Below are 72,089 nucleotides of genomic sequence, written 5' to 3'. Positions count from 1 at the left end.
GCGCCTGGCCTTGTTGCTGTTTTATGTAAGGTCAGGGAAGGCCTCACAGAAAAGGTGACGTTTGAATAGAGAGCTGAAGAAAGTGAGGGAGAAGGAGCATGGACATTAGGGGGTGGCGGCATAGGGAAGAACACACCCAGATCAAGGGAAAAGCCAAGTACAAAGGCCCTGAGGGGAGCACGTGCTACACAGGAAGGCAGCCAATGGGGCCCTGGCTGGAGAGTTATGAGGTCAGAGACGCAGTGGGGCAGGGGTCCTGTGGGGTACAGGTCGTGGGTCATGTGGGGCCCACCACGCCTTCATGAAGACGTACATGATTCTTGCTTGATTACTTTCTTGGGTATCTTGATCATCCTGTCCACTTACCTATGTTAAAATGAAGCAGAAAGGAAAAGTCCTAGCCTTACTCAGTCTTAATGAATACAAATGAAGTTGTTTTACATCAATACCTAAATCTCAATGGCTTTTTTTTTTTATTATTATACTTTAAGTTCTGGGGTACATGTGCAGAACGTGCAGGTTTGTTACATAGTTATACGCGTGTCATGGTGGTTTGCTGCATCCATCACCCCATCATCTACATTAGGTGTTTCTCCTAATGCAATCCCACCCCTAGCCCACCACCCCCCAACAGGCCCTGGTGTGTGATGTTCCCCTTCCTGTGTCTCTGTATGTGTTCTCATTGTTCAACTCCCACTTATGAGTGAGAATGGCTTTGAGTTCTCACCTGTGCAAATGTAGAAAGTCCCAGCTCCAGGAAAATCCTTTTCCCCCAAGTATTTCTAGGAATCCTGGATGGGTGCGGGGGGAGTGTGCATGATTGTATGATCCTAAACCAGTTGCTGTGGCTGGGCAGGTCATGCTTTGGCAGCTTCAGGCTCCAGCGGTCCTACAGACACACCACAGCAGGGAGCTTCACTCAGCTCACCAGCCTTTAGGTCATCCAGAGGATCTGTCATTATTCTGAGACTCCAGGGCCTTGCCTGTGGATCCAGAGGGTACCACTATGCCTCCATATGAGACACCACTCTTGGGAGGTGAGCACATTCCTTCTGGGTTCAGATGAGAGGGACTGTTCCACAGCAACACTTTCTGAACTCGTGTTACACTGTCTACGGACACAGCTGCTAGCTCACACCTACAGCCCTTCTCTCCCCAGGGAACGAACTTACCTTCAAGTTGGCTGGTTCAGGACATACCTAGGCAGCAGCTTGTCTCCAGCCTTCTATCTCCTTGGGACGCTGGGCCTGCTGTCAGACTGGTCCTTCTCTTATGGCAAATTTTCTTTTGAAGCTTCCGTAGTCTCTGTAAGTGGGCCTCTGCCTTGGCCACTCCAGCACATTAGACCTGTCAGTAGTTCAAGCCAAGAGTGTACAAAGTTCACGACTTTCTCCCAGGATCCCCAGGCCCAACAAAAATGAATGAATGTGATGCCTGAAGAGGATTATTGCCTAACTACGTACCAGTACTGCTGAATGCCATCTCCTACTCAGCTGGGACCCACTGAGGTTCTTCTTCAGGATATTAGCTTTATCAGCATCCTAAGGTTTTCCATTTATTATTCCAGGTGTGATTACATTGAGTAATGACAGCAAAACCTGAAAGAGAACGGACACAGGTGTTCATTTCAGATGGTGCAAGTTTAACAAGGTCCAAGAGCAACTTAAGGTTCAATACAGAACCTCTATGCATATATTTAGATCCTACTGTTTCACCCAGAAAACACCATAGCATAACTGAGAGCTTTGGAGGCAGAAATAGTTTACTTTGGATCCATGGATTGCTTGCTGTTTACTGTGTGACTCTGGGTAGCCATTTACTTTCAATCTATTTTTCCACTTATAAAAAGGTAGTGACAACCACTGCATTCCTTACATGTCACTTACGCTGGAGGACTGACATAGGTTTTGTCACTTATGCTATGGATTGATTAGGTTTCACTCTAAAACACTTTAAAAAAGAAACTTGGTTACTATAAGATCAATTGAAGTCCAAACTGGTCTTATAATAACTCGAATGTATGATTATGCTGAAATTCTGTATTTAATTCCTATTTCAGATTAAACATCATTATATTCTCAAGAAACCTTTAGTGGGCTTTAACTGTCTCATAGCTTTCTCTCTGATTTCCTCGATAAAAACAAAATAGCAATGATTAGGACTAAGATCAGAGAATAAAAGCCGAGGAATGAAAAGTCTGAATAAAAGCTGTTGCATACTCCACGTAGAAAAGATCTAGCTGATACGGTGGCTGGGAAGGCACAAAGGATCCGGACTCAGGAGGCCTGAGCTTGAATTCTGGCTCAGTCACTCAGTAGATGGAAGGCACCTTGGTTTCTCTGGGCCATTTTCCTCATCTAAGATGTGAATATCATCTCACAGAATTATAATCGACGTCAAATGACAAGTGCTGTATGTTAGATCAGTTCAACAAGCTACATAGAGACAATCAGCCAGACCTGGTCCCTGCCTCTGGGAGCTCACAGCCTCTTTGACCTGGGTGCTACTTTTTTCCTGATCTAGTTTTTAGCAGAGGCCAGCTTGGAATCGCTACTCATGACTACATCATCGACTTCCAGGAGAGCCCTTCGAAACATCAGTGCTCACTGACCTAACCTTCTCTGCTGAACCGGTCTGGGGAACTCTTATTTCCATGCTATCTCTAGCCAAAATACTTAACTTCTTGCATGAAAATCATAAAGAAAAGAAATACAAATAAATCATGTCCCTTTGCAAACTCAAAAGCCAGGGAAGCATCCCTCTCATCCCCTCTCCTGCCTCTCAAACCATGAGCACTGATTTCCTTTCCCCAAAAGAGATCATCTCCTATTGGACACCAGGCTCCAGGCCTCTTTATTGCCAATCCAGTGCCTTTACATGCCATCATAATAAAATTTATTTTATTTAAGACACAGTGTTTGTCTCAAAGCCTTGCCTACTGCTACCCAGTCAAGCAGATCGAAGGATATCTAGCTGTCTGTCCTTGAGCCTGACACATCCTGAATCTCTCCTCTCACACTGTTAAGCAGTGACACCACAGCAAGAACCTTTGGTCCCAGGACTCTGGGTTTTGTAAGAAGTAATCTTTGGGAGCACAGACCCAAACCCTCTTCTTCTAAAGGGAGTGGTGTTTTTTCTAGTTTTTCTTCAAACTTTGTAATTTGAGTCCTTCTTTAAAGCAACACAAATGTTTTTAAAGTCTCCTGATGAATCTTTTACCAAACAATAACCTTCAAATTTTGGTGAAATCATTACTTGTTTTAAGCAAGTGTTGAGCTTGCTTAAAACAAGGCACAGGTAGTTCTGTGACATACTCCATTTTATACAAAAACTGACGAACATAAGAAGTACACGTCTGCAGCTTAATAGGACAAAGTCAGTCAACTTGAGACTTTGACTCAGGTATTCCTCTAACATTTCTAGCCCATGACTACACTGGGTAAACCTACCTCTTAGGACTTCTCTAAGATCTCGTAATCTTTTAAATATGCGAGTAATAGACATCTACACCCTCCACACTACACTCTATCTGCTCCAGAGGGAGTCTTAGGTCAGAGGACTTCTGCTGCTGCAATAGGGGAAGAGCACAGAAAAAGACAGTATGGAGTCTGGTTCCGTAATTTCTGCCCGTCTAAGAGGAACAGTGCGCAGGCAGGTGGGGAAGAGTTGGTTTACAAACAGTGTTTACCAATGCCTTCCAAAAAACTGTAAAGTACTTCACTAGTAGTCTCTCTCTACCCACCCCAGGACACAATCTCAGCAGAAACTCTGCAGTTAGAAGGCAATAGGATGATACATTTAAAGTGATGAAAGAAAAACCTGTCAACCAAGAATTTCTTTTTTCTTTTTTTTTTTTTGAGACAGGGTCTCACTCTGTCACCCAGACTACAGTGCAGTGGTGTGATCTCAGCCCCCTATAGCCTCAACCTCCCGTAGTCAAGGGATCCTCCCACTCAGCCTCCTAAGCAGCTGGAACTACAGGCATGAGCCACCACGATTGGCTAATTTTTCTATTTTTTGTAGAGATGGAGTTTTGCCATGTTGCCCAGGCTGTTCTCAAATTCCTGAGCTCAAGTGATCAGCCTCTCCCAGAGTGCTGGTTTTAGAGGTGTGAGCCACCACATCCAGTCAAGAATTTGATATCTGGTAAAACTATCCTTCTAAATCAAGGGAGAAACTAAGATATCCCTAAATAAACAAAAGCTGAAGGAATTCATTACTGCTAGACCTACCCTGCAATTTTCATGGGAGTCTTTCTTCAGGTTGTAAGGCAACAACACTAGACAGTAACTCAAAGATTGTACAGAAATATACATTTTTCCTTTCAAGGTAAACATACAGACAAACATAAGAACCAGTGTTATTACTCAGGAGGCTGAGGCAGAGAACTGCGTGAATCCAGGAGGCGGGGGTTGCAGTGAGCAGAGACAGCGGCACTGCACTCCAGCCTTGGCGACAGAGCGAGACTCTGTCTCAAAAAAAACCCAAAAAAACAAACAAACAAAAACCCCCACAGTATTATTGTAATTTTGGTTCTTAACTTCCCCTTTTTATTATTTCACAAGACTGAAAATAGAAAAGTATAAAGAACTGTAAGTCTTTGCTAGTGGGTACACAATATAGAAAGATGTAATTCGTGACAGCAATGGAATAGAGACGGAGCTGTAAAGGACATCTTTTGTATGCAATTAAGGTTATCGGCTTAAAACAGGTTGTTATAAGGCTAGGGTGTTTTATGTAAGTCTCACGGTAACACAAAGGAAGTATCCACAGAATACACACAAAAAGGAAGTATCCACAGAATACACACACAAAGGAAGTATCCACAGAATACACACAAAAAGGAAGTGAGAAGGGGGCTGAACATGTCACCACAAAAAAAAAAAAAACCAACCGAACTCAAAGAAAGGCAGTAAGGGAGTAAACGGGACAAAAAAAGCCTATAAAAGATACAGAAAACAACAAAATGGCCACAGTAAGTCCTTCCCCATCAGTAATTACTTTAAATGTAAATGAATTTTAACTTGCAAATCAAGACAGATTGACAGGATAAAGAAAGAAAGAATCCATTTATATTCTGTCTACAAGAGACTCACTTTAGATCTAAGCACACCCAGGTTGACAAAGACAGTAAAAGATATTCCATGCAAATAGTAATGAAGACAGCAGGGGTGGCTATACTAATATCAGACAAAATAGGCTTTAAGTCAAAAACTAGTATGAAAGACAAAAAACATTATATATTTTGAAAAGGGTCAATTCACCAATTAGGTATAACAATTATAAACATACACATACACACACACACCCCCCAAAGATAAGAGCTCCTAAATATATGAACACACACTACAGAACTGAAGGGAGAAATAGATGGCTCTGTAATAGTAGGCTTCAATACTCCACTTTTAATAACTGATAGAAAAGCAAGACAGAAGATCAAAAGAGACACAGGCTGTCACAATGGCTCACAGCTGCAATAATGCCAGCACCATGGGAGGCCAAGGCTGGTGGATTGCTTCAGCCTAGGAGTTCAAGACCAGCCTGGGAGACACGGTAAAACCTCCCATCTCTATTAAATAGAAAATAAAATTAAAATAAATAATAATAAATAAAAAAATTAGCCCAGTGCGGCGGTGCATGCCTATAGTCCCAGCTACTGGGAAGGCTAAGGCAGGAGAATTGCTTGAACCTGGGAGGCGGAGGTTGCAGTAAGCCAAGATTGCACCACTTCCCTCCAGCCTGGGTGACAGAAGTGAAACCCTGTCTCAAAAAAGAGGACTTGAACAACATGATAGGCCATTTGGACCTAACTGACATACAGAAAGCATACCACCCAACAATAAGCAGAATACACATATTCTTCAAGAGTATATGGAACATTCTCTGGGACAGGCCATTAGACCACAAATAAGTCTTAAAACATTTGAAAAGACTGAAATTATATAAAGTATCTTTCTAATCACAATGGAATAAAATTAGAAATCCATAGCAGAAAGGAAACAATAAAATCCACATGGTACACTCTCAAACAATCAATGGGTCAAGGAAGAAGTCACAAGGGAAATAAGAAAATAACTTGAGACAAATGAAAATAAAAACACAGAACACCAAAGCTTATAGGATGCAGCAAAAGCAATGCTGAAAGAAATCTGTATCTACAAATGCTCAACACTTTAAGATCTCAAACCAACAACCTAAATTTATACCTTAAGGAAAAAGAACAACAAACTAAACACAAAACAAGCAAAAGGAAAGAAATAATAAAGATTAGAGCAGAGATAAACGTAACAGAGAATACAAAAAAGAAAAAAATCGAGAAACCAAGAGTTGGTTCTTCAAAAAGATCAATAAAATTGACAAACTGTTAGCTAGGTCACAAGAAAGAGAAGACTCAAATGGGGGGACATTTTACAGCAACAAAATGATCCATTTTACAGCAACAAAAAGGATTATAAAATATATATATATATAAATAATAATAAAGGATTATAAAACAGCACTATGAACAACTGTATGTCATCAAACTGGATAACCTAGACAAAATAGACAAATTAAATTCCGGGAAATACAACCTATCACTCTGAATCATGAAAAAATAAAAATCTGAACAGATCTATAACTAGTAAGGAGATTAAATCAATAATAAAACTTCTGGCCATGCGCGGTGGCTCACGCCTGTAATCCGAGCACTTTGGAGGCCAAGGCGGGCGGATGACCCGAGGTCGGGAGTTCAAGACCAGCCTGACCAACATGGTGAAACCCCGTCTTAAAAAAACAAAACAAAACAAAACTTCCAATGAACAAAAGTTCAGGACCAGATGGCCTTACTGGTAAGCTCTATCAAACATTTTTTAAAAAACAATTAACAATCTTCCTCATACTTCAAAAAATTGAAACAGTTCCAAACTCCAAACTATGAAGTCAGCATTACCCTGATACCAAAACCAAAGGCACTAAAAGAAAACTACAGACTAAGATCCCTGATAAATATGTTGCAAAAATCCTCAACAAAATACTAGCAAACAAAATTCAACAGCATACCAAAAGAATTATATACCATGACCATGAAGGATTAATTCCCAAAATGCAAGAATGGTTCAACAACAAAAAATCAATCAATATAATACAGCACATTAACAGAATGAAGAAAACAACTCATGATCATTTCAATTGATGCAGAAAAGCCATTTGACAAAATTCAACACCATTTTACGATTTAAAAAAACTCTACGAACAAGGAATAGAAGGAAACTCAACATAAATGTCATATATGAAAAACTAATATCATACTCACTGGTGAAAGACTGAAAGCTTTTTATCAGAAACAAGACAGGAATGCCCATTTTTACCACTTCTATTCAACATAGTACTGGAATTATCCAAAAGAGTTAGGCATGAAAAAGAAATTAAAAAGGCATCCAAACTGGAAAGAAATAAAAATATCTGTTAGTAGGCAACATATTACATGTAGAAATACCCAGAGAGTCCACAAAACACCCCCAAAACCAAACAAAACTGTTAGAATAAACAAATTCTGCAAAGCTGCAGGATACAAAAATCAGTTGCATTTGTGCATGTTAACAATCAACGATCCTAAAGGAACTTACAAAAACAATGCAATGTACAATAGCATCAAAAAGAATAAAATACTTAGGAATAAACCTAACCAAGGAGGCCAAAGACTTCTACATTGAAAACTACAAGCCAAACATGGTAGCTCACATCTGTAATCCCAGCACTTTGGAGGCCAAGGCAGGGGGACTGCTTGAGGCCAGGAGTTCAAGAGCAGCCTGGGCAACATAGCAAGACCTCAACTCTACAAAAAAAATAATTATCCAGGCATGGTGGCACACACCTGTAGTCCTAGCTACTTGGAAAGCTGAGGTGGGAAGATTGCTTGAAGCCAGGAGTTTGAGGCAAGCCTGGACAACGAAGTGAAAATCTGAATCAAAAAGAAGAACGAAAGAAAGAAAAGGAAAAGAAAACTACAAAACATTAAGAAAATTAAAGACACCAATAAATGAAGACATTCCATGTTCATAGATTCAAAGACTTCACATTATTAAGAAGTCAATACTACGCAAAATACATCTACAAATTCAATACAATTCCTATCAAAATACCAATAATGTTTACTGCAGATATAGAAAAATCCATTTTAAAATTCATATAAAATCTCAAACAGCCAAAACAATCTTGAAAAACAACAAAGTTGGAAGACTCGCACTTCCTGATTTCAGAACTTTCCACAAGGCTACAGTAATCAAAACAGTGTCATAGTGGGGACGGACATACAGACCAATGGAAAAGAACAAAGTGAGAAATCAACTCTTGCATACATGGTCAAGTGATTTTTGATGAGTGCCAAGACCATTCAATGAGGAAAATAAGATTTTCCAGTAAATGTTGCTGGGGAAATTTGATATCTATAAGCAAATGGATAAAGTTGGACCCTTATTTTACACAATATACAAAAAACAAAACAAAACAAAACAAAACACCTCAAAATGGATCAAAGACCTAAACAGAAGGGCTAAAATTTCAAAATTATAGGGCAAAAGCTTCATGATATTGATTTGAAAATAATTTTTTTGATATGACACCAAAAGCACAGGCAATAAAAGAAACAAAGTGGGATACAGCATAATTTAAATAATCTGTGCATCAAAGAATATAATCAAGAGTGAAAATGCAAACTAAAGAAAGAAAATATTTGCAAATCATACATCTGATAAAGCATTAACGCAAATACACAAAGAACTCCTACAACTCAAACCAAATAGCCCAATCTAAAAATGGGCAAATGACTTGAATAGACCTTTCTCCAAGGAAGACATATAAATGGTCAAATAGCACATTAAAAGATGCTCTACGTCACTATCATTAGGGATATGTAAACTAAAATCACAAGATACCACCTCACATCACTTAGGATGGCTACCATCAAAAAATAACAAATGTTAGCAAGCATATGGAGAAATTGGAACTCTTGTGTACTATTGGTGGGAATATACAATTGTGCAGCCCCTGTGGAAAGTGTATGTATGGCACTTTCTAAAAAATTAAAAATGGAATTACCATATGATCTAGCAATTCTATGTATATAACCAAAAGAATTGAAAAAAAAAAAAGGTGTTTTTTTAAAGTCTCTAGAAGTGAAGGAAAAAAGCATCTTGAATAAATACTTGTACACCCATGAGCACAGAAGCATTATTCACAATAGCCAAAGGTGGTGGCAACCCAAGTGTCCACTGACGGATGAATGGACAAACAAAATGTGGCATTTACACACTGGAATATTATTCAACTTTAAAATGCAAGGAAATTTGGAGAATGGATGAACCTTGAGGACATTACACTAACTGAAATAAGACAGTCACAAAAGGACAGATAATGTATGATTCCACTTATATGAGGTACCTAGAACAGACAACTCGTAAGAGACAGAAAGTAGAAGGATGGTTGCCAAGACCTTGGGGGAAGAAGAAAGGAGAATTCTTTGATGGGTAGTTGAAATTTTGTAAGATGAAAACATTTCTGAAGATGAACAATGGTTGTACAATGTGAACACTCAATGCCATCAAGCAGTAAAACTGTTTAAGATAGTACATCTTAGAACTAGAAGAAGAAGAAAAAAAGCCAGGCATGATAGTGTGTGCCTATAATCCTAGCCACTAGGGAGGAAGCAGAGGCAGAAGGATCGCTTGAGCCTGGGAGTTCAAGGCTGCAGGGAGCTATGATCACGCCATTGCACTTGAGCCGGGTGACACAGCAAGAACCCATCTCTTAACAAACAAACAAAAAACCCCACAACTCTGTATCATATCCAAGTCATCAAAGTTAACATCATCAATTCTGGGACAAAACTGAAGTCCATGTTCATGGAAGAAATATGCTTAAGTATTTGGGGCTCAAGGGGAAAGTTGTCGGCAAGTTACTCTCACGAGTTTGCAAAAATAATTTTAAGTATACACAAGATGACAGAGTCAATCTGACAAAATGTGAACACTTGGTAAATATCAGTGAGGAGTACACCAGAGTTTATTTACTATTTTTGCAACTACCGTAAGTTGGAAATATTTTCAAAATTTAAAGTTTTTCTGGCCAGCTAGGTTTGAGCTGCTGTAAAATGAATACCAAGGATCATTTATATAGAAACTAATTTTTTTCTTCACAGTACAAGAGAATCTCTTACCACTTTGAATTCCCCAGGTACGGTTTAAAACTTTATAGCTTGCCAACATCCTAAGTTTTACCCTGTAACAGTGAAATTTTCAGGTAATTGGAGCTTACCCCATTACATGACAATCATGTATTAACTTAAAAATCTTTCTTAAATATCTTTTTCGTTTTTGTTTCTAATTTGTTTTTAATAATCAGCATCTCTAAGGCTTCACTAGATGCCTGTGCTTTTTCCTTCTCAAGTGTTTGAGGGCATTTGTGTAACACTGCAGAAAGCTTAGGTTTTGTCTCCATCTAGTGGTTAGCTATTACCTTCTAATGTCTTTATGTACCCACTTTTCACAAAGCACTCACTGTATCACACTGTGCTTCTGAGTTTGTTGAAAGTAGTTCAAGAGGTTCTTGTGAGCAGTTTTGGCATGTAAACTTCATTATTTTAGCTGTTCAAAGGTCTCTGTAGCATTCAATAGTTTTGTGTTTCTGAAGATCAAGGTGCCAATCTGTATCAGAGTAGGATTTCTAAAATCAAAATAATCTAGTTGATAAAATGTTCTTGGGCCTCGTCACCTTGAACTAGAAGAGATCTCTCATAATTAAGTCTATAGAGACTATTAAAGTAATGAGTATCACAAAAATAGAGCAACAAGAAACACAGCCATAAGCTATCATTCTTCTTTCTCACATAATTGCCCTATTGCTCTAAGCTTTAGTACGTGATTTTTAGTTACATCCGTATTTCCTCGAAGGCAGTATTTCTTGATCTTTGTTGTAACCCCCCATCCCACAGAAAAATGAAAATTAAGGTAAAATAATTATCCCAAACAAGAGAAACACATTAAGATTTTGTTGGTATTCCACTTCTGCCCCAACTGAGGTACTGCAATTCAATTCTCATGCGAAATACCCAGAGCTGTCATCAGACTCCACAGGTTTAAGGGGTCTGTGCTGCACAAGACTGCCCCCACTTCAGATGCAAGATACAAGTAAGGTACCCAGACAACTGTCATTTCTCACCAGCTACAGATTTGGGGTTCCCATAAACCTCTCAGGTTTAAGAACTTCTTAAAATGACTCACAGAACTCAGGAAAGCACTATGCTTCCCTAGAAAACATTGATGAGTTTTACTATAGAAGATACGAATTAGGAGGACCAGCCAAATGAAGGGATACATAAGGGAAGGTCTGGGAGGGAAGGCAGAGCTTCTGTACCCCTGTCCTCATGGAGGGGAGTCCTCTCCCTCCCAGCACACTAATGCCTTCACCAACCAAGAAGCTTCATTGAGCTGCGGGGTCCAGAGCTCACCACGTCTCATTCGGCAGGCACAGTTGATTAAATCCAACAGGTCACTGACTTGATCTTCCTCTCCCGGGTCCTGCAGGCCCAACCCTCTGAAGTAGGTGTTTCTGGTGACCAGCCTCCGTCCTAAAGTCCATCTTAAAATCACCCTGTTAGCATAACAGAGACACTATCACTCAGGAAACCAAAAGGGTTTCAGCCATTCCTTGTCAGCAACCAGGGGCAAAGACCAAAGTCCTCATTATACCACAGTCAGGCAGGACTCAACTTCTAAGGGTCACAAACCCCTGTAATATCATAAGATTTTTTCCCAATCAACAAGAACCAATCTTTGCCCCTATTAAGAATGCATCCTCTAAGAAATGAAGAGACAGCCCCCAAACCAGAATGAAATTTTATTGTGTAAAGTTTATAGAAGTATGACTAGTATTCCTCTGTACAAAGTACACAACAAACAGTTTTAAATATAACTGAGAGAAATGTGAGTCCTATGACAACATCTGATACAGGCTGAACCATTTACAGACACACTAAAAAAATTTTTAAAATGTCTTCTTTCTCCAAAGAGTCCACTGAGCATTTCTTAGAGCACAGATGGGGACACATTCCAGGCAAAGTCACAATGGCATTTTGTTGCCCTCAATGCTGATTTTCACTGCGTGTGCAGATCTGCTTTTTTTCCTGATATCTGTGAACTTTCTCATCTGTTTATCCAGTCGACTGATACCCTTCTTGGAGGTCGCCTGAAACTAAGAGTGGGGGAAAAATTAAAGAGCAAATTATTGAAATACATAAGTCTAGTTTTGTCTTTCATCTTCTTATAACTGAAAATTAGCAATCAGAAGAGCTCCTAGCTTTAGAATAACCAGAATATGTGCTGATGACCTCAAGAACAACAGAGCAAGTAAACACGGTGTTAGAAACACATATTAAACTTTCTCAATGAAGAGTAAGTCTGTTGTCTGTGCCTTATTAATTTCGCTGCAGTCCCTGGGGAAAAAAAGGCCAGGCATGACAGTGTGTGCTTACAGTACCAGACAGTAGGGAGGAAGCTGAGGCAGAAGGATCGCTTGAGCCTGGGAGTTCTAGATGTGAGAAAGGGGGAGAAATTGAGACTATGATCCTCACAATTCCGTTATGTACATTACATTTTAACTGCCTGCTTTTCCCTTTTGAAGACCAAATGTGGGGGTAACCACTTGACATACACTTTCTTTCTTTTCTTTTCTTTTATGAGATGGAGTTTCACTCTTGTTGCCCAGGCTGGAGTGCAATGGTGCAATCTCGGCTCACTGCATCATCCGCCTCCCGGGTTCAAGCAATTCTCCTGCCTCAGCCTCCCGAGTAGCTGGGACTACAGGCACGTATCACCACACCCAGCTAATTTTGTATTTTTAGCAGAGATGGGATTTCTCCATGTTGGTCAGGCTGGCCTTGAGCTCCCGATCTCAGGTGATCCGCCCACCTCAGCCTCCCAAAGTGCTGGGATTACAGGCGTGAGGCACTGCACCAGCCTAACATACACTTTCGAACAGTGCTGGCATGAAAAAGAATGACCTAAAGCAAAGTACGTCAGCTGAGAAAAAACCTTAAGCACAATAAATGAGGTCAGATGATTAGTGAAGTGAACCCGTAAGTGCGGGAGCTGAGTTTTTTAGGCTCGGAGTGAATCCCTGCTCTGACTGAGTAACTTCCGTGACCCGGGGCAAAGCATGCCCATGCTCGGTACTCCTTCCAGAAGTGCCAGAGAAGGAAATCAGATAATGATGTCAGATCCAAGCACAGAGGCTAAGCACATATAATCAGTACTCAAAATAATGAAAGCTATTACTATTTTACTACTTCACAAGCAACTAGATTTATATTAAGTATACTTGACACAAAAAGAATATTAAGTCTACCTACTTCCCCTTATGTTTAAAGGTTTGGTTTGGGGGCTATTTTATATTTTGAAAAGATTGTCTTGCAAAGATGTGGTCTCCAAGAAAGTGCCACCTTTTAGAAACGCTAGAAAGGGGCCAGGCACTGTGGCTCACGCCTGTAATCCCAGCACTCTGGGAGGCTGAGGCGGGCGGATCACGAGGTCAAGAGATTGAGACCATCCTGGCCAACATGGTGAAACCCCATCTCTACTAAAAATATAAAAATTAGCCGGGCATGGTGGCATGCACCTGTGGTCCCAGCTACTTGGTAGGGTGAGGTGGAAGAATCACTTGAACCCAGGAGGCGGAGGTTGCAGTGAGCCAAGATTGTGCCACTGCACTCCAGCCTGGCGACAGAGCAAGACTCCATCTCAAAAAAAAAAAAAAAGAAAACGAAACACTAGAAAGGTTTGTTGACTGTACTGTAAAACAATTCAGATGTAGATGTTTAAGAAGGGTGAGTGGTCAGAAAGAGATGGGTTTTTCTAATTCTTCTCCCCATTACTACTTAATCACCTCTGAAACTCAATTCAAAAGAATGCTGAAATAAGGCAGGGCCTGGGAGACACTCTGGGGTCAGTACCAGCATGGTGAGGTTCTTTTGTGTCCGGGAGCCTTCAGAATCTTATCTCACCTCTGGACCCACTCAGCCTCAACCCCAACATGAAGCCAGCTGAGCACTGGGCAAGGAACTCGAAGTCATTCCTGCCCAAGAGCCATGTTGACCTATCTTTCCAGAAATATCTCAATTCAAGTATTATTCTGTATCAGTCTCAATACTTGGCACTAGTACTCTGAGTAGGCATAAGTGTCAGATGAGAAAGAGCTATGCCACCAACACACTATCTCCCAAATTTTCTGGACAGTCCCAAATATCGGACTTCCTTTGAAAGGAAGTCCCCTGATCTGAGTGCTCGTACTCAGTCCACCTCGGAAGCCTTACCTGCTCAGCTCTCTGCAAACTATGCAATTTCCAGCAGCTCCACACACCAACTGGACTTCTCTTCACCTACTCCCAGGACCCTCACTAACTGTCTAAACCCTGATGGATCTGCCTAGCCTTAGCAATCAGAACACACCCAGGCCAGTGGGTTACAAAATATATGACTATGTAGTTGCAGATGCTTAGTTACTCCAAGCTTGAAAAGACAAACCATAGTACCTCACACACCGAGTTCAATGATCTCCCTCCTGATTCATCAACAGAACACTACACTTCCTTGGAATTAAAAGTGTGTGGTGCACTGCTTCACCAGAGCAAAATCAAAAGCAGCTTCAATTATGGTACAACTGTGTGAAGACACAACGCGAAATCACTAAAGATTGCTTACTCAAATGGATTTTTACCATGTTAAGTAAAAAACAAACCCAACACGGTATGAAAGAATACGATCACAATGTCGCTTGGGGGAGGAAAAAAACCCACAATATTATCTATGCATACGCATAAAAAACCCCAAGAAGAAATAATAATCTAAAATGTTAACATTAAGTTGTGGTGGGATTACAGATGGCATTAATTTTATTTAGCTTTCTCTATTTTTAAAAGTTCATGAAAAAATAGGCACTGCTTTTGTCATTTGACTGCTGTTTTAAAAGTATTCCACAGAGTAAATGAACATAAAAAAATACGATGTAGCACAGGTTACTACATTATTTAGGAGTAAAAAAATCAGAAACCATAAAGCAATGAATAAACAAATTACATTCATGGGCAGGTGTGGTGGCTCCTGCCTGTAATCTCAGTACACTGGGAGGTCAAGGTCAGAGGATCACTTCAGACCAGTCTGAGCAAGATGGTGAGACCTCGTCTTTACAAAGAAAGAAAATGCAGGCTAGGCATGGTGGCTTACGCCCGTAATGTCAGCACTTTGGGAGGCTGTGGCGGGTGGATCATGAGGTCAGGAGTTCGAGACCAGCCTGGCCAAGATAGTAAAACCCCATCTCTACTAAACATACAAAAAAAATTAGCCAGGTGTGGTGGTAGGCACCCATCTCATTTATTTGGGAGGCTAAGGCAGAGAACTGCTTGAACCCGGGAGGCAGAGGTTGCAGTGAGTGGGGATGGCACCACTGCATTCCAGCCCAGTCAACAGAGCAAGACTCAGTCAAAAAAGTAAGAAGAAAGAAAATACATAAATAACTTTAAAAAAAAAAATTATATTCAGGATAGACCATTATGCAGCCATTAAAAATGATAAATCTACTAGGTGGTTTAAAGAAGGAAAATAACCAAAATTATAATTTGGTCATTTCCAGCATGTGCACATGCACGTGCACGCACACACACAAATACACATTATTATTGTTATTATTATTTTCTAGAGACAGGGTCTCCCTCTGTTGCCCAGGCTGGAGTGCAATGGCATGATTCTAGCTCACTGCAGCCTCAAACTCCTAGGCTCAAGTGATTCCCCCACTTCACCCTCTCAAGTAGCTAGGACTTACAGGTGCATGCCACCATGCCTGGCTAATATTTTAATTTTTTGGTAGAGATGGAGTCTTGCTATGTTGTCCAGGCTGATATATGGTATAATTTTAATTAAAGTATCAGTAGAAAAAAGACGACAAATATATCAAACTTTTTTTTTTTTTTTTTTTTTTGAGACGGAGTTTCACTCATGTTACCCAGGCTGGAGTGCAATGGCGCAATCTCGGCTCACCGCAACCTCCGCCTCCTGGGTTCAGGCAATTCTCCTGCCTCAGCTTCCTGAGTAGCTGGGATTACAGACACGCACCACCATGCCCAGCTAATTTTTTTTTGTATTTTTAGTAGAGACGGGGTTTCACCATGTTGACCAGGATGGTCTCGATCTCTTGACCTCGTGATCCACCCGCCTCGGCCTCCCAAAGTGCTGGGATTACAGGCTTGAGCCACCGCGCCCAGCCTCAAACTTCTTTTGAATGCTATGACCGTGACTAGTTTTTCTTTGTACCTAGAAATTTTCTATCATTATAAAAACTAAGTTCAAGGCATATCCTGAAGTACATTTAAAACCTCAAATTGTTAACAGTGGTGACTTACTGGAAGAGCAGGACTCTGGGTCACTCTATAGTGTTTTATATTTATTTACATAACTTTGAAAACAAAAATGATATTTAAGACATTAAGTATTCCATTGGAAAGCCATTTACTCACTCCATTTTTCTTTCTGGACATGCCTTTTCTAATACTACTCGTTAGCGTCTATAGTGTGGAAGCAAGTCCTGAGTGAATATGCAAGAGTGCTGAACATGGGAACGGTGTCAGATAGTTTATGAATTAATAAGCAGGAATATAACAAAGGATCCTCAGCCCCCAAAAGCATGACTTGCTGTTTTGACAGCGCTCTACAGGAAAGACTGAGGCCTTAATAAAAAACAGCATGTGGAGTGTTGGGAATGCAGGAGCCCTCCCTGAGTCTCCCGCTCCTCATGCTCTAGCAAGAGGCTAGTCACTCTTCCCACCCTGCTCTAGGTGTACAGGGAGGTGGAACCAGAACCAGCAACATCAGCACACAGGCACACAGCCCTGAAAACACAACCTATGCTTCCAAAGCAGATTGGCCACTGAGTTTTTATTACATTTTCTTTGCCAGATTGTCGTTCCCAATTCTCAAAAATAAAAATGTTAAGAAAAATATGAAAGAGGGCTAAAAAGAGAGAAGAAACAATGAAAAAGGAGAGAAGGGCAAAAGAGAAATGGGTACAAGTGACATGGAGAAGTGGTCAAGGACATGGATATGGGCATGAGCAAGAAAAAAAGAGGAGGAGAAGGAAGTTCTTGGCACACAGCTGGTCCTTCTCTACCCTTGATTTATTCTCAATACACAAGAAACTGTGTTTTGTTTTGATAGTCACTTAAAACAACGTGAAATGGCAGGTAGAAGAATGGAGCCTGTGGAAACTGCGACCAAAGCAGGGGTCATTGAGAAGCACAAAAGGCAGGCAACACAGACTGCGTGTACTCCACAGCAAAGGTGCCACATTAATCTCAAAGCACAGCCGACCAGTGAGTTGAGCTTATGAATGTTCCAAAGTCTTTTTCATTTCTAACCACACTGTGAGTACGTGTTAATCAAATTCATCTTCCAAATATTCAGTACAAGGCTTTCGGCAATGAGTCCTCAAATGCATGTAGCTGAGCCACTGACAACAGGAAAACCAGCTACCTCCTACTAAGAAGCCACTAACCAGTTATATGCCTGTAACACATATCACTATGATTCTGGGTCCTAACAAAAACCTTTCTCATAAAAATGGGTACTGGTCAGGAAGACCCAAATGCACATCAGGGAAGTAATTATCTATTAGTCTCCAGGATACTGATAAAGGAAGGGACTTCCATGTCAATTTCTAAATAGTCAAGAGGCCTTGAATATCTCAAGGTGCCTGTTAGGGTCATTATTTCAGAAACTAAAAGCAGACCTGGCATCTTCTGATTAAGAATGCACACACAGACACTTTTCACTCTGACTGCTGACAGTTCAAGCCCATGCACAGCTCATGCTTCCTTGGGGATACCTCTCATGTGTACACTGTGGTAGGGCCAGGCCTATAGGGGCATCCTGTTGCCTTCAATGCTGAACTTGACAGCACGGTGCACTTTGCTGAGTCGTTTCTGTTCTGCAAATCGCCTCTTATGCTTTTCCAATCGGCTTAGGCCCTTTTTAAGAATCCCAGGCTAGACGGTGTAGTTTGATTGGAGAATAAAAAGAGATTACTGAGAAACACTGAAGATCCACTGAGCAGTATTTACAATGATGACAGAGGAAGTGTCTACCCTAATTATTTTCTACAGAATTGCTTAAACTGTTGAAGAGAAAGGGAGAGGTAGGTCGGCTGAAGCACATAAGCTCTGTTTCTCACGGTCATTAAAAAATTCACTGTAGCAGAATACTTTAGGTTTCAAGGCTCACTTGAAGCAAAAGGAGTAATAAGAAGAAAGTTACCTACAGGATACTGTTGCATCAAGTCTGAAGAAAAGTTCATCAGCAAAAAACTTTAATCCTGGGTAATACTTTTCCTTTATCTATTGTTCAATTTGTGGTTTGGCTAGATAAGCGACCAGAAAACGGTCCTCTCTGAGTCAGACAAACCTCAAGAGCTACGAGGGTTATTAACACATGAAGTAAAGAGTAAACTAGTAATCTGCAGGTGAGATCCACCTCGCTGACCCTCCACTTGCTTACCCTGGATGACTCCATTTCCACATTCCACTTGGGCCTGACAACATAGTCCTTGTTTGAGGGCATTGGAACCCTTGCACGGGCACAGAATCCGGGATCTCCAGGTCTAAGAGCCCTGAAAAAGGGAAGAGGAAAAGCATGCTGCTTATGTAGCCAGCTATAGTGGGGCACACAGGTCATTTCACACTCCTGTTCGAGGTCCACTCATTCGGCGGCAGTATTCAAAACTCTTCTGCTCCCCACTGAAGGTCACCCCATCAACCCTCCCGCCACCGCTCAGCTAGCCTGTCATCAAACACATACTCCGGTATGCATCTCTCCCTTCTTTTCCAAAGCCAACTTGCTCTGCATTTGCATGAATCCTTTCTCCTCTCCCCTCCAGGCTCTGCTCCAACACATAGGACCATAGCCACTCATTCACCTTCACTGGCTACTCTGCCTGGCTATGCCCCCTGTCAAAAGTGTTTAGTTCATCTCTTACTCTATACTCTCTTGACTGAACAATCTTTTCTATGGAGAGAACCATTAAATCTAGGTCTCTAGTTCAAACACCTCTGCTCATGCCCCTCTGCTTTCCAAGGCTAGTCCCACCAACACGACTTGGAATCCCCTTTTCTCTTATCTAGTAGAGTCACTCGAGTTCATTTGTGAGATAAGGAATTGTGAAGAACTGAGTAAATGATCCCCCAAAACTCTCAGTATGCCCATAAAATAGTTTTTCCATATAAAACTCATACAGTATTTTTTCATGTTTTTGTAAAAATTTTTTGAAGATAATTACAGATTCAAATGAAGTTGTAAGAAATGGTACAGAGAGAGATCCAACATCTCTCCCAATAGTAACAACTTGCAAATCTACAGTATAATATCACAACCAGGATACTGATGTTGACACAGCACACTGATCTTATCTACATTTCCCCAGTTTTATTTGCACTCATTTATGTGTGTGTATTTAGTTCTATGCAAATTTGCGGGCAACTATACTAGACTACAGTGAGAGATTACTATCCTTCCAAAGTAAAGCCTATCCATAGATGCCTGGGCATTCAAACAATCCAGCCTTTAGGTAACTAGTAAAGAGTGGATCTATGTGTGTCTGTTGGGGATGCAGAGAGAAGGGTAAAAAATTCTCAATTGTTTCTAGTCTCTTGTACAGCTTACCCAATTTTTAACATTAAACGTTTATAACCTTCATATATATGTGAACAGATTAATTGGTTTGCCAAGAAAATTCCCTTTAACTCTTCCTTCCTAAACAAACTTGCTTCTTCTAACTCATCCCCTACTCTCCTCTTGCAATCCAGATGCTGCCTGACTACCAACTCACCTGCACAAAGCCCTCTGCAGCACCTGCCACTGGCCCACGCTTTTGCCACTGCCACCTCCAGCTCAGCGTCATTCCCCTCCAGGCTCTGCTCCAACACATAGGACCATAGCCACTCATTCACCTTCACTGGCTACTCTGCCTGGCTATGCCCCCTGTCAAAAGTGTTTAGTTCATCTCTTACTCTATACTCTCTTGACTGAACAATCTTGTCTATGGAGAGAACCATTAAATCTAGGTCTCTAGTTCAAACACCTCTTTAAATTCCAAGTTCCAGACTCATAATATTTATAGGACTATCTCACAGGCATCTCATATTTAATATGCTCAAAAGAGAACTTGCCTGTGCCCTCAAATCTACTTCTCCCTCCATTTTGGTGAAAGGTAATAAACACTGTCTCAGCCCTTAGGTTAAAATTCTGGCTGAGGTTTAACTCCAGCCATCTTCTCTCCCACTAAGTCACCAACCTATGACAGCTTTGCCTCTGCAATGTCTTCTCACTCCTTTGCTCCCCTACTACCACCTCTGTTTACCTGTATCACTGCCTCAGTTCCACTGCCCTCCAACCCATCCTACACGATGTTTGATTTGATTTGGGATGCTAGGCGTCAGCATCCTAAATCAAATCAAGCCAAATGGCTTCACATCCAGCCTCAAAAACTTCCTGTGGAATGACAAGGCACATGAAAAGTCCTTATCCTGATTCAAAGCCCTTCACCAGTCTACTATTTCCAACCTTATCTTCTACCACCTCAGGCCTCATACTACTGCCCAACCCCTTCAGTCCGTCTACCTGCCATTCCAAAAACACACCTGGCACACTTACCCTATGGCTTTACCAAAGCGCTCCCTTTGCCTAACATCCTTGTAAAGACTTACACTTTTTGAGAGCATACACTATTTTTAATTTGCTTTTATATTCTCAGGGCACAACAAGGAGCCTAGCACTAAGCAAGCAGCAACAAAATTTTTATATAATGAATTGTTTTCACAATTTTCTTTACATCCCCAGAGTACCAGTATACAATGCTTTGTAGACTGTAACTGTTAAACTGAAAGTCACCTCTGCAAACGTTAACATAACCTCATTTCATTTACTACTTCTCTCAAAACAAAGCAGCAAACAAATTCTCTATATGGTCTAGGAAGAAAAATTAACATTAAAACCTTACTTCTCCTCTCCTGTCAGCACCTTTTCCAGGTCTCTTCTGGGTGTCTGACCACCAGTGCTGGGAAAAAAGTTAAAAAGGAGATACCAGGAGTATTAGAACCTTGTAACTCAGAAAAAGGGCAAATAAAAATAGCAAACTTAGACCGTAACTATTAATAGCTCTCTTATGTTGGCTCAGGGAAAATAACTGCTAATCTTTAAAAAGTACTACTCATTTTAGTGTTCATTTGCATACCAAGTTTCCTTATGGGTGAGCCGTAACTGCCACATTTGTAACTAATAACCCTGTCCTCATGGGTGCAACTGTATATCCACTATGTTGATACAAATCAAACCAGTAACATTTTTTCTCTTCTAGGAACTTGGAAATGGGACCCAGAAAGTTGTTTTCTGCAAGTTGCTGGAACAACACGAGCAACACAAGCAATCAGAAGCGTGAGAGGCCCTGTTCCAACAAGCTGACCCAAAAAGGTCTGGTTAGGAGGAGAGGACACTCACTACACACTATCACATTTAAACTAAACTAGAAGGATATTATGAATTATGGAGACATATCGAGCTGAGAGGAAAGGAAATCCTATCACCTTGCAGTTTTCCTAATGACCTTACTTAAAACTGAGTTACTGCAACAATAACATACATTGCACTTACTCATACCTGTTCCCTCATACCTGTTCATTCTTCGTCGCTGAGGCATCTGTTCTAGATCTCTCTGCTCCCTTTCCTCTCTTGTCATTCCTTTGTAGTTTGAGGTAAGACCAAATATAGGCCTAGACCACTCATCTGTATTAAGAAAAAAAGTCAATTACTTCATCCATAAAATTGCATTTCCTCTACCATTTTTTCAAATAATTGTACCCCAGTGTGATGTGATATTCTAGACATTTAGAATATTCTTTCCTTGAAGACTCCATTATTTCAGAATAATTTATAGAATAAACAGAGCATAATGCCACCAGCATCATGACTAACTCTGGTTGATTCAGAAAATTTAATGTAAAAGATCACCACAGAGATTTAAAGAAAGTAACACGTGACACACTTTGATAATCAACAAATTGGCTGCACTGACATTTCATAAAACACATTTATTTATAATTTTTATTTATTTTAAAAGGCAGACTAATTTCTACATTTACTGTACTGGAAATAAAAAGTCTTGAAATTCTGCTTTCTTACCCTAACCAAAAACAAGCTCCCTTACTACCTTACAAAATCATCTATATCTTTAAAATTTACAGTGTAATAGTGTGGGTGGAGAGTTTGTACTTCATTAAGTCTAATATAGCCGCTACAATGACCATGAAAGAAAGTACATGCCACTGTTCAGTCAGTCAAAGTCCAGGAGCCAACTGATGCCTTTGTTCTGAGATACAATGTAGCTTACTGCTACATTTAATACACTACAAAAACAAGAAAGGACCTTTATAGACCGACCATAGGTGTTGTCCCACAAAGGAGGAGGCAGGGATTCTCAGGGGGTCTACATATCTTTTAAAATCACCCTACTGACCCCACTTCTGGATTCAGAATCACTGCCATAGTATGTCATGGATACCAGCGGGGATATTCTGCTTTTTTCAGTCTAGGGCAAAAAAAGAAAGTTGCAAACCACTGCATAAAAGTACCAAAAGTTTATCACTTAATAGGCAGTAAACTGCAGATTACTAACAAGATCAAAGATGGCAGTATATCTCTGGTTTATACAAGAAATTTAGATTTCTTTAAAAGCTTCTGATAACAATTCAAAGGAAAAATAATTATTGTATTCAATCGTAGTAGTTACTTTTTCAATCTAGCCTTGAAGTTCTAAAACTTTCTTTCAACGTGGAGCACAGGAGGAGTTAAGGAATGTAACAAAAACGAACATGGGTTTCACTCTTAAAATTGAAGAATTTTATAAACAATATGGTGCTTGATTACATAAATTTCAGTTTAGACTTCTCTGGAGCTCTCTGGCATCATTAAATAAGAACATGCAAAAAGGTTTTAGAGACCACCATGCAAGTAACAACAGCAACAGTGGCTGTTTCTTGAGTACTTACTATGTGCTAGGCACCGTGCTGCAGACACAACCTCTCATTTAATCTTTAAAGTCACCCAAAGAAAACACATAATTATCTCAATTTTACAGAGCACAAATCACTAGCTACGAAATGCAGTAGGGTAGGTGGTGGATTCATGATCTGAACCCAGGTAATATCAACTCCACGGCCTGCAATCTAACTCCTCTCTCCATGCTCTTGACGCATGACTAGAAAATGCGTACTTTTTACTTGCTATTTTTAATACTGAATAGCATACTTAAATATACTAAGAAGCTTTTAAGTCTAAGAAAAAAGGCTAGTAACTATAAGCAGTTATACAAAAATTTCTATTCCACTTTACTGACTCATTTAAAACAAATATCGGTAAAAATATAGCTTTTATATACACACGTCTCTCTCTTATCTATAGACATAAATACAACAAACGAAAAGGAAAATTTACATACTGATTAATTTTCCTGCCATGTCCTTGTTGGACCTTGATTCCTTGGGGTGTTTATAGAGATACATCACTGCTCGTCCAATCCCACTATGCTTCAGGGTCTCCTGGCTCACACTAGGCAGCTGGGGAACACAAACACATACACACATATTAATCACTCAGAAGCCAGGAGTCTTGCTAATTTATTCCAGAGACCTGGTTCATTCACAATAGAACAAATAAAAAATTCCATTTTCAGGATCTACAGACATAGAACACAAAGATACTTTGTGCCCACATCAAAAGTTCAGAGTTCAGGCTGGGTACAGTGGCTCACGCCTGTAATCCTAGCACTTTAGGAGGCCAATGCGGGTGGATCACCTGGGGTCAGGACTTCAAGACCAGACCGGCCAGCGCAGTGAAACCCAGTCTCTACTAAAAATATAAAAATTAGCCAGGTGTGGTGGTGGGAGCCTGTAATCAACGCTACCTGGGAGGCTGAGACAGAAGAATCACTTGAACCCGAGAGGCAGAGGTTGCAGTGAGTTGAGATCATGCCACTGCACTTGAAGCCTGGGCAACAGGATCGAAACTATGCCTCAAAACCAAACAAACAAAAAAACAAAACAAAAACGTTGAGAGCTCATCAACTTCAACAGCTGAGTTGAAGTTAAACCTAACAATGTGGACGGGCGCGGTGGCTCACACCTGTAATCTCAGCACTTTGGGAGGCTGAGGCGGGTGAATCACAAGGTCAGAAGTTCAAGACCAGCCTGAAAAAGACGGTGAAACCCTGTCTCTACTAAAAACTACAAAAATTAGCCAGGCGTTGTGGCAGGCACCTATAACCCCAGATACTGGGGAAACTGAGGCAGCAGAATTGCTTGAACCCAGGCAGCAGAGGTTGCAGTAAGCTGAGACCACACCACCGCACTCCAGCCTGGGTGAGAGTGAGACTTCATCTCAGAAAAAGAAAAAAAACTAACAATGTGAGAAAGTAAAAACTACGCATACTCAGAGGTTAGCGGTTTAATACAGGAGCCAGCACAGGCCTCTGAATCCAACACACCTAAGACTGAACCCAAGCACAGCCACCTTCTAGCTATGTGACCATGACAAGTCATTTAACTTCTCTGAATCTTAATTCCCTCATCTATAAAATGGAACTAATACACCTACCTTCTCAGTTTACTGTGAGGAATAAATGAACCAATACATATATAAAGCACCTGGCACAGTGCTTGGCCTAGGAGGTTCCTTGGGAATTCCTTCAGAAGTTAAAATAGCTTGCCCAACGTGTCACAACTACCTAAGGTGGCCCAGCTCAACATTCAAATGCAAGTTCACCTCACTCTGAATTTGGTGTTCATTCTACTTCAAACGTCTCCCCAGAATATGCCCACTACTGTACTACTCATCTCAGACACATCACAGCTGCTCTAGGATTTTTTCCCTTCAATACTATAGTTAAATGAAGTTTTATAAGGTATTCCCTTTTTCACTCATTTTATCAGATATGTTCCTTTTTTCCCACCCCTCTTCAGGCAGACTGTAGCAGAGAGAACATATAAAAACACTGTAAACTACAGAAGTTATGACAATATGGATCACATTAGATAATTAATAAAGAACAGTCAGATTATCTGCCTCTAACCTCTTGCAGGATCTTTAGCAGCTCCTCCCGGATCTTGAGTGCGGGCAAACTCCTATCTGGTAGAGGTGAGAGCCATTCTTTGATAGCAGACATCACACCACTGTCAATGAATGTTTCTTTAAGGTCCTGCCTGCAGTAATAACAATAATTTTTTTTTTTTTAATTTTGTTAACCTTGGTTCTACTGTATCTTCTGACTTTCTTACATATTTAGTAATGTTTCTAAGAACTGCTTTTAAAGAGTTACTCATATAAATTTTATATTTACTGAACACCATTCTGGTTTCAAAAGCAGTATGACATTTAGTTCTTATTTTCACAAACACATATACTTGACAAAGATGATTTGCTAAAAACAAAACAAACTCAAGTTACAAAAGACAAATTAATGCTGATGTAAATAGTACAGACAGTAAGAACAATTAACTCTAATCATTTCAACTAAAAAAAAAAAAAAATGCTCAATCTCTCAGAATAGTGATTTTTAAAGGTAAACCCAGAATTGCTATTCTCTGCAGCACACCAATGAGACTAGCACTCTCCTGGTAAGATACACAAAAAAACCACCTAAATAAAGAATACTTAAATTCCATTTTATGTACTAGAATCAGTTATGCTAACAGAAAACATGATACATAAAACCTGCCACAGACAGTTTTCCCTGTTAGAACAGAGGGAGCCATTTTCTAGTTACAGATGTTCTAGGCCACACTGGTGATGGCTCACCAATACATTTCCTCAGTCATCAAAAGTAGTCCATGGCTTGGTTCAAACGGAAAGCAAGGCTGCTTAGAAATATGAGCAAATCAGGGCCTGGCATAGTGGCTCACACCTGTAATCCCATTCCAGCACTTTGGGATGCTGAGAAGGGAAGACAGCCCGAGCCCAGGAGTTCGAGACTACCCTGGGCAACATAGTGAGATTTCATCTCTAATTAAAAAAAAAAAAAAAAAAAAAAAAAAAAAAAAGCAAATCAATGAAAAAATTGGAAACAAGGATCTACTAAAAAAGGGCATTATTACTTCAGAAGGATCGATAATTGTGACATATTAGAGTTGTATAAGCCTTGTACAATGCAGCCTTCAGATAGGGTCTTCCAAGATTTACTATTTTCCATCACACGGACAAAACAGATGCAATTTTACCAGACCAAAAACTGTCTATAAAGAACAAAATGAGTCGCCAGGTGCAGTGGCTCAGGTCTGTAATTCCAGCACTTTGGGAGGCTGAGGTAGGAAGACTACTTAAGCCCAGGAGTTCAAGACAAGCCTGGGTAACATAGCAAGATCCTGTCTCTACCAGAAAAGAAAAGAAAAAAACAAAAAATTAGTAGTTTCCAAGTTTTTCTTTCATTAGTATCAATTTTTTATTTGTTCTGTTTGTACCAGAATTCAAGGTTTAATAAAAAACTTATGAAGAAGTATAATTTAGGAAATTTTAAACATTATCTTTCTGTGAACTGACAGAAGGCTAACATTATTTAATACTCCTAGACCACCAGTACATCATTTGAATTATCATTCCCTTAAAAGGGAAAAGACATTTTAAAGAAAACAAAATACTTACTTCTTAAGGTGCATAACTACAGTAGGCAATAAAGTTAATTTTTTCAGTGCCGGCTTTTTTTGATTGTTCAACTGTCTGTCTTCCTATTCAGAAAAAAATTAAGATTTTTTTAAAAGCAGTACTCATTATTAATATTGAATTCGCTGTAATTCTGAACCTTAAAATTATAGTTTTTCAAAGAAATAATTTTTCCTACAAGAAAGAATAACGTTAGAATGGATCTTTTGCAGAGCATCAAGCTCTGTATCTACGTCAGTCAAACCCACAAAACTATCAGAGTAATTGCCTTTAACAACTACAAATTGAGAGAAACAATTTTAATTTATAATATCAGCATAATTATCAAGTATTCAGAGTTCATTAAAAGCATAAATTTTAAATGGGACATTTTGCTTTATTTTATAGCAACAATTCTTCAGGTATGAGGTTATATGATATTGGAATACATTATATCAAAGAAGAGTTTCAGTATTTACTTGGGCAGTTTTTTCTATTTTTTTAATTATGGAAAATTTCAAATTCTAATAATATACCTGCTGCATACATTTCAACAATTAAACACACACAGCTAGTCTTCTTTTAGCTACTTTCCCTCCATTCTTGAATTGTTTGGAAAGAAATGCTAGACACAGATCATTGAATCCACTGCTGAATTCTCACCAAGTGTTTCCAAAAGATCTGAACTTATTTTTTAAACATACCACTGGGCCAATTTTTATAATTTGAGCAGATTTATAAAATGCAATGAAGGAAGCTGTGTCTTGGTCAGGAGCAAGAAAATGACACACCAATTTATAACACCTTTTATATACGAAGAAACAAAACTTTGTGGTGAACTAGCCAAACGAGAACAAAACCATTTCCAATGAAACTAGCAAACCCATTCACCTAAAATGTCTCATTTTACTGAATACTTAACCTTCTCATTTTTTCTAAATACTTGACTAAAAAAGTAAAATATTTCCATGATTAAAATTTAGAACACTAAAAGCTTTATTACAAAAAGCAAAGCATCTTAACTGTAGTTTAAGGGTTAAGTGTCAAAAAAAAAGGGCATCCAGTAAACTCAGTGGAAGGAAAAAACGGTGAACCCAGAAGCGACCCAACTCACCTCAGCAGCTTCGTTCATCTTGACGATCATGGCACTCACAACGTCGTCTGCGTCACTAATAAAGGTGCCACCATCACGGTTCCGTCTGCGCTTGCCACTCATGCTCTTTTTTCGCTGCAACATCATCTCAAAATCCGACAGAAAGTCCATACTAAAGCAGTAAACAAAAGCAAGTAAAATCCAAGTTGTCTTTTAAATACACATTTACTTTTACCACAATTAAGAACACCAAATTTCTTAATTCTAACTCAATGAAGTGCTACCTTCTTTTAAAAGTGCAAGTACAGTCATGCGCCGCATAACGATGTTTCGGTCAGTGACGAACTGCGAATACGACGGTGGCCATCCAGTAAGCTAAGGTTAACTTTTTATTGAAGAAAAAAAATATTTTTTATAAATTTAGTGTAGCCTAAGTGTACAGTGTTTATAAAGCCTATAGTAGTGCACAGTAATGTCCCAGGCCTTCACATTCACTCACCACTCACTCAAACCAAATTCCAGTCCTGCTTTCATTCACGGCAAGTACCCTAAACAGGTAGATCATATTTTATCATGTATGTGTACACACACACATACATACACACACACACACACACACACACACACACACACACACACACACATATTTTCAAAGAGCTGGAGTGTTGCTTTGTCACCCAGGCTGGAGGACAATCATAGTTCCCTATAGCCTCAAATTTCTGGGCTCATCCTCCTACCTTAGCCTCCTGAATAGTTGAGACTATAGGCCCATACCACCATGCCTGGCTGATTTTTAAAATGTTTTATAGAAACCGGGCCTCTCTATATGCCACCCAGGCTTGTCTTGAACTCCTGGCCTCAAGTGATCCTCCTGCCTCAGCCTCCCAAAATGTTGAGATTACAAGTATGAGCCATCACACTCAGCTACACTGTATTTCAACTGTACCTTTTCTATGTTCAGATACACAAATACCATTGTGTTGCCACTGCCTACAGCATTTGGTACTGAAACATGCTGTGCAGGTTTGTGCCCTAGGAGCAACAGGCTCTACCATACAGCCTAGGTTGAGTAGTAGGCAATACCATCTAGGTTTGTATAATACTACGATGTTCACACAACAACAAAATTACCTGATGACACATTTTTCAGAATATAACCCTGTTAAGCGACGCATGACTGTACTTATAATTTGCTATTAAAAGAACAGTTGATCTTACACTTTATATTCAATTCCCGTATTACCATGTTATATGTATACATATAAATCACTAATAGCCCTGAACCTTTCATGCACTATATTCATATTTGCATCTATCAGTTTGAGACAGAACATTTTAAGTTCCAATTCAGGGGACTCACTCAGCTTTAGTGGGACTGCCTTTTTTTGGACTAGGAAGGTGTTCAATTATTTGAATGCTGTTGTCTTATATAGCACAAGTAGAAAAAATAAAAAATAAGCCGGCACTTTTCAGTGATAAGTATAACTCTCAAAACATAATGAGAGATACACATGAAAATCTAAAGGCTTGCTAACAGCCTCAAACCTTTATGGCTTTCATCAGAATCAACACACTTAAAAAAGAGGGAGTTAGGTTATTCTCTGCCACTATCATATCAATTCAATTTCCAAAAGTACTGCCAAACTCATTCAGCTTAATTACTGGATGCCACCAGGAGTTCAAAATGAAACTATTTTTTAAAAGCATCTTTACAACCGGAAACAGTAACTAACCATTCTATTATTCTATGACATCTTTTAAGATAACATATTTTTCTGAACATAGATTCCAGCTAGCTCAACAAAAACGAATGAAATATGATCAAGTAATATTCTGTAGTTAAGAGGTTAGATTTACTTCCCCTGCCCCATAAAATCAGCTTTTCTCTCAAAAAGGTATTTTAAAAATTAGGTTATTTTTCATAAGAGTTTATTTGGTGAGCCATAAATTAAGTCTGGTGCCATATAAATACAACTCCACAAAGTAAGGCATCTGAGCCCAGGGTAAATGAAAGACAAATAACAGCAGGTAATTCACCGACAACACCGTAAATGGAGAAGTAAAATGGAGAAAAACAGGAATAGATCTATGCCTAAACTTAATCAGGAACCGAAATAAAAAACAAAAGAAAGTTTAATAGTTTCTACCTTGATTTTTTTAACTTCTCTCAAACAAATTCCTTAAAAACAAACTTACTGTTTTCCTCTCTTTATGTTATCATCAGAATCTGAATCTTCTGCTTCTTTTACCTGTGTTTCACTTTTTTCTTCTTCCAGGTCTTCTTGGTTAAAACCCTAAATGCAAAATTATCACAGGCTCCTTACAGATTTTCTTCTGCTTAAGTGTTCTTAATATTTTCCATGTTAAATAATACATTCACAAAGAACAAAAATTCAACAGATAGCAAAAGGTACATAACAAAGGGTCCCTTCTCCAGCCATTAGTGTTACCAGATTTCCTGTGTTTTCTTCCAGAGATAGTCTACATATAAGCACTTCTACACATATATACTTCATACCATCTCTTATTATACAACCGGAAGCAGAATATTCAGAGTGGGTACAAGATAATGCTCTGCACATTCCAAATTTAACAAAAGAATCTAGAGGCCAATCCGTGTCAGTATTAAGTACTGTCATTCTTTTTAAGGCTTTAGACTACTTCACCACACGGCTGTAACCAAAATTTGTTTACTTATTTGCCTAGTGACATTTAGTTTTATGCATTCGAAATTCTGCGAAATACTTGCCAAACCATCTTCCATAAAGGTTATACCAATTATCTCTCCAGCAAGTATGAGGACTCCCGTTTCCCTACATTCTCACTACCACAGCAGGTTATTAAATGCTGATATCCACTAATCTCTGGACTGAAAAACAAACCTCAGGGTAGCTTTATTTGCATTTTCCTACCAAGGGTGTAACGTTCAGCATTTGTTCATGTTTACAAAGCCATTTGTCATTCTTGCCCTGTGAACTCTCAATATCCTATGCCCATTTCTTGCTAGACTGTTCATCTTCTTCTTAATAGTATGTAAAATCTCTTTGAAAATTAGAGATAACAGTATATAAAATCTCTTTGAAAATTCCCTCTATAAGAGACAGGAACTGTACAAACCCCACATTTGTACAGTTTGGTTTTGTTTATGCTAATATTTGCCAGGAACAATTTTTCATTTTTATGTAAATGAAATGGCCAGTCTTTTCTTTATAGCGTCTAACTTTTGTGTTATACTTAGAGGCCTTCCCAATGGTTCACCTAGTACATTTTCTCACTGAACTGAAACTATAACCAAGTTGATGTTAAGTCTCCAAAATACGTAAGTATACCTTATTCTTGCAATATGGTGCTTAACTAAGTATGAGCTCCATGAAGGCAGTGTCTAAACAGTCTTAAAACATTTGTTGAATGAATTCTTCCTTTATATTTTCCTTAGGTTTACTATTTCACTATCGTCCTGAATGAGATTCTAAATTCCTCTCCCTCACCTTCTATTCCATTAGTTAAGAGTAAGTATTGATTTCTTTTTTGACCCAAGAACCATTTAACAAGGCTTCAAGTTTCCGAGTGGAAACAGATTGAAAAAATATATACAGACACTTGATATATGACAAAGATGGCACTACAGAATAGTAGGAAAGGATGATCTTTTCAATAAATGGTGCTGGGTTGACTGCCTATTCCAAATAAGAAAAAAAGTCTTGACTTTTACCTATGCCACATACGATACGATTTCTAGGTGAATTATACAATTAAATAATCAAGCTGCTAGAAGATAACTTGAGAGAGTATCATCATGATCTCGGAGACAGGCAAAAATTCCTAGGCAGAATTCAGTTTTCACCATAAAGAAAAAGATTGGTAAATCTGATCCTATGTTAAAATTAAGCACTTTTGTTCATCAGAAGACTCCATGTTAAAGGAATGAATTTAAGATATTCTAAAAAAAAAAAAAAAAAAAATTTTTTTTAAAGACTCTATTAAGAAAATGAAAAGTATTTTTAACTTTCATAACTGCAAGGGGATTATATCTGGATTATACAGAGACTCTTCCCTGTTTTTTTCAGTCTGCTTCTTCTGCCAGTTACATTTCTCTTAAGATTATGGATTTGCCCATTTCTTTTTTCGGTTCTATCAACTTTTGTTTTTTATGTTGTGTATGTATATTTAGGTAGATATTTAAAGTCATGTTACTCAGTACAATTTTTAAATCTTTTATCAATATAAAGTGACCTCTTTATCTCAAGTAAATTTTTTTTTTTTTTTTTTTTGCCTTAACGTCTACCTCCCTCTTTTAAAATACAGACATCACACCAGTCTTCGTTTGGTCCATGTTTACATGACGTCCCTGTTCCTACACCTTTATTTTCAGCTTTACCTTCTGTTTCACACAAATCTCTTGAAATCAGTATACAGCTGGTTTTTAACATCCTGGCTGGCCATCGTTGTCCTTTAACTGGAACATTTAGTATATTTACATTTAATTTAATTTCTGATGTTATCAAAATTTAAATCTGCTATTTTACCATACTACTTTCTAACTGTCCCTTGTCCTACAGTTCTTTTTCTCTTTTCCTGCTCATTTTCGACTGATTAGCTTTAGCTGTTCCACTTTTCCCTGTTAGTTTAGAAATTAGTCATTCCATTTTAGTCTTTTTAGTGGTCACTTGAAAGACTACAACATGTACCCTAACTTATCAGTTTACTAATGTACATTCGTATCCATTTGCAAAGGCCTGTGAGCACTTCAATTCCATGTATGCTCCCAATTTATTGCTGTCATGCTTTAATTGTATACATAGTCCACATTAACTATTTTGTTTTGCATAGTCAATACTCATTTAGACTTATACACATACTTTTGTTGCTCTTTTCTCACTCCTGCATCTCTAACCTTCCATCTTTCTTTTCAAGATCATTCTTTCTTGAATTTCTTTCCTTCTGTATTTCCTTCAGCTGGTACATTGTTAATTAACTCCCTCCTTATTTCATCTTCATTCCTGGAAGGTATTTTTGCTAAATGTAACAAAATTCTAGGTTTGCAGTTAGTACATTGTATTGTTTCTGTTGAGAAGTCAGCTGTTAGAGTCTAATTGTTGCTTTTCTGAACTTATTTTTCCCCCCAGTGGCTGCTTTTAAACTTGCCTATTTTCTTTGGTTTCCTGCAGTTTTATGATGTATTTATGTGTATATTCCTTTTTATCTTCCTTGCAATGTGTAGGACTTCTAGAATCTATGGTTTAGGTATTGTTTCTTTTAAAAGTACTGCTTCTGCTATATATGTATTTTTCCCTCTCCTTTTATTATTCCAATTTGTTGTGAAAACTTTTCATGTACAGTCTCTGTCTTTCACTTTTTTCTATAATAGTGTATCTCAAAGTTTCATTCTAGATCTCTCCTTCTAAGGTATCTTCCAGTTCACTAATTCTCTTTTCAAGTGTGTCTAATCTGTTGTTAAACTCATCCACTATGTTTTCTGGGGTTTTTTCCCCGTTTTTCTTTTCAAATAGGGCTTCAGTATTCTGCCCTGGCTGGTTTCGAACTTCTGGGCTCCGGCTACCCTCACGCCTCAGCCTCCCAAGTAACTGGGACTACCAGCTACTTGCCCCTACCTGTCCACCAAATTTTTAATTTCAGTTACTGTATTTTTATAGTTCTAAAATTTCTACTTAGTTCTTTTCCAAATTTGCCTTCTCCTTTTGATAACATTTTTAATCTTGTCTCTCATCTCCCTGAACATATTTAAGGTGATATCTAAAATTCCTATATCTAGAGCCCTAAGTCGATTTCTATTGTCTGTCACTACCACTGTTTCCCTTTAATGTTATCTTTGTGTATCATACTGTATATATGAAAAACTTAAATCTTAAGTTAAAACTTAATCTTATTTCTTAGACTGAGGTTCTCTAGTCTGCTAGAAGATTCAAAGATGGCCCAAAACCTGAGAAAAATTTTTTACCTCTAGTTCCTCTTGAATCCTATGGTACTGCTCTCTCAAGTCTCAGTCCACGGTATGGTGTTTACAGAGCCCCCTAACCTCAGTAGGCCCCGAACTCCAAATTTTGTCCCCAGGCCTTGAGGCTGTCAAAAATATGAGTAGCCCCTCAGCCCAACAGGCAAACATCCCCACAGAAAAAGCACTTCTAAACACTGAGTTACACTTTAGGTTTCTTTTGACTTAATAATTCTTTGTTACTTTGTTCCTAGACAATGAGCAGATTTCTACATATTTTGTCTAGCTTTTCTAGTTGTGCTTGACAGAAAGGTTAGTCCAAATCACTCAGAACACCATCATGAAAATGGGAAGTTCCCTAACTTTGTGAATCTTGCCCTTTAGCATTACAAAGTGCCTTTGTCTCAACATGTCCCTTCCGCCTTAATTCAATTTTGCCCATTAGCTTCCTTTTATGCTTTTGTTTATACCCTTTTATTTTACTTCCTGAGTCCCTGTTCTAGATTTTTCTCTGGAATACATTACACTTATTAGAATCATCTATAATGGCATCACCGCCATAAAAAAAAAAGAAAGCACGGTGAAGGAGGACTTATTTCCATCTTATACTTACTGTAAATTCTTCTTCCTCTTCATCACCAGATTCACCAAATATGTCTGCAATAAGATTTCTGGAAAGTAGACAAATATAAAAACATTCATTTGCTTTCTTCTCATTTGCATGGGAACCATTTTTAAGAAACAGGATTTAATTTACATACAGTAAAATGTGCAGATCTTCAGTCTCCAGTTCAATGAGTTTTTAACAAATGTATACATTCAAGTACCGGCAACCTATACACTCATGTAACCATCTCCGCAGAAAGTTCTCTCATGGCCCCTTCTAGTTGGTCCCCTAATATCGACATCCTTGACACAACTGCCACCTTGACCTCCAACACCACAGACAAATTTTGCCTACAGAACTTCATGTAAATGGAATCCTAATGTCCTCTTTGCTTTCTTTCATTTAACATGCTAATTCTGAGGTGAATTCTGATATTCATCCAGGTTGTAGTGTGTTCAGTTCAGGAACTAAAACACTAAATCCCCAAAGTCATGCAATTGGGCAGGACATATATTCTCACACAAACCCTTCTCTACTGCCTAATTAAGAACCCCTGAAAATTCACATCATACTGCCACTTACTCTTCTTCATTGCCTGACTCACTGTCACTCCCAAACAGATCCTTCTCCTCATTTTTCTTATCAGACAATTCTTTTCCCGCTTCTTCCTCACTGTCAGATGCTACGGTCTTCTCTCTTTTGCCTGACTTGTCTGATACAGCATCACTGTCAGAGTCATCTGCATCAGAGACAACACGACTCTTCTTTGCTGCTGATGAAAAAGAAAATCATCATTAATTTTATTTTACCACGGTCATTGCATTACTAAGCATAACAAGTGCTTTAACATGGCAGTATGCTGCCAAAAAAAAAAAAAAAATCAAAAATCAAAGGGCTTAAATCAAAGGGCTTCCTGACACATGGTTTAGAATTTGTAAAATAACTAAATGGCTCTTTCAGAGTCATCTTACAAATTACGTGTTAATTTGCTTAAGAAAAAGTGGCCAAAAGATGAAGAAAGATATCATCAATATAAAAGTGGGTGTCAACAACTACCTTTCCTTTGGGGGAATTGAGAAAATTAAAACTAGATTGTGGCTGGGCGTGGTGGCTCATGCCTATAATCCCAGCACTTTGGGAGGCTGAGGTGGGCAGATCACGAGGTCAGTAGTTCAAGACCAGCCTGACCAATATGGTAAAACCACATCTCTACTAAAAATACAAAAAATTAGCTGGGCATGGTGGCGCACGCCTGTAGTCTCAGCTTCTCAGGAGACTGAGGCAGGAGCATGGCTTAAACCTGGGAGGCAGAGGTTGCAGTGAGCTGAGGTCACACCAGTGCACTCCAGCCTGGGCGACAGAGTGAGATTCTGTCTCAAAAAACACAACTAGATTGACGGGCAAAATTGGCATTCTTTCTATGTTGCCTAGTAGTAAGTGAACTAAAAAGTACTATGTATTTCCTTCTAGGAATATTCTCCATGTTCTTCTATCATTGCTGGTCAGTTTGAAATTTCTCATCTTACTTAACAAATTGACAACATGTCTGGTACTTTTTTTCCTTCTCCTATAAGAACTGTCAGGTTATAATGAAATATGTATTTTCCAAAAAAAGGTAAGTTTCATAAAAAAGTCAGCATGTAAAACTTATTATCGGTGAAAATGGAGTCTTAGGTAGCAGTGACTGAAACACTCTGCAGAGATGGTGTTTCTACATAGAAACCCCTCAAAGCCTCCCTGTATCTGAATATTCAAGAATGTTTAACAAATGAAGAGACGTACCTATGGGAGCTCAGTTACTGTTTGGATGGGATCTAGTGAACTATGTGTCAAAGAGACCCATGGCTAACTTGGAATACAGTTAGGGCTTTTCATGTAAACATATTTCTTTGAAACATTACCTCTTCCAGTTTAAAAAACAAAACTGAGAATTTTATATTCCCATTGACATGTGGTTTAACTTATCACTCTAAGGCAGTCAGAGATTAATGCGCGCTAACAGAGCTCAAAGGAAACTTACTATTAAGCTTAGACTATGATAACCAGGGGAAATGAGTATCCTAGTGATATTTTAGAATATTAAGCTGAGTAACAGAATACAGGTCTGACATACCAAGAGGATACAATGTGCCACAGTTACAAGCTTAGACAATGAGTAAAGCCAGTGATAAACAGCCCAAAGTAATTCCTTACATGCTTTCTCTTCATCTTCACTATCAGAAAGCACAGCGGCTTTTCTCTTCGCTACTTTCTCCTCCTCACCCTCTTTTTCATCTTCATCACTGTCCATTTTTTGCCTTTTGAGTTCTTCCTCCTCACTATCAGAACTGTGAAACTTTTTTCTGTCCATATGGCTGTCTGAATGGACAGAGTCATTCTGCATTTCTGTATCCTCTCCCTTATTCTCCCTGTCGCTGTCATCATCTGACTCTGGCTTCTGTTTGTGTCTGGACGCATCCTCAGTTTCTGAGTCACTGGCAGGTCCCTTCTGAGGTCCCTCACTTTCAGAGTCACTGACTCGGGGTTTGGGTAACTCTTCATTTTCAGAATCACTGGCCTGGTTCCTTGGGGGGTCCTCACTTTCCGAATCACTGATTCGGGGTTTGGGAAGCTCTTCATTTTCTGAGTCACTGGCCTGATGCCTTGGAGGGTCCTCACTTTCTGAGTCACTGATACGAGGTTTGGGAAGCTCCTCATTTTCAGAGTCACTGGCCTGGTGCCTTGGGGGTTCCTCACTTTCCGAGTCACTGACCTGAGGTTTAGGAATCTCCTCACTTTCAGAATCACTCATTCGAGGTTTGGGAGGTTCCTCATTTTCAGAGTCACTGGCTTGGTGCTTTGGGGGTTCCTCACTCTCAGAGTCACTGATTTGAGGTTTTAGAGCATCTTCTGTTTCAGAGTCACTGGCAGGACTCTTCTGGAGCTCCTCAATCTCAGAATCACTGGCAGGATGCTTTCCAGCATCTTCGTTTTCTGAGTCACTTGCATGCCCATTAAGAAGCTCTTCATTTTCAGAGTCACTACCAGGAAATTTCCTGGTCTCCTCACTCTCAGAGTCGCTCCCATGCTGATTGACATCCTCATTTTCAGAATCACTTGCAGGAGGTTGTGCACGTTCCTCAGATTCAGAGTCGCTGTCCTTTTGCCTGTGAAGCTCCTCACTTTCAGAGTCACTAGCATTAAGATTTAAGGGCTCATCATTCTCAGAGTCTGTCACATGATGTCCTTTGGTAAGGCCATCTTCTCGATCACTAGGTTCATTCTGAAAAGTAAAGTGAGAAAAAATTAGGAAAAGTGCAAAAAAGAAAAACTTTAATAGTAAAATGTTAAACATTTTCAGTGATTTTTTTTTTTTTTTTTTTTTTTTGAGACGGAGTTTCGCTCTTGTTACCCAGGCTGGAGTGCAATGGCGCGATCTCGGCTCACCGCAACCTCCGCCTCCTGGGTTCAGGCAATTCTCCTGCCTCAGCCTCCTGAGTAGCTGGGATTACAGGCATGCGCCACCAGGCCCAGCTGATTTTTTGTATTTTTAGTAGAGACGGGGTTTCACCATGTTGACCAGGATGGTCTCGATCTCTTGACCTCGTGATCCACCCACCTCGGCCTCCCAGTGCTGGGATTACAGGCTTGAGCCACCGCGCCCGGCCGTTGATTTTTTAAAATGTAGGAATATGGGCACCTAATCTGAGAATTCTTGTCATACACATACATAGAAATACCACACAGGAAATGGTTTTATTTGGATTCCCAAATGGGGAAATATAACCAGCCTTCATCAAAACAAATTTGAAAAGCATATCCTCAGATTACTATAGAAAACTGTGAAAACTGGCCTAGTTTTTTTTTTTTAAAGCTAATTTTCTCATACATACTTCTATTTTGCAAAAATATAAATCTAGGCCAGGCGTGGTGGCTCACCCGAGGTCAGGAGTTCAAGTCCAGCCTGGCCAACATAGTGAAACCCCATATCTACTAAAAATACAAAAAAATTAGCTGCACATGATGGCAGGCACCTGTAATCCCAGCTACTTGGGTGGCTGAGGCAAGGAGAATTGCTTGAACCCAGGAGGTGGAGATTGCAGTGAGCCCAGATAGCACCACTGCACTCCAGCCTGGGTGACAGAGCGAGATGCTGTCAAAAAAAAAAAAAAAATTATACATATATATACGCATATATATATATATATACACACACACACACACATACATTAAAATAAAAATAACTCTATTTTTCAAAGAAACACAAGCAAACATGTAACCGAGTTCTTTTATGTGGGAACATTCTTGGGTTTTACAAAGTTTAGATTATTTAGGGGATAAGAACTATAAAATTTCATTTATTTAAAGGGTCAGATAACATATGGGCACACTCTCCCAAGATAATTTAAGCAAATAAAGAAAGGAGAAGTTAACATTTCCTAAGTACCCACTAAGAGCCAATATCACAATAGGCTCTCTCCTGTTCATTCATTTACTCCTCGTAATAGTACTTCTCATGGTAACAAAATTGAGGCTCATAGTAGTCATAGTCCTATCTCTAGTAACCCTGGAAATAAGAAAGGTTAAGTTTTAGGGAGAACACGATTCATCTAACTACACCAACACACAATGTTACTTGAAATAATTACTCTGAAAACATGCTCTGGAGTACAAACTTGATATGTGCATACCATAGCTATGGTTTTTAAAACGCAGAGAAAAATATACAAAATTAAACATGCCAAAATACAAGTGTTTTGGGATCTGCTGAATTTTTTCTCCCATCTGGTATTTCAACTTTAAATAGAAAAATAAAAATAACTGGTGAATAGTATTCCAGCTTAAAAAGTATTTTCATGCTTGAGTATTCCCTCTTCAACATTTACTGAGCCAAATATTTCTCGTTAGATATGACCGAAACTATGTGAACCTACCACAGACCAATTTTCAAGGACCCAAGAGCCTTTAGTAATGTACAGCCCAACATCATGCTATGAAATAGTTAAGTGACAAGAGAATTGTTATCAATGACAGGATAAACGGCATGAAAATGTTCTCATAAAACCCATACTTTTACTTACCCAAGTATGCTGCGTCTACAAATTCAAAAAGAATATGAAAAATTATAAAATAAACAAGCCTACAAAGCAAAGATTTGAAGAGTTTTTTCCTATATCACCATTATGACAGCACAACATGGCAAAGAAACAGTCACTGCTTCTTTGCCATGAAATATAGCACATTCAGCAAAGTTTCCAAAATCATAAACTTCCCAAAATTCCTACCTATATTTTTCTTCAGTTCTCACTAGGCACTGAGCCCAGGACTGTATTAGATTCCTGGTCAGTCACAAACTCCGTTATCCCACTGAAACAGGCACTTTCCTGTTAAAACGATACTAGGACTAGAGAGATAACACAGAATCTTACAGTACAATACTCTGTATGTTGCCTAAAGCTTACTTTAGCCATACTTCATAATTTAAAAGAATGCATGTGGAAAATTTAACAATCTAGACTGTAAGCTCTAGGAAGGCAGGCATATTTTGGTTTGTTTTCCCCACTGAGGTATCCTCAGAGTACAGAATGCTCTCCAGTACATACACATGGTAGGTAGAGTTTAAGAATCCCTAATCTGAAAATTCAGAAAACTCCAAAATCTGAAACTTTTTGAGCATTGACACGACACCACAAGTGGAAAATTCCACACATAAGCACCTCACACAAAGTTTGTTTCATGTGCAAAATTATTTAAAATAATGTAAAAAAGTACCTTTGAGCTATGTATATAAGAAAGATAAAAGAATTTTATGTTTAGATTTGGGTCCCATCACCAAGATAGCTCACTGTGTATATGTAAATTTTTCAAAACTCAACAAAATTCTAAATCCAAAACACTTCTGGTTTCAAGCATTTTGGATAAGGGATACTCAACCTGTAATTGTTAAACGAGTAATAAAGGCGTTAAGTGTGAATAACATAAAGTGAGGAATAATTAATCCAATAAGAATTTATTTGATGTCTACTATGTGCAAGATGCTAAGAATCCAAGCTAAGTCTCAGTGCCTGACCTTAAGAGCTGCTGTCTAATGAGGAGCCAGCCAGGCATACTGTAATATTATACTGTGACATGCACTATTCACAAAGTATGCATATGATATTTTAAAAGTGCACTAGAAGTGCATCTATGTGAAACTGAGCTGCAAAAAAAAGGTGTGCAGACAGTGAGCTGAGATCGCACCACTGCACTCCAGCCTGAGTGACACACAGGCTCCACCAAAAAAAAAAGAAAAAAAAAAAAAAAAAAAACATTTTAAAAAGGTGTGCAGACAACAGGCATGTTGTGATGGCTGAGTTAAGATGGGAGGGTGAAGAAGCATACAGTACCAGCAGAGGCAACTAAAGCAAAGCAGAAGGCAAAAGGGAAAACTGTAACTGATTTTTGGAATGCTCTCCACGGCATGCCCATCACATAACTCTAATGCCATGTCTATGTGTGACTTGATTTATTTTAGTTGAAATAACAATCATCTCTGGCTAAGTCCAGAAAAAAAAGAACAATCTTCTCAGGATCAGTGACTTGAAAGATGAAAGACTGGAAGGTTAAGTGCCAATGCAGCACAAAAAGCTTAGAAAAAGGAACTCAAGGATCATTTTACTAGAGTACCATCAGTAACACGACTCAGCTATGAACATAATAAATTTCAGTGTCTACAACCTAAATTATAAATCCCCAAGAGAGATGACCTAAATGGTCAAGGCAATATCAGAAACCGTGACTCAATCAGTTACAGCTGGAGCAGGGGTACAGCACTGGGAGCCACTCCCAAAGAAGTGAGAGACACTAGGCAGTCATCCAAAACTCACCAGCTACACTCTATCCCGGATTTCCTGACGCATGGTGTAGCATTCCAAAACAAATAACCCTTACAAGGATACTGCATAAGACAATGATTGTGAAATTCAGGAATCCTCATGAATTTTTTATGAGTTTCACAAAAACATAGCATTATGTGTGGCACAACAGGGCAAAAAAAGGGAAGAAATCACTATAGTACAAAAGGACTAGTTTGACAGACTCAAGCTAAAGAATACATTTAGACACCACCACCACAGAATTTGGGACGAGTATGCTGGAAATTATACAGTTAAGCTTAAAAGCTATCAAAACAATATTCAAACTTTCTAGAGTGGCTTCAGCAATTAAACTGCAAGCTTAAAAAAATCCAAAAGACAGTTTTTTAAAAAGTCAGATGAGTACAACAAATCAACAGTTGAAACTGACATTTAATGTCATATTTTAAAATAATTTAAAATATGTAACAGTAAAAGAAATTGAGCACTCAGAGGGTCCTCGGATGCTTTAGACGTTTATAATGTCTTATACCTCCTTCTTAGCCATCATTCACACTGAAGCTATAAACAACTACTGGTTATCCATCATAACCTTTCCTTCAAATTTAAGAAACTATCTTTCCGTGGAAAAGTTCAAAAATTCAAAATTCTTCTAAATTTTGAGTTTTTACTACATTTTGAGTTAGCTGTTGCTTGCTTATAAAAAGGGGTTACCATGTAAAATGGCATAGTATTCTAGCAAACTATTTTCCCTTTGATTTGAAAGATTAATGAGCACTGCAGAAATAAGACAAATGCTAACCACACCCAAAGATCACAGTCCTTTCAATCTCTTCTCTGTGTAAATTTGCTTTAAAAAATTAAACCAGGACCTAGAATCACAATAATAGCCTCTATCTTTCTAGTAATAGCGGCAGGAAGCAAATTCCTAGGCAGATAGGAGTGGGTCCCGAGTGAAACATGACCTTCTAGCCAAAGACAGCTTAAACCCTGAAAACTGAGCTGCCAGAGCCCCTGGCTGGAGTGAGATCTTTTATTCCTGTTCATCTGCTCTTTCCTGATTGGTTCTGAATATACTATTTTTTAACCAGTCAAATGTTGCCTTTCCCAAAGCTACCTACAGCCCATTCTTCCCCAATTCTGAGCCTATAAAAACCCCAGACTTTCCACATGTTAGGGACTACCCACCTTTGGGTAGGGGCTGCCCATTTCAGGTCCCCTCTCTGCTGAGAGCTGTTCCGTCGCTCAATAAAATTCTCTCCACCCTGTTCACTCAGTGTGTCCGTGTAGCCCCATTCTTCTTGGACGCAGGAAAAGAACTTGGGAACCGCCAAACCGGGGATGGGAAAAGGGATGTAACACTGTACCCATCCCTCCCGCTTATCCAGCAATGGGGGAGAAGTTGTTGCTGGGCATGACACACCGCCATTCACCGAGGCTAGGGTACCAGGAACGACCAAGAGAGCCGTAGCGCTTCTTGAGAGCCCAGACCTTGGGACTCTCCAAAGCAGAGCTGTAACACGCCCCTGCTCACCAAGCCTGGCGCAGTGGGAACAACTGAGCTCGGACACCCTTGGGGCCCTCCAGTTCCTGGCGTCTCCGAGTCTTCAGGCACCCCCCCCCCCCAGCCTCCTCATCTGGACACTGGCGCCTACTATGCAGCTGCTTGCAGCACACTGGGTGCAGCTGCAGCATCCCACGGAGCCCGCGCCTGTGTCGGTGCCTGGAGCTGCCCTACCACTGCAGCAGCTGACCCGCCTGGCTATGCGCTGTGACCAGACCTCGCACTTGCTCGCTCACACACCCCTTGCCATTCCGTGGCTGTCCTGCCTGCAGAGGCCATTAGCAAAAACCAAGTACAGCCTACCAGGCTGAGTGGGCAGGGTGAGTCCAAGCAGCGAGCCCGGAGCCTAGAGAGGCCGGAGTAGGGGCACTGCCGGCCCACAGACGTTTCCAGCCAATGGGAAGTGGCATCCCAAAAAAATCCTGCATCACAAGTAACATGTTCAGTTCTCCATGTCACTAAATATTATCTGAAAACAAATAGCTGCATTGCCATTTTTATAATGTTCCATTTATACTTTAATCGCTCATTTTCTACACTGTTGAGTTTTTCTTGTTTCATTTCTTACGTTTATTAAGGCTCACTTACCCATTTCAGTGTTTTCAACCCAAGGGCGATTCTGTCTCCTCACCCAAGGGGTCGGTGGGAAATTCGAGGGACTGTTTTTGGTCATCAATGATAGGGAGGATGTGTTACTAGCATTTTTTAATGCCCAGTAAGCAACACGATAAATGTCCTGTAATACACAGGCATGCCTCCAAATATCCACAACTGGCTTGCTAAAAATCTCTTGTTCCGGAAAGCAACACAAGGCTGCTCTCTGTGGAGGTGTGGCCACAGGCAAGACCCAGAGGATCTCACCCATCCATGCCTATAGGAAACTACATGAGATGAAAGAGCTCAACGGGCCCAATACAGATTGCAGTAACAGACAAGCAAAGCATAATGGGTCCCTTTGGGATTTAAACTGGGGAATATGCAAAAGTTTAACCAACCTGTAAGAGATAAAAATGAAGTCACACAAGGACTTTTGGCATCACAGCATCAGAAGTTCTACTTACCTTCTCCCCAGTGAAAATTATTAAAAAAACAACCACTTAAAGCCTCTAGAAATGGTCCTAACAGCAAAGGGCAAACGAAGAAATGCCTACACAAATTCTACAAGAGAGGCTAAAGACTCTGTTATTTGAACCAAGACCAATCCCTCCTTTCAACCTCACAATTCAGTGAGGCTGACTCCACTACAGATTGCTGTAGCCAGAAACACAGAGCTCCCTCTGCATCCTGGTTTCAATTAGAGAGTTTTCTTCCCAGAAAGAGCACAGTATCAGCATCTCTCATCCTGCTCCCAGATGCCTCTTGCTGTGCTAAGTTCCAAAAGACTGCCGGTGTGAAGTGGAGATTCCCATCTTTTGCTCAACCCTTACTTGCTTAAAGAAGGCTTTACCTTGCTTAGGTGCACCACACTGAGAACACTGGGACCCTAATCACCCTTGTGCCAGCTTGTGAGACCATGCCAAGAGCAGCACGCTAAAAGGATTTCAGGTTACTAGCTCATTCCCACCCCCCACCCCCTATTCAGAGCTCAGTGTTTAAAAAAACCCAGAAGGCAGCCTAGGCAGCATGTCAAAATCCCATCTCTACAAAAAACACAAAAATTAGCTGGGCATGGTGGTGTATGCTTGTGGTCCCAGCCACTCCGGGGACTGAGACAGGAGAATCTCTTGAACCTGGGAGACGGAGGTTGCAGTGAGCTGAGATCACGTCACAGCACTCCAGCCTGGGCGACAGAGTGAGACCCTGCCTGACCCGCCCCCCTTCCCCCTCCACACACACAAATAAATAAATAAAAAAGGAGAAAACAGCTGAATAGAATTACTAGACTAATAAGCTCAATGAGAAAAAAGAGGACTTCAACAATACTATAAACAAGCTAGATCAAACAGATATCTAAAGAAATAGGCCAGGCACAATGGCTCACACCTATAATTCCAGTGCTGCTGAGAGGCCAGGGTGGGAAGACCAATTGAAGCCAGGAGTTCAAGACCCGCTTGGGCAACATAGCAAAACCCATCACTACAAAAAATTTAAAAATTAACCAGGCGTGATGGCATGCACCTGTAGTCCTAGCTACTCAGGAGTCTGAGGCGAGAAGACTGCTTGAGCTCAGGAGTTCAAGGTTCAGTGAGCCATAATTGTTTTACATGCCCACTGTGTTAAAGTAAGCTACAGTTACACCACTGTACTCCAGCGTGGGCAACAGAAGAGACCTTTTTTAAAAAACAAAACAAAACAACAACAACAAAAAAACCTTTATTCAACAATAAAAATATATATTCTTATTAAGTGCATGGAACATTCTCCAGCATAGGCTATGTGCTAGGTCCTAAAACAAACCTTGATAAATTTAAAAGAATAGCAATATACAAAGTTTGTTCCCCTACCACAGTGAAATAAAACTAGAAATTAAAAATAAAAAAATAAAAAACAAACAAAAAAACTAGAAATAGAAAAAATGTTTAAGAGCAATATGAATATGAAATTAATAAAATAATTCCATTTACTAAGCATCAAAGAGAATAACATACTTATAAATTTAACAAAGAAATCCAACATGTATACATGGAAAACTATAAATCACTGTTAAAAGCAATTAAACACTTAAATAGACATCCCACATTCTTGGATGAAGGGACTTTATACTGCCAAGATGGCAATATTGCCCAAACTGATCTACTGATTCAGTGCAATCCCCCTATCAGAATCCCAGCTAACTTCTCTGCAAAAATCAACAAACTTATTCTAAAATACATAGGTAACTGCAAGGGACCCAGATTGGCCAAAAGATCCTGAAAAAGAACAAATTAGGACTCATACTCTCCAATAACAAAACATACTACAAAGCAATAGTAGTTAATACACTACTACATGCACAAGGATAGATGCAGATATGAGTAAGATTTTAATCTTAGATATGAGTAAGAAATGAAGCCACATATCCTATGCTCAACAGATTTTCAACAAAGATGCCAAGACCATTCAATGGCTAAAGAACAGTCTTTTCACAATGCAAAGAATAAAACTACACCCTTATCTTACACTATAAACAAAAATCTCAAAACTAATCAAACACCAAAGTGTAAGAGCTAAAGCTGCAACAGTCTTAGAATAAAACATGGGGGTAACTCTTCATGACCTCAGATTTGGCAAAAAATTCTTAGGTATGATATTAAAAGCACAAGCAATCCAAGAAAAAAAACAAGATAAACTGAACTGTATCAAAATTAAGAACTTTTGTACTTCAAAGGACACCATAAAAAGTAAAAAGACAACCCAGAAACGGGAAAAGTATTTGCAAATTAGTCATCTCATAAGGAGTGATATAAAGACTAAAGATATTTTGACAACTCAATAATAAGAAAAAAAAAAAGCTCAATTTTAGAAATGGACAGGCCAAGTATGGTGGCTCATGCCTGTAATCTCAGCACTTCGGCAGGCTAAGGCAGGAGGACTGCTTGGGGCCAGGAATTCAAAACCAATTGAGGCAACATAGTGAGATCCCATCTCTACAAAAAAGAGGACAAAGAATCTGAATGGATATTTCTTCAAGGAAGACATACAAATGACTAGACACTCAACATGATTACTCATCAGAGAAATGCAAATCAAAACAAGTGATATACCATTTCACAGCCACTAAGATGTCTATAATCAAAAAGTCAGGTAATAAGTGCTGACAAGACTATGGAGAAATCAGAACCCTTACACTCAGCTATTATCAATGTAAAACAGTGGAACAACTGTGGAAAATAGTCTGGCAGTTCCTCAAATGATTACACAGAATTACGTTATGAGTTAGCAATTACTTCTGGGTTAGCAATTACCTCCCTTAGGAATATGCCCAAGAGAACTGAAATCGAATGTCCACAGAAAACTTGTATACAAATGGTTACAGCAGCATTATTCATAATACCAAAAGAAACAGCCCAAATGTCATCAACTGATGAATGGATAAATAAAATGTAGTCTATCAATATAATGGAATATTATTTACCACAAAAAAGGAATGAAGTACTGATACACGCCACAACATGGATACACCTTGAAAATACTATGGTAAGTGAAATACGTCACTCACTAAAGACCATATTTTATCATTCCATTTGTAAGAGAAGTCCAGGACAGAGACTCTATGAGACAGAAAGTAACTTAGTGGTTGCTGAGGACTGTGGGGTGGGGAGGGGGTAGGCAAAGGGAAGAGGAGATTAGAAAGGTAACAGCAAGTGTTTCTTAGGTAATGAAATTCTAAAATCGACTGTGGTGATAGCTGGACTACTAAAAAATTTAAAGATCACTGAATTGCATATTTTAAGTGGGTAAATTGTATAGCACATAAATCTATCTCAATAGAGTCCTTTTTTGGGCCAGGCATGGTGACTCACATCTGTAATCCCAGCACTTTGGGAAGCCACGGTGGGCGGGTGCCTTGAGCCCAGGAGTTTAAGGTCAGCCTGGACAACATGGCAAAATCCCATCACTGCTATAAATAAAAAAATTAGTTGGGCAGAGTGGTGCATGCCTGGGTCCCAGCTACTTGGGAGGCTAAGGTGGGAGGATCACTTAAGCCTCCCTCACTTAAGGGAGGTTGAGGCTACAGTGGGCTGTGATAGTGCCACTATACGTCAGCCTGGGCAACAGTGTAAGATTCTGCCTCAAAAAAAAGAAAAAGATAAACTGCTTTTTAAAAGGCAGGTAACCTTTTTTTCTTTTGAGACAGAGTTTCACTCTTGTCCATGCTGGAGTGCAATCATGCGGTCTCAGCTCACTGCAATCTCCACCTCCCTGGTACAAGTGATTCACCTGCCTCAGCCTCCCGAGTAGCTGGGATTACAGGCACCTGCCACCACGCCTGACTTTTTGTATTTTTAGTAGAGACGGGGTTTCACCATGTTGGCCAGGCTGGTCTCAAACTCCTGACCTCAGGTGATCTGCCCACCTCGGCCTCCCAAAGTGCTGGGATTATAGGAGTGAGCTACCAGGCCTGGCCCAAGACAGGTGACCTTTTTAAAGATCAAAGTTGATGCAAAAAATCCCATGATGAACAAGATATTTAAAATTTGAAGACAGGATAACTGGTACTGGCTTTTCCTTTTCCCTCTGGGTCAAATATAGAGCAACACAGCATGGTTACTGATCCTAACTTTAAGATTTTGATATTTTATTCATCGTAATTTTTTGCATTAGAGTTTTAAAATATCACTTATCTTGATTACTGAGTATTTTTCAAAGCTTGGAGGAAAAAAATAAAGCCAACCATATAAGAAGAAACAGAGATGTTATTAGAAATGGCTATTAGGCAGGCCCATTAATGACAGAACAAACTCCCTGGACAGATTTACAGCCCATTACATACATGTGTTAACAGTAAATTCTCGTTTTCTTCAAGCAGTCTGACAAGAGACTTGCTCTGTCACCTGTCAGAGATTATTTACAGACATATACAATTATTTTAAGAAAAAATAAGTTATATTTTTTAATAACTAAAGAAGCTTTATAATAAAGTGGTTAAGAAACCTGCAAAAATTACTGGTCTTCAAAATCTTATCAGTATTTCCTACACTGACCACTATCTTAAAGACTTTGTGTGTGTGTGTGTTTTGTGTGTATTAATACTATAGGTGAAATGAATTTTTAAAAAAATACTAGCCTAAATTCTAAAATACAGATGGAGATTTTTTTTAAAGTACCATTATTGGGAAAATTATGCTGTGAGGATCATCTCATGGTAGGCAAAATGATGACCCCCCAAAAATGTCCATGTTCTAACCCTTGGAACCTGTGAATGTCACTTTACATGCAAAGGGACTATGAAGATATAATCAAGGTAAGGACCTTGAAATAGGGACATTATCCTGGATTATCCAGGTAGCCCCAATTATAATTACAATGGTTTTTACAGGGGGGAGTGCAGGAAGGGCAGAGTAAGAGACAGAAATGTGATGACAGAAACAAGAGGTCAGAAAATGAGTTGTGAAGATGCTATGCTGCTGATTTTGAGGATGGAGGAAGGAGCCTCAGCCAAGAAATGCAGGTAGCCACTACAAACTGGAGAAAGCAAGGAAATGTATTTTCCCCCAGAAAAGAACCCAGCCCTGTGATGCCTTGATTTTAGTCCAGTGAGATCCATTTTGGACTTGACCTCCACAATTACAACAAATTTGTGTTGTTTTAAGCCACCAAGCTGTGTCAGGTCGTTACAGCCTCAATAGGAAACTAGCATCTTTTAGGCTTTGTACCTGTAATTCACACTGCTCCATTTAATACAACTGTACTCTTTTAATATCCCATTACTTCTAAAAAAAAAAAAATTTTAATGAGAAAACATCAAAATTTATTCTTAAAAGCCATTTTAAATAGGCAAAAGGACATTAATACAGAACTCAACACTTATAGAATACAGGTGGCACTCCTGAAGTACTCGTGGTTTAGCAAATTAAGATAACCTTCCTGGAGAGGAATATTTATGAAGAGCCTTAAAATGAGTCTCTTTCATCTGGTTAATTCTCCTGGCATCTTTCTAAGGAAACAATAAAAAATGGTCACAAATGTTGATGTACAAAAATCTTCAGGGTAGCTTCAGTTACTTAATACAATAGCTAAACAGTATAAACGACAAGTTAGAAAACTGCTGAATAAGTGATACTGCATCCATATTGTGAAACCATTAAAAATTATGCTTATCGAGAATCTTTAATGACATGGGGAAACACTTAAAGTATAATCCTAAATGAAGAGATAAATACATAGGCACAAAATATATATAGTAAAATCTCAAGTAAAGGTAAAATATAAAACACACACACGTCATATACGTGGGACAGAATGAAAATGCGGGAGAAATAATGTGAAATAATATGGCTCATAGTCATTTCTGTAGTTGGAGTATGCCGGTTTTATTTTCTTTAAACTTTATAGATACAGAAACGCCTCAACTTATTATGGGGTTATAGCCTGAGAAACCCATAGCAAGTTGAAAATATCATGAAGTCAAAAATGCACTTCATCCATCTAATCTACCAAACATCACAGCTTAGCCTAAGCCTACCTTAAATGAGCTCCAAACACTTACAGAGGTCTACAGTTGGCCAAAACCACCTAACACAAAACCTATTTTATACTAGAATGTTGAGTACCTCATGTAATTTACTGAATACTATGAAAAACAGAATGGTTGTATGGGTACTCAAAGTATGCCATCAGCACTTGCAACATTATAGAATTGAAATTTTTTAAATCAAACTATTATACATCGGGGACAGTCTGTGATTTCTAAATTTTCAAAAACAGGCACTTATTTATTCAGAATCCATATTATTTAAAAAAAATAATAAAGATGCTTAAGGTAACCTGCATTTGCAACTGCAGCATGAGGCCATGAGATGACTACCCTGCTAGGTTCTATATTGGCAGTCGTTAATCTCTGAATGCTGTTTCCAAAGTGGACACTTAAAACTATCACACACTAAATGCACTGGCTACAACAATGTATACATTATCAAGTAATTCCCAACTATCATTAATTAAAATATTGGAATTTACTCTGAATGTTTAAAAGCATAGAAAAAACCTGAGTGACATCAAAACATATAAAAGATGAGCCTTTTCCATACCTGCATTTAGTTCTCTGACCTCCCCTACCCCTTACTGACCCCACTTCAGTTACACTGGCTCCTTGAAGACACTAACCACACTTTCACCTTGGAGTCCTGGGCAGCAATGTTCTTCCCCTAAACGTCCATATTCACACGGCCATTCCTTAGCCTCCCTTCACACCCTGGTACAAATGCCGCTTTCTTAATAAAAGGTCTATATGGTCCCTATTTAACACCAAAGTCTGCCCTCCATCCTTTGCTCTGTTCTAATTAACTGTTTTTTTTTTTCACAGTATGTTAACTTCTAGCAAACTATACAAAAAAAAAAAAAAAAAAAATTACTGCTTAACGTCTTTCTCCCCCTACTGGAAAAACAACCTAAGAAGAGAAAGATTTTAACTTCTAGTCACTGATAAGTCCAAAGCACCTGCAAAAAGTCTGACACATATTAGGCACTCAATAAACACTTGCTGAATGTATACTAATGCTGCTGTCAAAGGATAGTCAATAATATAATCTCTAACCACACCTACTAAAAATTGGACAATTTTCTGCACACGTGCAATCAAGAAAACTATATGACATAGAAAGTTCTTAAATCTTTTCATCTTTATCATTCCTATTTGTTTCAGTGTGTGTCTACCGAAGACTTACAGTGAATTTATTTTAAAATTTCCCAATTTTGTGTTGTTAACATGGTATATAACCAGAAAAGCAAATAAAGCATTGAAATATTTATGTACTAGGCCAAATATGTTAAAATGTACACAAAACTCAATCCTACTCTGTATTACTAAACAAAAACAGCTCTTAAAATTACATTTGTGGGCTGGGCATGGTGGCTCACCCCTGTAATCCTAGCACTTTGAGACGCTGAGGTGCGAGAATCACTTGAGGTCAGGAGTTTTGAGGCCAGCCTGGCCAACATGGTGAAACTTTGTCTCTACCAAGAAAAACAAAAAGTAGCTGGACGTGGTGGCCTGGGCCTGTGGTCCTAGCTACTCGGGAGACTACAAGGTGGGAAAATGGCTTGAGCCCAGGAGGTGGAGGCTGCAGTGAGCCAAGATCTCACCACTGTACTCCAGACTGTGCTACAGAGCCAGACCCTGTCTCAAAAAAAGGAAAAGAAAAGAAAAAAAAAGCATTATTACATGTATATATACACCATAACAGTTCAAAATAAGAAGGGCAAATGCTGACATAAATTTTGACAGGTGATAACCCCAATAACTTTCTATTTCAACTGATATTTCTTCAAATTGCAAATGCTCATTGCCCCACTACAACACTATTTGCAGAATAGGGAAACTTAGTCAAATATCGAAGGTCTGGTCCATTTTCTCAATCAATATGCACAGCTGAAAACTGCCTAACATTTGAAATGTGACCCAACCAGAAGTTACTTCATTGTGATTTCAACAGTAACCATACCATCACTATTTATTTTTCAAGCAGTTTTCTATTAACTTACATTCCTTTACTCTCAGAGATTAAAGCCTAAACTGTCACAGGGATTCTGTAACTCCTATATATAACAGGTCTCACGGAACACAAGGGAAAAGCCCTCCCAAAGATGTTGGTTAGCCAATACCTCTGAATGACGTTCTACACTTCCAGTGTCTGATCCGGAGTGTTGCTCATTTACATCATCCTCACCGTCTGACCCTGAATCCCGTTCATCCTGTACTGGGGTAGCACCACCATCATCTGCTTGAAAACAAAACAAAAACCCACTTATGGTGTAAGATGAATGACATCTACAGTGAAATGAACGCACTGAATCAAGAATAGTAAGTGCACAAGTTACCAGTGAGGAAGCATAACTAATGATGCTAAAATTTTGAATAACATAATACGATACTCATACAAATACCAACAATCATAACATGTACTGTGAAATATACAGCAGCAAAACAACACCATAAAGCAATTTGTAGCTTCAGAAACAACACTAAAGACCAAGTCAACAATTTATTTCAACTTCATGTTAAAATTGAGTCTGTCTTTCTCTCCATGGCATTTACCACCTTCTAATATACTAACTGAAATTATTTTGTTTAACGTGGGTCTTCTTCACTTGAATGAAAGTGCCCCAAGAACAGGAATTTTGGTTCACTGCTCAATCTCTGGAGCCCAGAACACTGCCAAATGCCTGATAGACAGTAAGTATTTGTTTATGAATGAACACAAGGAACTCCAGTCCAAATCTAGTGAAAATTCATTCAAGAAAAGCATATATAAAATGGTAAATATGAACTGTTACCTAACTTTCTTTTTTATTTTTGTAGAGATGGGGTCTTGGTATGTTGCCCAGGCTGGTCTCAAACTCCTGGCCTCAGGCAATCCTCCTGCCTTTACCTCCGTAAGTGCTGGGATTATGCCCAACCCCAATACTTTAAAAATACAGAGTAAAATTATATTCAGAGGAAGTCAGGGTTCAGAAGATAGGAAGACTTACAGGTTTATGAAAATAATCAAATTTTTAAAAATGTAGTCAACTACAGAAAAACCAAAACGTCCTATAAGAATGGAATGTCGCTTTTCTTTAGGCAACCAGAGTGGGGAAAGAAAAAAAATTAAGGGGAATCACTATCATACTATCATACTAATGAGCTAATCTACTTAGCTAAGAAGAAGATATATATGGTCGTAATAAAAATAACAGTTTTGAAGTTTAACAAACAATTATGCTGCAACAGTGGGAGGACAGAAGGAGGCACATAGGCTAAAACACTGTCCTAGCATAACAGAAAATCATTAGAGAATGCCTGAAAATGATGCAAGAGATTGCATGAATTAGGAACACACAGGTAAACACCATAAACATCTAAAAGAACATGAAATAGATGGAGGAGACAAGTCAGGGAACTGCTACATTTTCTGTTACCTCTTTTAGTAATTAACCTATGTACATGTATTAAATATAACAGCTTTTTTTTTTTTTTTTTTTTGAGATGGAGTTTCACTTTTTGCCCAGGCTGGAGTGCAATGGTGCAATCTCAGCTCACTGCAACTTTTGCCCCCTGGGTTCAAGCGATTCTCCTGCCTCGGTTTCCCGAGTAGCTGGGATTACAGGCACCCGCCACCATGCCTGGCTAACTTTTGTATTTTTCGTAGAGGCAGGGTTTCACCATGTTGGCTGGTCTCGAACCCCTGACCTCAGGTGATCCACACGCCTTGGCCTCCCAAAGTGCTAGGATTACAGGCGTGAGCCACCATGCCCAGCCTACTTTTTAAAAAGTAACTTAAAAACACAAATGAATGGAAAAAAGCTATTTCGAAAGTATGAGGAAAGTGTTATTCTGTCGCCCATGCTGGACTGCAATGGTGCAATCTGGGCTCACTGCAACCTCCACCTCCGGGGCTCAGGCCTCAAAGGATCCTCCCACCTCAGCCTCCAGAGTAACTGGAACTACAGGTGTGCGCCACCACGCTCGGCTAATTTTTGCAAAAACGGGCGGGGGAGGAGTCTCACTCTGTTGCCCAGGCTGGTCTCAAACTCCTGGGCTCAAGCCCTCAGCCACCTACGCCTCCCAAAGTGCTGGTATTACAGGCCTGAGCCACCGCACCTGGCTCAGTTAAGTGTGTTTAAACCAAACAGCAGCGCATGTTTGGAGAGCCCTTTGTAGTCATTATAATTCACTGTCCTATGTAAGGAAAGGCAACGAACTCAAAACAAACAGCTTAACGCTTAAATAATTTAAACACTTAAATTTTTTTTATTTTCAATTTTTCTGGGTATATAGTGGGTGCACACATTTATGGCGTATTTAAGAACTTTTGAGACAGAACGCCCCAATAGGGCTAGTACACAAAAGGAAAGCAAATGCAACGTGTTTCCAACAGTCGATTCTGCCTCACTTATCTTTAATCTCAGGTGCTGAGCACCGTGCCAGCAGAGTGGGGCCCAGAAAGTTTACAGAATAATCAAACAGTAAAGAAAGGAGACCAACCTTCGGTGAGAAGAGGAAAGATCTCGAGGTGGAGGAAAGGCACAAAAATCACCATTAAGTGCCAGAAGTGCACTCCTTACTCTGAATGCAACTGAAACGTGGGTCTTGCACTTACTCTGTTCTGTACTGCAGGCAAGATTAAACCACCCCTAACCAGGAGTGAAAAGTCTAGGAAGGATCCCCCTCCCCATCGCCCCTTGGATTCTCCAACTACTCAACTACTGAGAACTCCCTTAACAGAAGAAACCTCTCCTTCCCTAGCACTTTGCACACAACAGGAGCTTAATATATGAAAGTACTTCCCAATTTCAGCAAAAACCTTCGCCGATTCAGAAGAAAGCTTTCCCTCCAGAATCCCCTCTCCAAGGTTCTAGCTTCGAGGCTCGCAGCTGGTCTGAGGGCTCTTGTCCTACACTGGCTGTGCACCTCGGACCAGTCGCGGGAGGGAAGGTTTCGAGGACCTCCTTGCCCCCATCCGCGGGGTGCCAGGCCGAGCCCTGCCGAATAACTTCTCCGCCCCCCAGCCCGGTCCTCCAGGTCCCTGCCCCACCTGACTGGTCGCCGCTGTAATACTCCGAGTCCATGGCAGGCGGACCCTCAGCGGGGAGTGTCCGCGCCCCGCGCCGCCCCCGTCACCTCCTTCCAGGCGGTGTGACCCCGGATGGCGTGGCTCAGTGTTCAGAGGCTCCCGCCCGACCAGAGAACTTAACGGGTGCGGAGGGTAAGATAGCAGCAGCGGCAGCGGCGAATGCTTTGACCGAGAAGTCCCCGCAGAAAAGACCGTACCCGGCAGGCGGGCAGGCATGCGAGCCGGCGATACACTTCCTAGAAGCACCGCTGGGGCCAAAATGGCGTCTGCCCACGACCCTCAAAGAAATGCAGCGCGCAGGCGCCGCAACCCGTCAACCTGCCAATGAGAAGACGCAACAGCAATGACGCAAGGCACGGCCGGAAAGGAGACTCATGGGAAAATTGAGCGGGACTTCGGGCTTCAGTTAAATACCTTTCTCGGGAGGGGCTTGGTCTGGCCTCCGTGGAAGTAACGTTATCATTGATTTTTTATCATTTCCTAGATTCTGTGTCCACGCCTTGTTTGAAGAGCTTTCGAAATACTCTTCCGAAAAAATGACCCGCTCAAATTACTTTTCCGTCATTAGCCACTGCCGTTCCCGTCAGGCCCCGAGGCTCCTGATTCCCGCCGGCAGTAGGCGAGAAAGCGAGCGTTGCACCCTGGGACTTGTAGTGTGACGCCCGGGAGCTGTGATGCGTTACTAACTGGCGCGATCCACAGCGTCTCCACTCCCGGCGTCTTCCTCTCTTTCGTTCTAAATAACGACTAATTTCCTCGTTAAAAAGGCATTTAGCCAACAGTGAGAAGTACACATCTTTGCTTCCAGAAGTGTACAAAGAAGTACACATCTTTGCTTCACCTTCCTGATGAAACACCGAGGAAGGTGAAGTTGAACTTTCCCTGAGCATTGTGTTCCTGGAAAACAGCGGGGATTAAGAAACCCTCTCATCTATTTGTGTTTCTGGAACGGCACACTGTAAAGAGCCACCCATCTCCATGTGACAGATAAAACGCTTGCAGATAACCCCTTTGTTTGTCTGTGACAAGGCCAGAGACCTTTCCCCTTTTTTCTGAGCCTGTTAATAAAGCCAAACAGATCTTCCAAATTCCCGCTCATGATATCGAGTGATTAGTTGAGATTTGAACTCTCCCCCCGCCACAAACTAGTTAGACACAGGGAACATTTTCTGTTCACCTGACTGACTGAAACTTCTGATTGCAAAACAATCCCAGCTGTCAATCATCCCACCTTCCTCCCTATAAAAGGCAAAACTATGCTACCAAGATACTGATTATATCTGGAGTGTTCTCCCTATTGCAATAGGCTAAGTAAAATCTATTTCCTTACTTGTTCATTTTAGCCTTGGACAGGGAGGGGATCATTCTTGCGTTTGATCGGAGGAGGGCCAGTAGAGATTTAAGCAAAGACTCTCCAGGAGGTGTAGACATGTAGAAAAAGAGCTTTTGTTTCTACTACAGATATCTGACCCTTCATTAGCCAATCAGAGTATGCTGGCAGAACCCAATTATAGGCTCCTGAAGAGGACATTGGAAGAGAAGAAAGGGGAGAAGTGGTTTCTTTCTGGAATTCCCATTTTCCTGCAAGAGAGTCCGTGGATATTCCTTGCTGATGTGGTGGAAACAGCATTGAATCCAAACTCCTTCTTTTCAGCTGTAGGAATGACACTTCTCAGGCAGTCTTGAAAATCAGAAGAACAAAGAATTACCAGTGCCTGAAATGAAAGGTACAAAATTAAACTTTCTTCCATTTGATAGAAGATATCAAATGATATCTAGGCCCTCTTCTAATGAGAAGGTGAGAGTATACCTGTGTAAATGGAACAGGATTAATAGATCGAAATTCCAGGAAGAGTTCGATGGAAGAAAACCTTTTAGTTTCACCAGAGATATAAGGCCAAGAGTAAGGAAAGTGATTGGGTTGTAAACAATGCAATTGCCAAATGATAATTACTGAAGTTTGGCATTAAAACTAACTGTACTGGATAGAAGCACTCTGGACACGCAACAATGTGCTTAGCTCTAGAAGGCTTCAAAGAAGCTTCAGATCTAATTTTTTTACTCGGAAAGCCAACAATTTAGTGAGACAGGACACACCTTTCAAATGAATACAGAGCCTTAGTTAAAGCAGTGTGCTTGTCAGTGTAAGCACAGCTTACAGAGAATTCCCAGAGCTCCTTCCTGCCAGCTGGCTGTCCCTCCGGGACCCTGGTAGAGAAATGCTGTAGTGGCACAAATGTGCCTTTCTGAATCTTGGCTGCCTTACATTTTCAGGACTGCTGTCTCCCCACGCCTCACACCCAACCCCAACCCAGTGCAGTTGGCCTGTGTCGGTGGTAGGGAGGCACCCAGAAGAGAGGCTGTTTCCTACACTAAGGATGCTAAGGACAGAGAAGAACGGAGGGGAAAACTTGCAGCGGTCCACAACGCTCCCTCCCTTAACAGATAACCCAGAGACACTGCATTCCCTAAGTGAATGTAACATTTATTTGGAGACATTCTGAAGACACTGCCATCTGCTGAACATGTCAGGGAGCAGTAGGCGACATAATATGAACAATAGCCTGGCACCATCAGAGCTGGAGACTGGGGGCTTAGAGCCCTAGGTTGTGGGTCTATCTCTGGGCTTATTGTGCTTGGTGAGCTGGGACAAGCTACCAGCCTTCTGTGAGCCTCAGTTTTCACATTTATCAAATGAGAGGGTCGAATCTGGTTTCAAGTCCTCTTAGCTTTTTTCCATGTCAGAGAAGCCAGGTCTCTAAGTCTGATCCAGCTTCTTGTGCTTGAGCCACTAGCAAGCCCTACCAGGGAAGACACAAATGAAACTTACTAGCTGTGTGACCTTGAGGAAGTTGCTAAACCTCTCTGTGCTTCAACTTCCTCATCTATAAGTTGGAGATAACAGTGCCATTTATCTCACAGAGTTGTCATGAAGGCAAATGCACATATATAATATATAATATGTTGTAATTATATATATTACATGTATAATGTCATACATGATATATATATATATATGTATACACATATATATATGTATATATATATAATGATTCCTGGGACAGAATATTGTGAAATTAAATAATACAAACTTTTTTTTTAAGATGGAGTCTTGCTCTGTTGCCCAGGCTGGAGTGCAGTGGTACGATCTTGGCTCACTGCAACCTCTGTCTCTTGGGTTCCAGCAATTCTCTTGCCTCAGCCTCCCAAGTAGCTGGGACTACAGGTGTGTGCCACCACGCCTGGCTAATTTTTGTGTTTTTAGTAGAGATGGGGTTTTACCGTGTTGGCCAGTCTGGTCTCAAACTCCTGGCCTCGGGTAATCCACCCACCTCAGTCTCCCAAAGTGCTGGGATTACAGGTGTGAGCCACCACACCCACCCAAATAATTCATACTTAAAGCTGTTGGAACTTAAATGATTACGAGTCTTGAGAGGAATATGACTATGCAGCCTGAGTCGTGTGGCATGCAGCTGCAACTTCTGTCTTTTTCCGCCTGCAAATAATCGAGACGAAGCGGTACCAGAGCTAAAACCTCCTCAGGTCATTGCCCCTCCCACAGAGTAATAAAATCATCTTCCTTGGGATGCAGCAATCTGTAACCAATCAAATCGCCCCAGCATATGCACTGTCTTAATATGGAAAATGTTATCATCCTGCTAAAATTTTTCTGTCTCTCCATGTATAAGTGACACCTTGACTTCCCCACTTTGGAATGTTGAACCCATTCATTTGGAGTTGAGGTCTCCTAGGTGGCTATCCGAACACTCAAACTCTATACGTAATCATATTTTATGCATATTATTAGTTAAGATTAGCAATATATATGTTAGGTATTATCCTTATTATTAGGCACTGTGAAGATACAAAAAACTAACACGTGATTCTTGCCTTCAGAAGCTTACAATCCATTAGGAAGTCCTGCTTTGAAAAAAGAAAATGCTAAGAGGTGAATTGTGTAATGCGGGTAACAAGTACCATGGGAATTAAAAGGAGGGTGAGGCTAGAGTGAACAATCAGGCTGACTTTCTGGGAGCAGGGCACTGGAGGTGGTATTTGAAGGACAAAAGCAGATTTGGATAGAAAGATAATGTTTTAATCACGGTAAGTTAACAATCTACCATGTAGTTATGTTGTTATAACAGCAACAACAAATTTCAGTGGCTCGACACAATAGTAGTTTATTTCTTCCTCTTGTGAACCAGCAGCAGGGTCAGTGGTGAGGTGGAGGTGGTGCTCTGCTCCTAGCAGTCATTCAGGGATCCAGGCTCTTCCCATATTGTGGCTCCACCATTTCGCAGGGCCTCAGAACCCCCTACTGAATGCTCTGCATGCCCTGCATGCCACCAGCAGATGGGAGAAGAGTGTGTGGAGAATGGTGCAGGATGTTTGAATGGGCCTAGCCTGGATTTGGAGCATATCACCCACCCTCATCTCGTGACCCCTTCTAATTGTGAGTGAGGCAGGAAAGAGTATATCACCAAGAGGAAAAAGAAAGTGATCATGGTGACATGCAGCATTCCAGGCAAGGGTAAGAAATCCAACCCAGTACTTCTTTTCCCAGAAATGAACTTCTTAGCAATGAGCCTAAGCCTCTCACTCTCAACCTCTTCCAAGAGCTAGGCAAAGTGTCACTATCATCATCATAATTAGCATCATCAGCATCATTTATTCCTTTATTGAGTTGATATGTAACCAAGTTTTGCTTTTCTTTATCAGTATCTCAGTCTCCCCAAGGCAATAAGATTAGTCATCAGGATATGTCACTGACCCTGGTCATGGGACAGAGGTCCCATGTTTATGGCCAGTGACCTATGTTTAAATGCCAGGCCTGAGATAGATTTATCCACTGGATCGCCCAAAGCCCTCTACAGAGGAGGAGGTGAACTTTTCATTTTGTGTCCCTACTTTCTCCCTGTTGCTGCCTTGGGCAAATCTCTGGGTAGGTTCCTGAGAGGGTTTATGGTGACAAAAGCACCACCGGAAATGAGTTCTTTCCTCCTCGAAAGAACTGTGGATGCCTAGCTGGCCCATCAGGACTTTGGGTCCAAGACCTGCCCAGTTGAGGAGCAGCTGTCTTGAAGCTGCTGTTCCAGTACTCGAGTTTGCTCAATGACACAGTCATCTTCTTGGCGTGTCAGAACGGAGATCCTCTAGGAAGCACTCATCCCTCCTGCAACCTCCCTCTGAGCCATATCTTCCTGCCATTCAAGGAGCCCAAGGATCAGAGTCACCTCTTCCAGGAGGACCTTCATTCTGGTCCTTGTTGGCCTCCTCTTTCTCCCAGCCTCCAATGGCACTGGGACCTGTGAACTATATATTTGTTCCCTGCTGGGACTTTGTCCCCCAGAGACATTTGGCAATAATATCTGAAGACATTTTGATTTGTCATCACTAGGGGTGGGGACATAACTAATGGCTGCTGCTAAATGTTCTACAGTACACAGGACAACTCCCCCTCAAAGAATAATCTAGTCCAAAATGCTAATAGCGCCAAGACTGAGAAACCCTGAACTACAGGATAGAGCGTTCCCTGTGATCTACTCTCTTGAACTGTGCACAACTGTGGTTCCAGGGAAGCATTTAAGCCCTGCTTCTCTTCCCAGATATTCCTCCACCCCAACGTCTCAGAAAACAAGGCAACAAAATGGGAAAGGCCTTTCAAACCCTGGGCTAAGGCCAGCAAGTTGGGGAAACACCGTTTTTGAAAATCTCAGAAGACAGAATGTCTCATGCATCACTGGGATGAGGAAGGAGGGGGTCTGGTTTGTCTGAGGGTTGGCATGGTGTAATGCATCCCAATAAACACAAGCCATGGGGTCAGGTACACCCTAATTCAAACCTCACCTCTGCCACTTTTGGCCACATGGCCTAAGCAAGTTGCTTAACCTCTTTGACTTTAACTTCCTTGCTATGAAATGAGGAGAAGCACCCCTCATTTGCTGAGGTTTGATGAGGGCTGAGTGAGATGGCACAAGCAGAGTCCAGCACAGAGAAAATCCTCATCACACACTAGCTCTTTCTGAGACTGAGAACTCAACACTGTTCAGAAGAGTAGTTCAGTTGCAGAGGGCTATGCTGCCAACCTTGCTATTTCGTAGGGTTAATGGATAATTTGGCTGCTGTGGGCTAGATGGGAAGATTAGGGCCACCCTAAGCAAGCGACTTCAGGTAGCTCTATGCTATCCTGGCAGAGCTGCAGTGAAAGGCTCGCTGTCCTCTGTGTCAGTCGCTGTGATGACGCTTTAAAGGGCTTGTTCACTGACAGGAATGGAATGAACCACAGGTTGTCCATGGACACATTTCAGCTCCAGTCCACAAACATGTTTCTAAAGGTTGGCAGAATATTCGCATCTTGGGAAATCAACACTACATTAATTGTGGAAGTAGCACTGGGCTAGGAGGCAGCCAAGCCTGGTCACTTATGTTACCAAGAAGAGTCTGCCCTCCCTTTCCGCAAGCCATCTTCTTGATTTCCAGGGCTTTAGGTCCCTTGGCTATGGAAAGCCTGGGACTCCAGAAAAATCATGCCTCAGGATGTCCCCCTTTGCACCTACTCACACAGCAATCAGACCAGGTTCTTGCAATCATGGACACAGTTTTCACTGGGAGGGAGGACTTGGCATGCCGCTTGAGAAAGATTAGCAACATTCGTGCCCGCTGTTTCCTAAGCTCTCCCTCTGGAATATCCCATAACGACAAAATGCAAACAAAGCTGAGAGCACATATATGCTCATTGCAGTGTTGTGTATAAGTGTATGATAGCAAAGGATGGACCTCCCAGTGTCCATCCACGGAGGATGGGTATACAAATGATGGGGCACCTGTGTGACATACTGTCACACTGTCTCTAAAGACCAACGGTAAATGTTCGGTACAGTGTTAGAAAGTGCTTGTGATACAATGCTTACCATAAAAGAGAGAGACAATAGCATGTCAGTATCTAAAATGTGTTTCTGTCAAAGTTTGCGTAAGGTAAGAACTGGATGGCAACGTCTTACAGATTGTTTGGGTCCACACAGACTTTCTTTCCCAATATTTTCTTGCATGAGGGCAGTAGAAAAGGTCCAAAGAGGACTCAGTCTTGGCCCCAGAACAAAGGGTTCACCATCTCTGGGAGCTGCCAGGAGCAGCAATGTCAGTCCTGAAGGAGCTAAAGGATATCTTTCTAAACCAGAAAAACCACATACAGCATGAAGCCCAAAAAAGTTGAGTGTTGACCCAGAAAGTGGACGAGATTTTAGGGAGCAGGAGGTAGGGCAGAACTTGGAGGACGGTTCTTGGGGGAACAGGCGGGACGGGGGCTTTCTGAAAGACTCCAAACACTCAGCTCCCTCCAGTGGTCCTTCAAGGCATATCCCAGCACGATTCCCTGTCCTTGGCATGGGACATTTGGTTTTAAGAGACAGAAACTGCTTCGAGCCATCTCAACAAAAAGAGCGCTTAGTAGATGGAACCTGGGGACTCCGTGGAGCCCACCCACAGAAGGGACAGGAAACCCTCAAGCAAAGAGGGTCCCCCCCCACTGTCTCTGGGGCCATTGGGTCTCCACCTCTGCAGCTTATCCACCTCTCCTTTTCTCTCCCACCACTGCTTGGTCTGTTACCCCCAAAAGGCCCATGTTCAGGGTTGCCAGCCTGCCTTGACCTCAATTCTAAAAGACAATGGCTCATTCCCACATTTCTGCCTGCAGTTCCCGAGCCCCTCCAAACCCAAGGAAAAGAAAATAATCTGATTGGCTCTAGTTGGGCCAACTGTAAGGACGACCAAGACCCCTTGATTACCCAACACAAGTCTGTGGCTGAGCAGGTAACTTTCTACCCCTATTATCCACCCACCTTCAAAGACTTGGATAAATGAGCTCCACTAGCCCTCATGGTCACTTCCAGGGACTGCCTGGCCCCTCCAGTCTGACCCCTCCCAGGGCCCACTGCTGGATGCACTTCCCTTTCCATCAGTCTGCATTTGCCTCAAATCCATAGCCCCTTGATCAAGTGCCAGCCTGAGCTTGCCCAGTTTGTTGCCAGGGACCCTTCTGGGAACCTTGTTATCTGATGATCTTTGTCTCTGTTTTCAGGTTTCCTGATGGCCCTAGACATGCCCCAGAAGTGTGATCCTTTCACACTCAACACAGAACCCTCTCTTGACCAGGTGTCCAAGCAGTTCTCCAGCAGACTCCGGCTGGATGTCCTATAATTCAATTCACTCGGACACTATTGACCTGGAGTCATAGATCCCACAGGTTAAGGGCTCAGTCTCACAAGACCGCCCCACTTCAGATGCCAGTCTCAAGTCATAGGTTGCCACGTATACTCCTGACCAACTGTCTCTAAGTCGGGGTTCCCACGCCCCCCTCCTCAGGTTGGATTTGCTAGAACAGCTCACAGAACTCAGGACGGCACTCATATTGACCAGTTTGTGGGAAAGGATTTTTACAAAAGATTACAAATGAGCAGCTGAATAAACACACACAGGTGAGTTGTGTGGGAAGGGTGGGGAGCTTCCATGCCCTCTCCCACATGCCACCCTCCGGGGACCGCAGATGTGTGGAAGCTCATCAAATCTTGTTCAAGAGTTTTACCTTCTCAGAGGTCAGTAGTTGGGACTGAAGTTTCCAACCCTCTACTCACTAAGTCTTTCCGGTGACTGACCCCATGCTGAGCCTAGCTAGGGCCCCCACACGGTCACCTCCTCAGCAGGAGTTATCAAAGGGACTCATTATGAGATGATCACTTGGGAAATTCTAAGGGTTTTAGGAGTTCTGTGACACCAACCAGGAACAAGGACCAAACATACTATGTTCATATTCTGCTATCACCCTCAATTAGAGCTTGGGGTGCCTGGGGGCAGAGCTCCTGCCATGCAGCCCCTGGAAGATGCTAAGCCCCTGGTGGTCAGCTGATTGTCACCATGGGATCTGGCTGGTGGCCAGAGCATGTGCGTAGCCTGCAAACCCTGTGGCCTCTGGGCCGCGTCCATGGCTGCTCTGCAGAAGGGGTCTGGGTTAAAGAGCAGACATCATGAGGCTCTGCCGGCTGGGGCTGCGGGAGGCGTGTGTGGGAGTGGAAGTGCCTGGTGCCCAGGGACAAAGTCCTGTAATAAATTACGTGGGCCCAGAGTGCTCCCAGCCATTTCCTCTTGGGGCCCTACCTCCTTTTCCTTTGTTCCTTACTCCCTGACACACCCAGAGTCCCAGCACTGCCTCCTTTCCCGGCTCTTTCACGGTGCCTGGGGTGGAGGGGAAAATCAGCCAGACCCCCATCCTGACAAGGTAAGGGGGTGCCGGGGGCATGTTCTGCCAGTGGGGAGGAGGAAGTCACCTCTCCAAAGAGGGTCACCAGGGCAGGAGACAGGTCCTCTGGAAACAAGGTGTGACAGGTCTGAGAGATAGAGAGTAGAGTCGTCCTTCAGGCGACTGGAAACCAGAAACTGAAGCAGGGGACTCGCTCCATTGGGCTGAAGGGCGATCCCGGGCGCCGAGGAGGAGGGCAGGAAGAGGCTGTCTAGCCCTCTGCTATGGAAGGACAGACTCCCCAGAGGTAGGGAATGGTACGTGCCAGGGCTGCCCCCACCCTGAAGCCTCCTCACAGCTGCAGGGCCTCACAGTGGAATCATGGGACATCATGGATAGCCTGGATCCCATGATGAGCCCCTGCCAGACGTCGGCTGTGCCACGTGTGGCATCCCACTGCGCCCTCACAACACAGTGGTGGAATCGCCTCCATTTTATGGACACAGAGACTGAGGCCCTTGGAAGTGAAAGTGCCCACAGGAAGAAGCAGAGCCAGATTCCACTCCAAAGCCCAGGCTGATCCGCCTTACCCGTGTACCTCGGGCAATTGACTTTGGTCACCTCTGGAAGGCCAGGCCCCTGGGGTGAGGCAGAACAGGCCTGGGGTGGGGTAATGGTTGGTGGGGGAAGAGGTGGCTGAGGAGAGGGACAGCACTGGGGCTCACATGGGCGGTCCCCCTGGAGCTGTCCATGTGGTGTGCGTCCCATTCCCATTTCATGGAGGACAAAACTTGAGACACAGAGATCGTGAGAGCTGGCCCAGGGCAGACAGCTGAGAGGTGTGGGGCCCCCAAATTCCCCATGACGAGGCCTCTCCTTCAGACTCCACTTTGCAACTCCGGACTTAAATTTTGCTCTAATTTACCAGACCCCAAACTCTGTTTATTAGGATTTTAGTTCGGAGATTCGCACACACCCTGAATGAATTATTGTTACCACTTAGCTCATCAGCCCTTTGGGCAGGAAGCCCACCCCATCTCCCTGGACCTGTTGAGGGCCCTTCGTCTGTCCCTCAAATGCTACCTCTAAGAGAATACTCCCCAGCCAGCTGTCTTGGGGCCTGTTGCAGCCACAGCTCTTAGCACGGGGCTTTGTGGAGAGGGGATACCACAGGGATGACCTACATGCGTTGATATTACCTCCTGTTTTACGTATGTCAAAAGACAAAGTTATAACAAATTTAGCTTAAAGATCTTAAATGGCTTTTATGTGCAGCTCTAGAATTGGACAACACCCCATTCTGTAGAGTACAATGGATGTTCTGATGAGCCAACCAAAGGAGTCTGGCTTTATAGACAGAATAGCACTGAGAGAAACAGAAAACAAAAAGTGGATTAGTCATTTCAAAGTTATTTTCCTTGGAAAGGCCAGAGCAGAGGGAACTTCCTCACCATGCCAGCTGAAGCAGGCCCCTCTGGGGTTCCAGCTATTATCTCTCTTCTGATTCTCGGAAGGTGAGATAATCTTAGTTTCGGCATGGTGGCATGGAGCTTCAGCATGAGTGACTCTATTTCGGTCCGGTCTGTTGGCCTCGTGTAGGAGCTCAGGCCAACCCAATGGCCTCCGTACATTTTAATTAACCCATGTATTTAAATGGTGCTTGTGTTCCCATTCTTGGTCCACATAACAAGCTATTCAGGGAGGAAGAGACAGAATCCTAGCACATTTTTCACAGAAAATGACATTGAGATCAAGAAGGGTAAAGGAGGCTGGGCATGGTGGTGGCTCATGCCTGTAATCCCAGCACTTTGGGAGGCTGAGGTGGGAGGATTGCTTGAGCCCACAACATGGGGAGACTCCATCTCTACAGAAGAAGAAGAAGAAGAAGAAATAGAAGGAGAAGGAGGAGGAGGAAGAGGAAGAGAAGGAGGAAGAGGAGGAGGAAGGACTTGACCAAGGCCACTGGACCCTGGGCTGGGTTTCCTTGGGGTTTTTCCATCTCCTGCGCATGCCGAGGCCTCAGCAGAGAATGGACACTTGGCACGTGCTGAATGAATGAATGGGGTAGCTAGCAGCACAAGACGAGCTCAGAATGAAGTGAAGGTTTCAAATCCAGTGTCATTGTAGACTCTGTTGTCTGCCTCTCCAGCACTGTGTTGTGTGTTCCTTCACTGCCAAGTAGCTGGGATTACAGGCATATGCCACCAGGCCTGGCTCATTTTTGCATTTTCAGTAGAGACGGGATTTCACCATGTTGATCAGGGTGCTGTCAAACTTCTGACCTCCAGTAATCTGCCTGCCTTGGCCTCCCAAAGTGTTGGGATTATAGGGATGAGCCACCACACCTGGGCCAATATGTAGTTTTCTATTGCTCACCCTGCTCCAGCCTTCCCCGACAAGTCCCCAAAAGTCCGTGTATCATTCTTATGCCTTTGCAGCCTCACAGATTAGCATCCACTTATAAGTGAGAATATATGATATTTGGTTTTCATTCCTGAGTTATTTCACCAAGAATAATGGCCTCCAGCTCCATCCAAGTAGCTGCCCAAGACATTATTTCTTTCCTTTTTTATGGCTGAGTAGTATTCCATAGTGTATGTATACCACATTTTCTTTATCCACTCGTGGGTTGATGGTTGGTTCCATATCTTTGTAGTTGTGAATTGCACTGTTATAAACACGCAGATGCAGATGTCTTTTTCTTTTTCTTTCTTTTTTTGAGACAGAGTCTTGCTCTGTCACCCAGGCTGGAGTGCAAAGGCACAATCTCGGCTCACTGCAACTTCCACCTCCCAGGTTCAAGTGATTCTCCTGCCTCAGCCTCCCGAGTAGCTGGGATTACAGGCATGCTCCACCACACCCAGCTAATTTTTGTATGTTTAGTTGAGATGGGATTTCACCATGTTGGTCAAGCTGGTCTCGAACTCCTGACCTCAGGTGATCACCCACCTCAGCCTCCCAAAGTGCTGAGCCACCACCACGCCCAGCCACAAGTGTCTTTTTCGTATAATGACTTCTTTTACTTTGAGTAGATACCCAGTAGTGGTATTGCTGGATCAAACAGTAGATCTACTCTTAGTTCTTTAAGGAATATCCCTGCTGTTTTCCTTAGTGGTTGTGCTAGTCTACCTTCCCACCAACGGTGTAAAAGTGTTCCCCAACGGCTGTTTCTAGAATGAAGGGGGCGTCCCATGGGCTTTTGCTTTATCTAATGAAGTGGGGCTTCTCAAGGGATATCTCTAGAATAAAGCAGGGTTTCTCAAGGACCTCCTACAAATGAATGAGGGCTTTTCAAAGTCTGTCTCTACAGTAGAGGACAGTTTCTCAAGGAACTTGAGGGAGAGTTTTTGAAAGGGCACTTATACAGTGAACAGGGGCTTCTCCATGGTGAGGGAGGCTTCTCTGTGGCTGCCTCCATGGTGAAGGGGGCATCTCCATGGCTGTCTTCATGGTGAAGGGGGTTTCTTCAGGGAGGTCTCCACAGTGAATGGCATCTTCTTTTTTTTTTTTTTTTTTTGAGATTGAAATTTCACACTGTCACCAGGCTGGAGTGCAGCGGTGCGATCTTGGCTCACTGCAACATCTGCCTCCCGGGTTCAAGCGATTGTCCTGCCTCAGCCTCCCAAGTAAATAAGACTACAGGCGTACACTACCACACCCAGCTAATTTTTATATTTTTAATAGAGACAGGGTTTCACCATATTGACCAGGATGGTCTTGATCTCTTGACCTCGTGATCTGCCCGCCTTGGCCTCCCAAAGTGTTGGGATTACAGGCGTGAGCCACCGCGCCCGGTGTGACTGTCATCATCTTGATGCTGTCTCCGCAGTGAAGGAGGCTGTCTCTCCTGTGCTGTCTCCAGGCAGGCCGGCAGCATTGCATGAAAGTGAAGCTTAGGATGAACTGTCCTCCGAATGAGTGTAAACCAAGCTTTTTAATGCAAGGCAGTGAATGTCATTACCGAGTGCTGTACAGGGTCTGCTGGTAGCAGAGGGAGTCAATTTACTTCTGATTGAGGGGAACAGCATCAAGGAGTCTGAAGGAAACAGTTGAGCCAGGTCTAAAACTGTAGGCTGGACTAGAAGCTAAATGGGCCAACACTCACCTATACCTACCCGGGAGCCATAGGGCACCTGAACACAGTTGTGTGTGTCAGGTGTGTGTACATGCTGGGGATGGTTAAACTTGGTCAAATTTGCTCATCCTGTGATGCTGCAGAGGATAGACAGGGCCTTTGCCAAACCCCCAGCTCCACATTTCCCCTCTGCAGGGGGAGCAGAGCCCTTCTGGAAGGAGAGATTCTCCTAAGGGGTTCTTCCCCAGGGCACCCTGCCTTCTCTGGCTTCCCCAGGAGCTTGGCGGTGGGGCTGTCCAGGAGCAGGGTCTCCTCCCCGGGGCTGCCCTGCCATCACCGACTACCTCCTTGGGAAGCTGGGTTTCTCTAGCCACATTGCTGCATGTTGTAGGATTTTGAGCAGTGGGGTGGCTAGGCCCTGTGCCCACTGGGAGAGGGCAGGATGGAGGACTATGGCTTCACATTCTTACTCTGGGCTTACCTGGGCAGAAGAGGAGGGAGCCTTCATGGTGATCCAGGAGCACTATTGCATCTCTAGGCCAGAGAACATCTTTCAGGCACGCATAACCTCTGGCGCTGTCAGTCACGTGATATTCATGGGACGGGCATCTTGTGGACATCACCCTGAACGCTGAGCTGTCCTGTGGGTGTTAGACTCCCATCCCAAAGAGGAGCATGCTCTTCTTCATGGGGAGCCCCGGGCTATGGAGACAGGCCGGAGCAGGGCAATGGAGGGAACTTGAAATCTTAACTGAGGACTCTTTTTCTCTAGCGTGCACAGACAACCCCAGAACCACTGAGAGTGGGGCTGCCACCTCCTTCAGTTCCTCCTGTTCCTCCCTGACACCTGTGTGGGGGCCCTTTCTGTTGGGCCCTCCCACGGCTGGCTCCCCACTGAGCTTGGCAGTGGGGCTGTTCAGATGGTCATCGCTGTCTTGGCAGGGATGGAAGCTCAGGTATCCCAGACAACCCCGGTTGGCAGTAGAATCAATGACAAATACAATCTGTGGATATGGAAAAGCCAGACATAACAGAAAGGAGCCATGGGTGAAATAAGAGTCTCTTCCCTCCTTCCACTCTCCACCCCAATAAATCACACTTGACGGTTTAATATAGTTACCTCCCCAAAGTATTTATCTCCTCCCTTTCTCTGTATATGCATGTATGTATCTCCTGTATTTTCATTTTTGATTATAATTTTGTAGTGATGGAGTCTTGCTTTGTCACCCAGGCTGGAGTGCAGTGGTGCAGTCATAGCTCACTGCAGCCTTGGCCTCCCAGGTTCAAGTGATCCTCCCACCTCAGCCTCTCAAGTAGCTGGGACTACAGATCAGCACCAATGCCCAACTAGTATCTCCTATATTTTTAAACAAAAATAACATGATACTATAAAACACAGAGTGTTTTTATTACATACTCATATATCAACACATGTATTAGATTGAATCATTTGAAACTGCCAATTTGTGGCCTTCTTCACCTAGAAAAAGGACACTTTCTTATACTTCAACCTAACAACAACTTTTTTTTTTTTTTTTTTTTTTTTTTTTGAGACGGAGTCTTGCTCCGTCGCCAGGCTGGAGTGCAGTGGCACAATCTCGGCTCACTGCAACCTCCGCCTCCTGGGTTCAAGCGATTCTTCCGCCTCAGCCTCCCGAGTAGCGGGGACTACAGGCGTGCGCCACCACACCCGGCTAATTTCTGTATTTTTAGTAGAGACGGGGATTCATCATGGCAAGGATAGCCTCGATCTCTCGACCTCGTGATCTGCCCACCTTGGTCTCCCAAAGTGCTGGGACTACAGGTGTGAGCCACCACACCCGGCCCCCTAACTATACTTTTTAAAAAGCTGTGTGGTATTCTACCCAAAGGGTGAACCTGAATCCAGCAGACCTCTGTTTTTGGACAGTTGGTGGTTTGTTGGGTTTTTGTTCGTTTCCTTTTCTTGCTATTACCATCAATGTCTGCACATCTACCTTGATGAACTTTTGCAGGTACATTTGCAGGGTACGTTGCTAATGGTGGGCTTGCATGGACAAAAGGTGTTTACATTTTTGATAGACGTTATCAAATTGTCTTCCACAAATGGTGGCACCAGTTTACCCTCTGCCACAGTGCACGGGCAGGCAGGGTCGTCTCCGAGGCCACATACAGCAGCTGGCCTTCTGGGTGGGCCCACGTGCTGCCCAGGGCCCCCTCCTTCCTCCGGCTCCCATCCTGGGTGAGCGGCCACATGCTGGGATGGGATCAGACCCTTCGATTGGGGGACATTGGGAAGTTACCTAGCCTCGAGCGGCCTCAACTCTCTAAGGGACAAGTTGGGGAAAATGCAATAACTTGGGTGCAGCACCACCCTGCAGCACAGAAAAAGGCCCTGCCAGCAGCAGCTCCTCTTTTCTCTCCTCTGCCCCTGCCCAGGACTCTGTCTGGCCTGGTAGTTGGAAGCACAGACTCTGCCACAGCCCTGTCACCATTAGGGCCAAGGCTCAGTTTTTCCAAATATGGATGAGTATGGGAAATAATCATATGTGTTTCACAGGCTTATTGTGCAATGAAAGGGGCACTGTGCGTGGAGCTGTTGGCCCAGTAAATGCCCAGTAAGCGCTGCTCTTGTAATGATATCAGGGCAACTCAGCCTGTGATTTCTTGGACGCTGGCAGGCCCTCTCCCCAAGGCTGACCATTTATAGTGACCTTTCTGGGGCCCAACAGGGGCCCACTGACCAGCCCAGACTAGCCCCGTATTTGGGGTGTTCAGCCCAGATCTAGACTCTAGTGACTTTGCCTCCTCTGGGAGGTGGCCCTTTCAACCTGTGTTCTCCTTGAATGATGGCTTCCATCCCAGGGAAGGCAGCCAGCTGGTGGCACAGGGTAACTTCCAAGTCTTACTTACCCCTCACTAGCCTCAGATGCCCTTTCTGCCCAAAGAGCACTCCCCCTGAAACACCAGAATGGTCACCCCCATTCTGGTTCCTGAGATTAGGCAGGACACTGATCCCCATAGGCTCAGCCACAGTGACCTGCCTCAGGGCTTGACAAAGGGAACTGGACTAAGAAGTCATCCTATTCCCAAGAAGGAGAAACTTTCAAGCACAGCAGTGCTTCTCGTAAGGGGCAATGCTTCACCTGCTTTCCTGGGCAGGGCCATCTGTCCATCCATCCATCCATCCATCCATCCCCCACCCACTTACCCATTCATCCACCCATCCATCCACCAATCCATTCATCTATTTATTCATTCACCTATTCATCCACCAATCTATCCACCCGTTGGCTTACCCAGTCCAAGCACTAGTCCATCCACCATCCATCCACTCACCCACCTATTAATCCACTAATTCATTCATCCATCCATCCACCAATCTATCCACCAGTCCATTAGTGGATTCATCCATCCACTTATCCATCCAAACAGCTACCCATCCATCCGCCTATCTATCCACTAATCCATCCATCTCTTCATCCATATACCTATCCATCCACCAACCCATCCACTCATTTACCTGTCCACCCGTCCATCAGCCCACGCTTCCATCTACCCACTCACCCATCCACTCATCCATTGGCCCATTTGTCTGTCCACTCATCCATCCATTTACTCAGCAAGCATGTCCTGAGCCCTGACTGGTGTAAGTCACTTTCCGGCTCTCAAATTTCTCACAGGTGTGGGAGAGACACAAAATGTGACAAGTAAAAACAGGGATAAATGCTGAGGTCAAAAATTGTAGCCTCTGCATGTGAGGATGTCTGTTTCTGTGTATGTGTGTACACGTGTACATGTAGCCT

At 41.7% G+C, this 72,089-nt stretch overlaps 2 protein-coding genes across 14 annotated transcripts in view; one reads left to right on the top strand and one right to left on the bottom strand.

Moving 5' to 3' along the window:
• Positions 1-11,858: 11,858 nt before the first annotated feature.
• Positions 11,859-55,647, bottom strand: IWS1 (interacts with SUPT6H, CTD assembly factor 1). Of its 9 annotated transcripts, none has more exons than XM_032263983.1 (14): positions 54,959-55,280; positions 36,600-37,668; positions 34,989-35,178; positions 34,413-34,470; positions 30,043-30,140; positions 27,868-28,018; positions 26,757-26,839; positions 25,192-25,321; positions 23,563-23,680; positions 21,740-21,851; positions 21,070-21,126; positions 18,573-18,684; positions 17,905-18,064; positions 11,859-12,228 (listed from the first exon to the last, which is right to left on the bottom strand). In XM_032263983.1, exons 1-13 carry the CDS (start codon positions 55,211-55,213, stop codon positions 17,936-17,938), a joined length of 2,562 nt encoding a protein of 853 aa, XP_032119874.1. In that variant the 5' UTR covers positions 55,214-55,280; the 3' UTR covers positions 11,859-12,228; positions 17,905-17,935. The 9 variants fall into 9 exon arrangements, 8 of the variants coding, with proteins under 8 accessions (XP_032119874.1, XP_032119872.1, XP_032119876.1 ...); XM_032263985.1 differs by lacking the exons at positions 17,905-18,064; positions 54,959-55,280 and adding exons at positions 52,047-52,162; positions 55,412-55,647 and having other exon boundaries at positions 11,861-12,228; XM_032263984.1 differs by lacking the exons at positions 17,905-18,064; positions 54,959-55,280 and adding exons at positions 52,047-52,165; positions 55,412-55,475 and having other exon boundaries at positions 11,861-12,228.
• Positions 55,648-64,123: 8,476 nt separating this feature from the next.
• MYO7B (myosin VIIB) overlaps positions 64,124-72,089 on the top strand; it is a 94,864-nt gene continuing 86,898 nt past the window's right edge. For 2 of the 5 annotated variants that reach the window (XR_004264452.1, XR_004264451.1), the window contains exon 1: positions 64,124-64,268. The gene's annotated coding sequence lies outside the window, so the exon portion shown is untranslated. Of the gene's footprint in view, positions 64,269-64,735; positions 64,874-72,089 lie in introns of all 5 variants that reach the window. The other 3 variants (XM_032263956.1, XM_032263955.1, XM_032263957.1) reach the window with 3 other exon arrangements.

This window comes from Sapajus apella, unplaced genomic scaffold (genome assembly GCF_009761245.1).
Source record: "Sapajus apella isolate SASKATOON/1434 unplaced genomic scaffold, GSC_monkey_1.0 scaffold140, whole genome shotgun sequence".
Taxonomy (NCBI): Eukaryota; Metazoa; Chordata; class Mammalia; order Primates; family Cebidae; genus Sapajus; species Sapajus apella.
Note: the sequence above shows the minus strand (reverse complement) of the source record. Positions and strands in the feature narration are given on the sequence as shown.

Excerpts from the sequence above, each read along its gene's own strand:
- IWS1 (XM_032263981.1), bottom strand. The coding sequence starts at position 55,213 with ATGCCTGCCCGCCTGCCGGGTACGGTCTTTTCTGCGGGGACTTCTCGG. Across the intron at positions 37,669-54,958 it reads TTACAGCGGCGACCAGTCAG|AATGAACCTAGTGATCGAGA; the intron begins GTGGGGCAGGGA and ends TTTACTTTTCAG. Across the intron at positions 35,179-36,599 it reads TGAAGATGAAGAGAAAGCAT|CAGCAAAGAAGAGTCGTGTT; the intron begins GTAAGGAATTAC and ends CTTTTTCATCAG.